The 72,089-nt window shown below is 49.3% G+C and overlaps 1 protein-coding gene and 1 pseudogene across 1 annotated transcript; both read right to left on the bottom strand.

The window, feature by feature from the left end:
- Positions 1 to 30,420: 30,420 nt before the first annotated feature.
- On the bottom strand, positions 30,421 to 37,803 carry LOC146188087 (uncharacterized). Its single transcript, XM_084604992.1, has 2 exons — positions 37,254 to 37,803; positions 30,421 to 30,596 (listed from the first exon to the last, which is right to left on the bottom strand). Exons 1-2 carry the CDS (start codon positions 37,801 to 37,803, stop codon positions 30,421 to 30,423), a joined length of 726 nt encoding a protein of 241 aa, XP_084461118.1.
- Positions 37,804 to 38,961: 1,158 nt separating this feature from the next.
- On the bottom strand, positions 38,962 to 40,979 carry LOC146188086 (uncharacterized; annotated as a pseudogene).
- Positions 40,980 to 72,089: the final 31,110 nt, after the last annotated feature.

Here is a 72,089-nt window from a genome sequence, read left to right as displayed (position 1 = left end):
TGGCTTCAAGACTGCCAAAACCGAGACCGCCGTAAGCTACAAGCAGATAAATGAAGGGGACATGAGGGTGCTCGCTGTAATACATGAAGGAAAGAAGCCAACAGTCGGCGAGGCCAAGGAAAGCATTCGGGATTGTACTTTGCCTTTTCTTAATTTTTACGTGTTAATCACATAAATTAGTAATGTAATGTGTTTAGGGGAAGATAAATAAACACTAAGTAGAAGGAAATACAGCGTGCTGATGGTGGGAACCGAACCCATGACCTCCAAGTATCGCGTCCGGGGCTCTTCCAACTGAGCTACATCAGCCGCTGTCCCCCCTGCAATTTTCGTGGGTATTAATTTTGTCTGTATATGAACCTTATGAGTGTTCACCAGCGCCACCCTCAACTATAGCGGTGGACGTGGCACGTCCTGTGTTACCGCCAGCGTCACGTAGGGCGAAAGCTGTGCTAGAACCCTCTTACGCTACCTATGGCTTCAATACTGCCAGAACCGAGACCCCCGTAAGCAACAAGCAGATAAATGCAGGGAAAAAGACGGTGCTCGTGAAGGAAAGAAGCCAACAGTCGGCGAGGCCAAGGAAAGCATTGGGGATATTACTTTGTTCTTTTTTTATTTTTACATGATAATCACATAAATTAGTATTGTAATGTGTTTAGGGGAAGATAAATAAACACAAAGTAGAAGGAAAAACAACGTGCCGATGTTGGGAGCCGAACCCACCACCTCCGAATATCGCGTTCGGCGCTATATATATATCATGATGATGAAAATTCACATACGAAGGTGAGGAATCTTCCTTGTGCTGTCTCTAGTGACAGCGCTATCGGTCTGTGCGCTTGACTTGCTTGTACGTGGAATGTTCTTGCAGTGCTTCTAAATAGAGTCCCAATACCACTAAGAAACCCCCGACCTACATATTGGCATAGTCGTTGGTTGTATACGTCGGTCCTGGAGCTCCGTAGCTGCACTCTTCCTGCACCTGCAATGCCAGACAACGTCCAACACTAACGCATGTCTGCACTAACGCAAGCGTGTCTGCATCTGCGCCGGCTCTCTATGCCAGCGGGACCCGACTATCTTCAGCGGTACCAATGAGCACGATGTCGAAAATTGGCTCACTTCTTACCAACGGGTGATCCTCCACAATAGGATGACGAAACAAAACTTAACAGCCTAATATTTTACCTTGCCGGAGTTGCAAACTAGTGGCAATGCAACTATGAAAGCGACATCCATACGTGGGCTGAATTTAAAACAACGCTCGCCGACGCCCTTGGTCGCTCAGCTGTCAGAAAATTGCGCGCTGAGCAGCGCTTCTGCGAATGGCCGTAGCAGGTCGGCGAAAGCTTTACAGGCTGTGTCGAAGAAGTCGTTGACCTGTGCAAACGTGTGGATGCCAACATATCAGATACTGCAAAAATCTAATTCTCCTTTAAGGGTATTGACGATGACGGCTTCCAGATTTTGCCAGCGCACGAATTGCGTACTGTCGCCGAAGTGTTCACGCTCTGCCAGAGCTTCGAGGAGTTGTGCAAGCAAAGGCTGTTGAGGCATCAGCTTCAAGCACAGATTGAACCGTTTGCCGGACTGACGCCTGTACCCGAGAACCCATCTTTGCTGTAGCGAATTAAAGCACTTTTTCGTGAAGAGGCGGCGCGTTAGCTTTCCCAGCTTTCTAATCTTCAAGAGCAGCAACACTACTTGGCCGCAGGACAGCGGCAGGCTATTGCGGTGCAAGTTGCTGAGGCGATTCCACCTCTCCGTCCGCCATCACCTGAGCTGCTGCTCCTCTGACGTACGCCGACGCCGTTTCCAGACCTGTCGGCGCTTTTATAACCTGTATCCATGTCATTTCAAGGCCGGTCGCCGGTCCCTTGACTTACGCCGACATCACTGCTTGACCTCCCCGCCAACTTACTCTACCGTCAGTGCCTATGCAACACCAGCACCCTATTTTTGACCGGCTTCAACACCACGCAATTCCTGGCACATGACAGATAACAGGCCAATTTGCTACATTTGCGCGCTGATTGGACATATTTCTTGCCATTGCCGAAACTGTCTCCAAGTGTCAGCACCACCTACTTTCTTAGTACTCGTCTTCGACTGCTCAGTATTCCGCGCCTACAGAGCTTCCAGCAAGGCGTGATTTCGTTAATGGACGCAACACTTTGTAGCTGTTTAAAGAAAGTGAAGACGCCGATTGCAGGACTTTCGTTGCGAACTGCCAGCGCTCAGCAAATCAAGCAGTGATCCAAAATTGCATTTACACGATTGTATTCGTCGTGCTTCTGAGTTGCTGACAAGCTGTTATTTTAGGCTGGGATTTCCTGTCGCGTCACGCCACTAAATCTATTGACCTCACGATGAAGTCGGTTTTCTGCACTTCCCGTGTCAGACAACGCTCCATAAGCCCTCATCGCCGAAGACATGCCTCCCTCTTCTTCCCTGCTTGTAAATATAACTTGTGACTGCTCGATCTAACTGTCCTCTTCACTGCGGTACCTATATTTCGAAGCCGAAAGTGCCGTTCATTGCCCTATGTTGTACTATTTCCACTGGCTCCTCTGCGCTCTGGGTATTTACCCGTTTAACTACCCCAGGTAGCACAAAGTGGGCTATGAGGTTGGGGCCCATACGGGCCCCATGCGGGATTTGCAATACGTACCCAGAGGGGCCCGGCATGGGCTGCCCAATTTTACCGCGATTGGTCCCAATCTGTATCCGTGTGGGCAGCCCAAATAGGGCTGCCCGCACTCAGCTGAGATAGCCGAACGTGGGCAGCATACCAGAATCATTAATGGGCCCTACGTTTATGAAGGCAGTGCCGCCCTATTCGTGCCGCCTCATTCATCCAGGTTTTAATTTTTAAGTCGATTTATCCCTCCAATACCTGAATTGTGCCGACGCGGGCTTTACGGAGACCAGTCCGTTTTGAGCTGGTCCACGTGCTGCGCTCATGAGTTGAATCTGGCATTTTCGTGGCTGCCCAAGTTCCATTAATAATCAAGTGTGAAACAATGAGCACTATTTTTTTTACCTTGTATTCGGCACTCAGTAATATAAGAGAAATTTATTCCGAACACTACAATAATGTGGGCTGGCCCACATTGCCCCCCAAATGTTGGTCTGAATATTTATTTTGGTGGTGTGTGTAGAATAATAATAGCGCAGGAAACATTTTGAGGTAGTTCAGTACATACTCGTAGACCGGAACAGTTACTGCTGCATATTTTCTACCAATACTGCACATTAACGCAGTTTTTAGAGTAAAATTAGATAGTCTTTATTCTTGGCATGGGATGCATAGAATAGTTCTGTGAAAAATCCAGAAGATGCAATTAGCGGCCGGTATAAGATGAATTACATAAGTAAAATAGTGCCTGGAAATAGGGTGGAGACGTTTGAGAGCGGTAAACCCGACTACGGCCAATTTCGGGCCCACTGTGGCCTTTCATGGGCAGCCCCAATTGGGCTTATCTTATTTTTACCGCATGGAGTACAAATATATGTTGCATTTTCCTGCTATTAACCCAAGAAATACCCATGTGGGCAGCCTAGAGTCATGCCCGCTTTTCAGTCCGGATGCAAACCATGCGAGACCTATTCAGTTTTTGAGTGGGCAGCCTTATTTGGGCTAGCCCGTTTACTATGCGCTTTAGGCCCACATTTGCATCGCGGATGTGCCCTTAAGTGCCCCGCAAGAGACCGATGCGGGCAGAAGCGGGAAGGAGTACTTTCCTGCCCCGCTACAGCCCATGCAGAAATTTTATAGGTTTTTGGTGGACAGTTCCATTTGGGTCACCCCATTATGTTCTGCATGAAGCCTACATTTTCGTTTGACCTTCCCTGACCTTCCCTTGCTTCTTCCCCTTCATGGATCACTGCCTTGTCGTGGCGGAGGGGCTTGCGAAACTCGATGAAGTCGTGAGCTCTGCTGTGTAGGGCCACCCAAGATAGACAGGTCACGGCAGAGAGTTCTGACAAAATGTGATTCACTGGAGAAGGTAATGGCAACCCACTCCAGTATTTCCTGCCAAGAAAACCCTATGGCCAGTCACAATACCATTATCGATATGGCGCCGGAAGATGAGCCCCCCAGGTTGGAAGGCGTCCCACATGTTACTGGGGATGAACAAAGGGCGATTCCTAGTAGCTCCAGGACGAATGAAGCGGCTGGGCTAAAGCAAAAAGGACGCTCAGTTGTGGATGTGTCGGGAAGCGACCGGAAAGTCCGATGTTGCAAGGAGATATATCACATAGCAACATGGAATGTAAGATCTATGACGCAAGGTAAACTGGATATCGTCAAGCGAGAAATGGACAGATTGAACATTGATATCTTGGGTATCAGCGAGCTCAAGTGGACCGGAATGGGAGAATTTAACTCCGGCGACCATTATGTCTTTTATTGTGGGCACGAATCCAAGAGAAGGAATGGGGTCGCTCTCATAGTAAACAGAAGAATGGGCAAAGCAGTGCTAGGGTACAACCCCAAAAACGACCGAATGATTTCACTTCGGATCCAAGGTCACCCTTTCAACATAACAGTTATCCAAGTCTATGCACCGACCACTGCTGCTGAAGAAGCTGACGTTGAGAGATTTTATGCGGACCTACAATGCCTTTTAGACCGCACCCCATCATCAGACGTCGTTTTTCTCATAGGAGACTGGAATGCTAAGGTCGGGAGTGAAGAAATATCCGGAATTACAGGCAAGTTCGGTCTTGGTGAGCCAAATGAAGCTGGGCAGAGGCTAGTAGAGTTCTGTCAAGAAAACAACCTGACCATAGCGAATACTCATTTTCAACAGCACAAGAGGCGCCTGTACACATGGATTTCACCGGACGGTCTGTACAGGAATCAGATCGATTATATTATTTGCCGGCAGAGATGGAGAAGCGCTATACAAGCAGTAAAAACAAGGCCTGGGGCCGATTGTGGCACCGATCATCAGCTTCTTGTTGCCAAAATTAAGCTTCGATTGAGGAAAACGCAGAAAACTAGAAGGCCTTTCAGGTATGATCTGGATCAGATTCCATTAGAATATGCTGTGGAAGTGAGGAATCGATTTCAAGAATTAGATCTAGAAGACAAAGAGCCCGAAGAGATGTGGACTGATGTTCGTGATATAATACAAGAAGTTGCTACTAAGGTAGTTCCAAAGCAAAAGAAATGCAAAAAAGCAAACTGGTTATCTGAAGAGGCTTTGCAAATAGCTGAGGAAAGGAGGATGGCAAAAGGTATGGGGGAAAGAGAAAGATACAAGGTTCTCAATGCGGATTTTCAGAAAATAGCAAGGAGAGATAAGAATGCCTTCCTGAACATACAGTGTCAAGCAGTTGAGGACAACAGCCAATTAAGAAACACAAGAGCTCTGTATAAGACAATCAAAGATATCAAAGGAAGCTTCTGTGCTAAGCTGGGCGTGATAAAGGACAAACAAGGCAAGGACCTCACTGAAGCCTCAGAGATAAAGAAGAGGTGGCAGGAATACACAGAAGAACTGTACAAGAAGGACCCGGATGTGCAATCCCAACATAGGACGGTTGTGATTACTGATCTCGAGCCGGGCATCCTGAAGAGTGAAGTTGAATGGGCCTTAGCCAGCCTTGCTAAGAACAAAGCAAGCGGAATTGATGGTATTCCAGCTGAGTTGCTTCAAAACCTCAACCACGACGCTGTTAACACACTGCATACATTATGTCAAAAGATTTGGACAACCCTGCAGTGGCCACAGGATTGGAGGAGGTCAGTTTACATCCCCATTCCAAAGAAAGGCAGTGCCAAAGATTGTTCCAACTACCGCACGATCGCGCTTATTTCGCATGCTAGCAAGGTGATGTTAAAAATCCTGCAAGGTAGGCTGCAGCAGTATGTGGATCGGGAGCTTCCGGACGTGCAAGCTGGGTTTCGCAAGGGCAGAGGAACTAGAGACCAAATTGCCAACCTTCGCTGGATCATGGAAAAAGCAAGATAGTTCCAGAAACCCATTTACTTCTGCTTTATTGATTATGCGAAAGCGTTTGACTGCGTAGATCACAGCAGATTGTGGCAAGCTCTCCGAGAGATGGGAGTTCCAATTCACCTCATCTGTCTCCTCAGGAACCTTTATGAAGGGCAAGAGGCCACAGTCAGAACTGGGCATGGTCTTACTGATTGGTTTCCGATTGAGAAAGGGGTGAGGCAAGGCTGCATACTGTCGCCCTGCCTATTTAACCTATATGCAGAGTGCATCATGAGGAAGGCCAGTCTGGACGAGTCTTCAGCTGGAGTGAAGATTGCTGGAAAACGTATCAACAACCTTAGATATGCGGATGATACCACTTTAATGGCAGAAAGTGAAGTGGAACTCAAGAGACTTCTGATGCGCGTACAAGAAGAGAGTGAGAAGTTTGGGCTTAAACTGAACATTAAAAAGACGAAGATCATGGCGTCTTGCCCTATCAAGTCCTGGAGCATCAATGGACAAGAAGTGGAAGCTGTGACAGATTTTCTGTTCTTGGGCGCCAAGATTACCTCGGAAGGAGACTGCAGCCATGAAATTAGGAGACGCCTGCTTCTGGGAAAGAGAGCAATGGTTAGCCTTGACCGCCTAGTAAAGAGCAGAGACATTAGTCTGCCAACCAAGATCCGTATAACTCGTGCTATGGTCTTTCCAGTTGTGATGTATGGATGCGAGAGTTGGACTGTGAAAAAGGCTGACCGCCGAAGAATTGACGCGTTTGAATTGTGGTGCTGGCGAAGACTCTTAAGAGTCCCTTGGACTGCCAGAAGATTAAATCAGTCGATATTGTCGACCATAAACCCTGACTGCTCATTGGAGGGTCAAATTCTAAAGTTAAAGCTCAGCTACTTTGGTCATCTGATGAGAAGAGAGGAGTCGCTGGAGAAAGATTTGATGTTGGGAAAGGTTGAGGGTCGCCGGAGAAGGGGTAGGCAGCGAACGCGATGGTTAGATGGCATTCTCGAGGCATTGCAGATGAAGCTATGTGATGTTAAGAAGATAGTGAGAGACCGGAAAGCGTGGCGTGACATGGTCCATAGGGTCACGAAGAGTCGGACACGACTGAACGCCTGAACTGAACTTCCCTCGAGAACCCCTCAAGGGTCCCATGTAGGCAATGCTCAGGCATACCAATATTTAGCCCCGCCGCGGCCCATGCTATTGCGTTTTTCAGTGGGCAGCCCCATTTAGATTAGCCCAGGATTTTTCTACCCAAAGCCCAAATTTTCTTTGCATCGGCCGCAAAATTCCCCAAGCGGGATCCTTGAGGGCCAGATGTGGGAATATGTACTCAGCCCTTTCCACGCCTGTATGATACCCAGATGGAAAAAGCAGGAGCAAGCCCAATTCGGGCTTGATCCCTAAAGCGGGCCGTCATGGGAGTTATCGTGGTTGCCCAAGCCCAACGTGCCCATACGGGCCCAGGTGGGCCACGTAATGTGTTCTACTTGGGTACCCCGCTGCTTTGCGCCTCGGTGAATGTCTCGGGAGCCTACAACCTATCGCATCTCTTCTGCGTGAAGGAATTTACGACTCGCCGCACCTCGCCTTGACTGCACTCAACCTTTCACTTTCTGCAACAGCTGCTTCTTCCACAGACCTGTTCCGGCACTCCATAGACGCAAGTCTTCAAGCGCCTCAGCAAACGCAGGTTCTAACCCTACTTCAACAGTACAGCTCCTCCTTCGATTGCCATCTAAATTCCAGGGCCTAAGTTCAACTGTCACTCATTGGATCGCACTGGAGACCACGTACCACTGCGAAAGCGGCCCTACCGTGTATCTGCACTGGACGCCCGGTTATTGGAGAGCAAGTAGAGCAGATGCTACAAAACGGCGTCATTCAGCCCTCAAACAGCCCTTAGTCTTCGCCTGCTGTGCTCGTTAAAAAGAAGGATGGCTACATCCGCTCTTGTGTAGATTATCGCCGACTTAATAAGATTAGAAAGAAAGACGTCTATCTTCTTCCGCACATAGACGACGCAACGGATTATTTTGAAGGGGCTGAATTTTTTTCAGCCTTAGATTCAAGTTCTGGATACTGGCAGGTCCCGATGGAAGCGGCCGACTGCTTTAAAACGGCCGTTGTTACTCCCGGCTGCCAGTACGAATTTACTTTTATGCATTACGGCCTTTTCAATGCTCCGGCGACATTTGGGACAATGATGGGCACCATATTTCGTAGGTTTGTGCTCTCTTGACGACATCATTGTCTTTTATCCTGACTTCTACTCTCATTGCCCTTTCTCGCTGCCATCCAGCTGTCGTCGGCAGCCTATCGAGCTTGGACGCCTCGCCAACGTCCCTTCACATCAGTCCCTTCTGAGCAGCGGAGAAACCCTTAGGTCGCTTCTCTTATCGATCTCCTATCTGATCCATCGGCTGCTTCTCCATTGCGTGCGCTTCGCCGCCAAGCATCAAACTTCGCCATTCTCAACAACCGCTATCCTCGCAACTACAATGGTCGCAAACGGTTGCTAGTCATTACCCGCCACCTACGCTCGCAAGTCTGCGACCGCTGCTACGCTGACCTACAATGCAGCCATGCCGAAGTGTTCAAGATATAACGGTCGGCTACGCTTACGATACTTCTTAACGGGCATGTACAATTTTGTCCTCAAATACGCTCGCTCACGCCTCGCCTGCTAACGTCGCAAGTTCCCTCCTCATCGTCCTGCTGGCGAATTGCAGCCGTTACCTTGCTTTATAAGGCCTACTCCCATACACTGCCACTTGAAACGGTTGAGTTATCATCGCGGGTGAACACCTGTAGAAGTATGCAGAAACAGCTGCCCTTCCATTTTCCGCAGCGTCAGACGAAGGCTTTTATTTTGCAGCGATTAGCCCTTCGCAACAGCGAACCTCGTGAACTACTCGGTGACAGAAGACGTGTCTTTTTACCTGACGTCGTTAAAGCTCTACTGAACAAGTGCCACATACTTCATCGAACCTCTACCGCCTTCATCCGCAGACTGACGAACTCACCACGTGCTTTAACTCTACCCTTGGCGACATGCTTTCTAAGTACCGTCTTTGGCAAAAGTAACCAGGCTGCTCCGAAGGCTGCCGGAGCAAGCGCGCGGCCGTGTGACGGCGTTGCGCTCGCTGTGGCTTATCGGTGCTCGTCAGCTCTGAGGGTACAACCATAGAGAAAGAGATTGGTAAAGAGCGGTCACTCCCATAGGGCCGAGCGGCCCATTTGACTGTAGCGCAGCAAGCTGCCGGCGGCAACTACTTCCGATCTCGGTGGAAGGCGCGCGATTTGAATGCTAGCATATGCGCTGTGCCCTGCCCTTTTGGCGAATTAGTTTGGTTTTACATGGTCCGCTAGTGTTTCTATTTACCTTAAGCATGCATAACAACATGGAAAATAGATTCCCAGGGCTCTAAACTGGCCATCAACGCAGTCGCGCCACAGCCTTTGCAAAACAGTATTGCAGAAAAGATGCCAAGTGTTTCATGAAATGAACATTTATTTTGCTGCATATATAACACATTAAAGATGCAACAGATGTACACGGAAGCATTGACAAAACTTGGCACACATTAGGAGATGTGTACAGTACAGAAATTTAAAAACACACAAGACGAGAAAAAACACTTAGAGAGAAAAATAGCACGACGTTGAATTCCGAATTATTGCAAATGATATGTAACAAAACAGGCATTGTAATTAAACTACGCACTCACAGACGCAGCTACCTTAGCAAGGGTAACTTGTATTGTTCAGGGCAGAGATGAGTTCTGACGCCTGGGGGAAGTCCACACGGTTCACCGGTCGCATCTGCCGTGCTTCGGCTGCAGTCCGTAGGCTCATGCAGCGCTGTTGGAAAAGGAAGGAATACGCTGTAGAAGGTCGCAACGAACCGTAAGACCACTGCACCAGGCAAACATCTGTACACGTGGGTGCATACTGAAGCTTGGTGAGCAGCAGGTATGGTCCAGAACAGGAAAGCTGTAATTCGTCAAATTGGTACAAAAGCTACTCTTGTAACGTACAAGTCTGGAAATGCTGGCTAAGCAAACCTATCTGAAAATGCATTTCTGAAGTGAGTGAAATAACAGCCGCTAAACCAACAATGTTCCTCAAAAGCACTGAACAGCTGAAGCAATGAAGCTTGCAGCATAATAAAACATTTCTCACTTTAAAGTTGTGCGTTAAATGCAACGCGACACCCCGCAAAACTAGCCGTTCGCAAAACCGCGGCAGGCGTAGCCAACGCGGCCTGGCCTCCCCGCGGCCGGCGAGCACGCCATTTTGGCTTGCTCTTCCTTCGCGACCATGGCGGAAGTAGAATGGTGGCGAAGGCTGGGCCCAAAAGTGGTTCAGCGGTACCGCAGCATAGCCACAGGTCGGGGGGCCAACCACTCAGATTAAGAAATTATACTACTACAAATTAAAAAGTATCAATCAACATAAAAAGAATAGACTTTCTGATAACTTCGCTTGTGAATGAGGTAAGGTATTTTATTAAGACATTCATAATTAAAAAACGGAATCTTGCAACACTCTTATCGCGCCCCCTTGATGTTGCATTGGTCGTGACGAAACTTTTCAGGCCTTGCTAGGTTCTTGCGAAATAGGCAACGAGAGGTAACCAAGGCAACGAAGATAACGAGGCTGACGAAGCACGAAACGATTTCTTATCGCTGTCATGCTGCTCGTCTGCTGTGGTGCGAGCCTTGGTGCGCCCGGAAAAGCGTATAAATTTAGTTCGCAAGTTTGAAAATATCCCTTTTCCGAAGATTTCAATGGCCTTGCTGGTCACTGCTCTGTCGCCGTTTGGTGAGATTTAATATCCTTCTGCAGCCGTGTTTTTTTGCTTTCGTCCCTTTCGTGGTACGGGCAGTGCGAAGTGTTTTTGCAGCATTGTATTGGGCTTAGTGTTTTATCGCAAGATGAGCCCGCACAAAGTGAGGAAGCGATGCTCTGTGGCGCGTTGCGACAGCGTGGACTCAACCGTCCGTGTCTTACCGCTTCCCGGCTGACTTTCACCGGTGAGCAGATCTGGAGGTTGCGCACAGACTCAAAGTATGCTCTAATGCTCCTGTGTTGAGCACGTTTGTTGATAATAGAGTTGTCTGGACTGGTGCAACCTTGAAATTGCCTTGAAAACGGCTGTATACGTTCTGCCGAAGAATTTAAATGTGAAAAGTATTCCCAGTGCTGTATGCTCCACGTATGTTTTGATGCACCTACTTTCATGACATTTTTATTTAAATTGCAGCTGTCATAACTTTGTTTTCGGTACATGCATGTTTCTTATCTGGTGATGTTTTGTAGCAGGCACTTCAAGCCTTTTCCAAGCCTCGGCTGTGATCATATTGAGATGATTAGCCCGATTAAACAGCGCTACTGTTTGTGCTGTTTGCGACATGCATTTTTATAGTTGTGATTTGTTGCTGTATGTTATTGGTTGATGCAATAAACCATGAACATGAAAACCATAATTGTTCACTTGGTACACTCTGTTGCGAACTGGGCAAGACTGCCCTGCTGCACAAGTGTTTCTTGACCGCACCTTACTGTGCTGAGGGATGAAGTAAGTGACCAAAGTACTTGCATGACTTGCAACACTATTTGTATTATGAATTTGCATGCGTGGTCTCTACTTGGAAGTGTTGCTGCCTTTCTATTCCGCCACCTTTGCCAACCACTTTCATTCTCCTGGGGCAACTGCTTAGGAACAAGGGCGTAAACAACAGAAACTCGAGTTCGTGGCAAAGGTTGACGCGCGCTGAAAGGCAACAACCTTCAAAAGATGCAGGCTCGTCAATGCAACGCGGCGGTTTAAAAAAAAATTGTTTATAATTCGCGCCAAATGGAACGCATGAGTGACGTAATTTGACGTCATGGTCCCCCAACTTTTATTGGCCGCTGGAGCCCATGAGCCGCCATGATTTGTACGTATGGGCGTCTATGGAGCCTTCGCTACCATAGTACATATACCTTGACGCGACTTTGTGAAGCGCAGACCGCCGTGATGAGCTAAACAGCCTGAAATGCCTCAAATGCCGCGCAGTTTTGTTAAGAGTCGCGTTTAGCAGAGCAACTGTAAAGTGAGAAACGTTTCATTTTTGACTTTCTTGTAAACTGTGCAGTATTTCAGGCAGTTTAGCTCAGTACGGCGGCGACTGCGCTTCACAAAGTCGCGCGTGAAGGGCAAGCTAACAGGCATGACAAGGCGTGCTGACCGCCGCGGTGACGTGACATGGCGATTTTGCGAACGGCTAGTTTTGCGTGATGTCGCGTTTAACAGGGCAACCGCAAGGTGTGAAATGTTTCATTCTTGTCAAACTGCGAGGCTTTTCGGGCAGTTTAGCTCAGCGCGGTGGCCTGCGCTTCACAAAGTCGCGTATGAAGGGCAAGCCAACATGGCGTGCCCGCCGGCCGCGGTTTTGCGAACGGCTAGTTTTGCGTGGTGTCTCGTTGCATTTAACGGGACAACGTTAAAGTGAAAAGTGTTTTATTATGCAGCAAGCTTTATTGTTACAGCTGTTCAGTGCTCTTGAGGAATATTGTTAGTTTAGTGGCTGTTATTTCACTCACTGTAAAAATGCATTTTCAGTCAGGTTCGGTTAGCCTGCACCTCCTGACCTCTACGTTGCAAGAGTAGCTTTTGTATCATTTTTACGAATCACCGCTTTTTTGTTCTGGACAATAACTGCTGCTCACCAAGTCTTCATTACGCACCCACATGCACAGATGTGTGCGCGGTGTAGTGGCCTTATATTTCATTGCAACCTTCTGCATCATGTTCATTCCTTTTCCCACAACACTGAATGGACCCACGGACTGCAGCTGAATCACGGCAGATGCGACGAGTGAACGGTGTGGCCTTCCCCCAAGCGTCAGTACTTCTCTCTGCCCCAAACAATACAAGTTACCCTTGCTGAGGTAGCCGCGACTGGGACTGTGTAGTTCATTTATAATGACTGTTTTGTTACATATCATTTGCCATAATTCGGGAATCAACGTTATGCTATTTTTCGTCTCTACCTAAGTGCTGTTTCTCGCCTTGTTTATTTTTATTTTTCAGTATTTTACACATCGCCAAGTTTTGTCAATGCATCCGTCTACATCTGTTGCGTCTCTTGTGTGTTTTATATGCAGCAAAATAAATGTTCATTTCACAAAGCACTTGGCGTCTTTTCTGCAATACTGTTTTGCAAAGGCTGTGGCGCTGCTGCGTTGATGGCCAGTTTAGATAACTGGGAATCTATTTTTCATGTTGTTAGGCATGCTGAACATAAATAGAAACACTGGCAGACCGTGTAAAACCAAAATAATGCGCCAAAAGGGCAGGGAAGGGCGCAGCGCATGCTAGCATTCAAATCACACGCCTTTCAGCAAGGCCGGAAGTAGTTGCCGCCGGTCGCTTGGTGAACTATAGTAAAATGGGCCGCTGGGCCCTATGGGAGTGTCCGCTCTTTACCAATATCTCTATGGGGCTACCGCTGCAGTGAGTGCTGTTGCGCGCGCGTCCGCGCATGCGCACGTTGGTGCCGCCATCCATCAATCGGTGGCAGCGCAAAAGGTCGCGCGTCATTTCCTGGGGCCCATTTTCGCCAAGTGAGCGCTCTTTACTAACGTCGCGTTCTCGCAGCTTGTAAAACATTCCCTCGCCGTGTTCTGCGGCGCGCGCGCCGTAACATTACAGAAAGGGCCACCGCGACCTTACACGCCCCACCATAAGAGGATTGCTGGGCTTTTTTTCCCAGCCAAGCCGAACAAATACAAAAGGCCGCGACTTTCCGTTCACAAGATCACGATCTACATGCACAGTTCCTTTTCACCATCGCTTTATGGCATGCACGACGTTCAAAGCTGGTCTCAGTTCCTGGCGCACAAAGCTCACGTGTACAAAGTTCAAACGCACTTTTCTCGCGCACAGTCACTGTACAGCATGCAAAACGTTCACGGCAAGTCCCAGATACTGGAGTTCCGCACACATCACATGTGGTGAAGTCCGGCAAGTGTTCTTTGCACGCTTCGCTTGCCACTTCATGCTCGCCAGCGCACACACTTTCATGCCCAGGCGAGCAGGACTGCTCACGCCCACCGGTGCAACGCGGCTCGGGTTCAAGTGGAGAATTTGTTTCGTCTTGACACTCGTTAGAGATACGGAGGGGCGTCGCATCGGGCAGGTCGCGTAGGTCTGCAAAAAGGCAGCATGCTAGACGCTCGCCTTCGAATGGGGGAATCGCCGCTTCACTGAGCGTCCCAGATTCACGTGTGAAAGCGGTGGCCAATTCAGCGCCTGTCATGGCGCTGACCTTGATATTGACGGCAGCTGATGTGATCGCTCTCCTACATACCGCATCTTCTGTGGTCAACGTGTTCGTAGCCGGCGCGTAGTTGTTCATCGCGGCGGTCTCGACTTACGGTGTTGTTGTCGATAAACCTCCAGCGATAATGCTCTGTTCTTTAGAGCCAGAAGGATGGGACGTATCCTATGGCTCTCTTCGATTTTCGCTTATGCTACCCCTGCAAACTCATCCTCGCGCGGGGTGCTCGTTACATATTGGAGTGTCTTTGGTTCACTGTTGCGAGCGGTGGCTAATTCCGCGCCTATCGTGGTGCTGAGGTTGATGCTTGCGACAGATGCTGATACTTCTGTCCTACAAACAGGATCTGCAGCGGTCAAAGTAAGATCGCGGATCTCGCCGATCCCATCGCTCGCGCCCGCTGTCACTGAATCAACTGTGGCGCCTTGTTCTTGGTAAGCGTTCGCGCCTGTTCACCCGCATTTGCTGCATTTAACGCGTCAGGATCAGTTTGTAAACAAGCGGCAGCTTTAGGGTCTCCAATAGGGAACCCAAGCTCAAGTTTCGCCGCGCGATGGCAGCGCCGCATTCCTGGCATGGTGGCGAAATGTTAAACGATGGGACGTCGCCAGAGCAGACGCTCCGCTAGCTTCCTGTGCACTTTTGGCGAGCGAGTTGCGGCTGCCGGTTATTTAGCGATACAAAAACGTTTCCGCTGATGCGAAACGGAGGTACCAATTAGCATTGTGTCATGGGTAGCCAAAATAGTAGGCGAAGCGCCAAAAGACGAGGCTCACGTGTGGAACTTTGCAGATTTCATTGGAAGCGTTTCCACAAGACCTGTTTTCCAACCGCATGACAGCATTCTGAGAAGTCTCGCGTTCTTTGTGGAAACGAAAAGGGCCAATTTTCCCCGTCTCTATAAACTCAGAAATGTTCGACAGTTAACAAAGACGTCTTAGAGAGGCATCAAGAGTACAATGGTTTAACACTATATATACGAAGTGAAGAGGCTGGAAGATTACCCTGCTTTTCGCTCTGCGCGTGTCTTGCTTTGCCGATTTTCTGTGCTCTCTCCCTGCTTTGCGAGCGCACTGAAAGCAACTAAATCAACAGTTATCCAGCGTGCGACGTCCGCGATCGACAATGATGTGTGAATGTGCCCTACGACCAAGAAAATATCTAGGAACGAGGCCTTTTTTTTGGTGTGTGTGTGTGTGGGAGGGGGGGAACATGCTTGGCTGAGCCGCTTTTACAGATTTCCGCAAATTGGCCAAGAAATGAACCAACATTATTATTATTCATAACAAAAATATGTTGGAAGTGCAATACAAAAGCGATCCTAGTTATGGCTCGATTGACACTACTCGCACGGAGCACCCTGTTCGCGTCACAGGTTTCGTAAATGCAAACCAAATATAAATGAAGCACAACCATTTAGTAAGAACCGAATTAAAGCACGATTGTAGTGCAAGCTTAGATTTCACCTTCCTTCCGAGCCAGCGAGACGGTTATGTTGCGTGCAGCGCGCGGAGTACACATGTGCGTTTGAGACTGCTAGCGTTCGTGCCTTTGAAGAAACATCTCCTTCGGACTACAGCTTATTCTTCTACTGCAAGATTTGCTTTAGTAACGTCGTAATAATAAAAATGAAACTGTATATAGATCTCATGCTCCATGCCAAAGCGATGATCAACAAGCGAGCACCTTTATTTCAGAGTACTGATAATACTTCCGCAGTTTTTAAACATATTATAATGTAGCGTGGGCAACAGCAGCCGCTAGACGGCTGCTCATCGAGAGTCTCGTGCGCGGACTCGAAGAAGTGGCCCCGTGGCGTTCGATGAGAAGAAGCTGAAGTCGGCTGCAGTCACTCGGTGCTCTGGACCTGCTCTCCTGTACCTGCTAGATCAACCCCCTATTAAAAACGAACCTTCTGGTTACGGGCCTAAACGGCTGCGTGACAATATACGACAATGTAGTTACATAGCTGACTTACCTCGAGATAAACTTCCTAGGTTTTCGCTAACGTGGGAAACGCATTCACAATTAATATTTACTCATCGCCGTCTGTCGGCTGCTCTACAGTGCAGACGTGAATAAAAATTTTCTCGCCTATAATTACGTTTCCTCCATGGAAATACGCGGCAGGTTGTCCAATCATCAAGACGGAATGCAGGCGGCATGTCGCGATGCGCCTGCGGGGGCGCGTGAGGGCGCGTGCTCGTTCGAAAGAAAGCGCGCGGCGCACGTCGCGAAGGTAGAGGAGGAGGAAGAACATTTATTTCCGCCGAATATGGTGCAGCAGCCACCTACGTGTCCGCACGCAGGCGTCCCGGGAGGCAGTCTGTCACACCGCGGCCAGAGGACACCCGGCCTCGTCTAGAAGAGGTCTTCAGCCTCGGCCGCCAGGCGGACGGCGAATCGCTGTGTTTTTTCGTCGGAGCTTCTTAGCGTGGTCTCCCATTCATCGCTAGTTTTAATCGCGTTGCGCCCTGGGGCACGAACGCATCTCCATATTATATGATCTAATGTTGCCACGTGGCCGCAAAATTTACAAATTTCGGTTTCTGCACCGTCCCTCTTCCGCCCTCTGGCACCCGTCCAACTCCTCCACAGGGGCGAAAAAAATTTCGAGCTTGGAGTCTTCTCCAGTCGTACGATTCCTTTTTACTCAGGGATCTAACCGGTGGCGGATATATCCTCCGGTCTTTCTTCAAGTTGTCGGTTACATCCCTAAAGGTACCTATAAATTCTTTGGTTTTAGATGTTGTGGAGGCGTCCGCAGCACCCCGAGGTAGCGAGGAGCGGGTAGCATGTGGGCAGCCTCGTTGCCGGCGAGACCGGCGTGTGCTGGGGTCCAGATTATGGTCACGCTTTCGGCGAGAGACGACTCGTTCAGAAGTTTTGCAGCACGATTGCTGACTCTACCCTTGCTAAAATTTCTAACCGCCGCTTTGCTATCGCTGATGACGTGTTTCACGCCTGGTCGTGCAATGGCAATGGCTATTGCAATCTCCTCCGCCTCTACCGGCGGTAGATCTCGATTTCTTTCTATTCCTATGGCGACCGAGGTTACGTCGCCTTCTTTCCCGATCGCTGCATCGGTGTAGGCGACCGATCCCGGTGGGAGTTTGCCCAATTTGTTAGCGAGGTGCTTAGCTCTGCTTTTCCTCCTCCCCTCGTCGTGTACGGGGTGCATGTTCTTCGGTATGGGCGAGAAGTATAGATGCTTTCTGATTTCTCGATCTATGCTTTCTCTGACACTTTCGCCTTCCCCGGGCGCTAGTAGGTTTACCCAATCGAGGATTTGCCTACCCGCCGCCGTTCCTGCGAGTCGCTCTCTCTGGGACAGCCTGACCGCCGCAGCCAGCTCTTTCCACTCATTATGCAACCCCATTTTCTCTAGAATGTCGTTAGAAGTAGTTATGGGGAGTCCTAGAGCGCACTTCGTGTATCTCCTAATTATGGTGTTTAATTTGTGTTCTTCGGTCTTGTTGATATTTAGGAATGGAGTCGCGTAGCACATTCTGCTCGTGACAAAAGCTTGTACGAGTCTGAGTCTACTAGCCTCCGTGAGACCACTCCTTCTGTTGGACGTCTTCTTAAATACTTTGACTACGAGCTCCGCCTGATCTTTTAATTTCTTAATTAGGCTTTTGTTACTACCCCTGCGGTTGATATTCATACCTAATATTCTAATTTCATCTACTTTCCGGACTTCGTTTCCGTTGACTTTAATTTTGATATCTGGAGTTATCTTCCCACTACTGCTGGTCATTACCAGGAGCTCCGATTTTTCTGGCGAACAGCATAGACCTACGTCCTCTGCGTGATAGCTGATTATATCTGCTGCCTCTTGGAGCCTGGATGTGATGTACGAGTCGCTCCCTTCGCACATCCAGACGGTCACATCGTCCGCGTAAATGCTTAGTTTTAAGTCATCGAGATGTCCAAGCTTACTGGGGAGCTTCCTCATTACGATGTTAAAAAGGAAAGGTGAGAGCACAGCCCCCTGCGGAGTGCCTCTGTTACCCAGCGGGAACTCCTCCGAACATAAGCCCTGAAAGCTGATGATCGCCGTCCTGTCTCGCAGGAATGATCTAATGTAGTTGTAGGTTCTTTCGCCTACTCTAAGCTCAGCGAGCCCGTCGAGAATGGCGTCGTGACTGACGTTATCAAAAGCTTTTTTAAGGTCTAAGCCTAGAATAGCTTTCGTATTTTTTTTCCTGAAGTCTCTGACAACATCGTTATGTAGTCTGAGCATGGTATCTTGCGTACAAAGGCCGGGCCTGAATTCGACCAATTCAGCCGGCCACGCATCATTCTCTTCGGTGTATTTGGTTAGCCTCCTCTGAATAACTTTCTCAAGTAGTTTGCCTACGCAGGATGTTAGTGATATTGGGCGGAGATTCTCCAAGCCCGGTGGTTTTCCCTGCTTGTGGATTAGGGTGATCTTAGCCCTCTTCCACTCTTGGGGTACTTGACCACTCTCCCACACCTGATTTAAATATTTGGTTAGGGCATTTATCGATTCGTCGTCCAGATTTGCGAGCATCTTGTTATTAACGAGGTCCGGCCTGGGGGCCGAGCATCTTTTTAGGCCGTGCAGCTCCGCTCTGACTTCTGCCACTGTTATGGACGCGTCAAGCTCGCTGTTCGCCGGTCCGTTGTAATCTCTGTAATGCGCTGTGGCGGGGGGAGTTACGTACATGGAATTGAGCTTGTCAATGAACTGTTTGTCCGCACCCTTAAAGTTATACCTCGCCTTGACCTGTTCTATATTGGCGACCGTTTTGGACTTAGTCGGGTCTATCAGGAACCTGAGCAGTTGCCACGTCTTGGCCCCATTCATGGTGCCCTCCATCTCGTCGCATTTGTTATCCCAACGTTGCGACTCGAGTTTCCGGGCGTATTTTTCTATTTCGACGTTGTGTCTGGCTATCTCTCTTCTGAGATTGCGGTTCCACTTTTGCTTTTTTAGCTTCTTCGTTAGCTCTTCTTTCTTTTTGAACATGCCGAATAGCCTGCTATCCATTGCCTCAGGCAGAGCTTCGCCTTTAATTTCTTCGGTGGCCTCGTTGACATGGGTAATTAATTGGGTGGCCCAATTTTGAATGCACTCTATATCTCCAATTTCTTCCCGTTCTCTGATCTGTCTGAATTTATCCCAATCCACTTGGGTTTCCGTCCGACACACAGCGCGCTTAACGCTCACTTTCCTACTTAGTTCTACCTCTAGCACGTAGTGGTCGCTACCTAGATCCTGATGCTTGTTCGTCCACTTGACTATGCCAGTTCTATGGCAGAAAGTCAAGTCCGGGTTTGTGTCCGCTGACACACTGTTGCCCACCCTCGTCGGGCATCTAATGTCGTTAGCGATGTAGAGGTTTGACTCAGTGATATCTTCCAACAGCGTTTGACCCTTCGGGCTGCTGGTCGTGTAACCCCATTCTCGATGTCTGGCATTAAAATCGCCGGCTATTATTAGTGGGTTCTTACCTGCCAGGCTAATCGCTCTCTTAAATATCGGGCCAAACCTCGCCTTCATGCACTTCGGGGAGCTGTACACATTGAGAAGAAATATGCTGCCTCTGTTCTTTTTACCGGTCAGGATTTCCACAAAGACCGTTTCGGTCTCCCTGTTACCTACTTCGTGCTCGACAACGGCGACGTTGTTTTTGACGTACGTCACGACCTGTGTTTTACTTCCCTTCCCGCTATCGTAGCTTTTGTACCCCGAAAGCTTCCATACACCTCGCGTTTCCTGCAGAACCATTGCCAAAGGCTGTGTGTTCTGGCTAGCTACGTACTGTTGCAAGAGCCATCGCTTCATTGACAACGACCGGCAATTCCATTGCCAAATTTTAGACGTTTTGGGATCCATTATGATTTTGATATTGTATACCCGATGCGTTGCAAAGGGCTTGAAGCATCTTTTCTAGCACTCCAAATCTCGCCTCAAGTTTCTTATTCAGGTTCAATTCGAAGTCTATGATTTCATCCTTGACTAATTTTCTAAAAGCCACGTGCTTTCAGGCTTGTCCAATTACACTAGTGTCGTCTGATTTACGTTTCGCGGGTCTAGCCTGATCGATATTCATTTCATTTGAGTCGTCACTGTCCCTGCCACAATTGCTCTCGCTTGCCCCACCGGGGCCCCGTATGACGGGCGGCCTGAGCATCGGAGGTGCCGGTGCAGGTGTAGCTTTTACCTCTTTTAACTCTTTAATTACCTCTACTAGGGATTTGAGGGTTTCTTTAATCTCTTTGATGTCTTCTTTAATGATTCTGATTTCTTTGCTATGCTCGGCTTGAGTCTGTTGTAATTCCGAAAGTTCCAAGTTTTTTTCTATGGAGACCCCGCTAGCGAAGCTGACCGACTTACCGCCTGCGTTAACTTCCTCATTCGTCTTTGCTTGTCCGGCCGGCGTCTCCCCGGGCTTCGGCCAGTGCTTCTTGTCGTCCTTGGGTGGCGGTGGTTGTGGCGGCCCCCTGTTCTTGCTCTTGGATCTGGGCTCATCTCTGGTGACGGATTCGCTGGAGTCTCTCGCACGGCCCGTTGTGCCCGCGGCGTCGCCTCTTCCTCTCGATCTGCCCCGGGTTTTCGTTGGCTCTTGCTGCTTGTTTTGAGCCTGGGTGGCTTCTTTCTCTGCTTGTCGGACTTTGAGAATGTGCGGGGTCCGGTACATGCTTCTGCAGCGGTTGTGCCCCAGGGGGTGGCAGCCGCCGCACAGTAGGCATTGCGGCTCGCAATTTTGTTCGTGCCCCTCCGGTGGATTAAGCATTCTGCACCCTCGGCATCGAGGGCTGGTGGGGTCCGGGCAGACGTCCGACCGATGTCCTAGGTTGCCGCATGCGTAGCACAAATCTAATTTCTTTTTGTAGAGGTTGCACCGCTATAGCAATCCGTTGAACCACACCTCTCTCGGGACTTCTTGGTCTTCGAAAATGATGAGCACGGTTTTAGACTTTTTTCCCGAGCCTCCTCGCTCCAATGTAGCCAGGGTTATCTCTGAGCCCCTACCGAATTTCCTCCTCCGTGACGTCCAGCGGAACGTCGTATATGACGCCCTTGCCGCCCTCCGGCATGGCCGCGTGAGCAGTTGCGTCTATCTCAACTGGCCCGATTTTTATGGTCGTAATTTGCTCGTACCGCTTCGCCCTGCCGAGCTCCGGGGTCATAATTAGTAGGGACTGATTCTTCGGGTTGGCGATGAATCTGTCTTCCCCGTTCAGGTTGAGGCCTGCAGCCGTAACCACGACCTGGCGCAGCTTCGGTCCCGCTTTCCTTGTCAGCTGATCGGCGCCGCCGTGCGGTCGCAGCACTACGCGGAACATCTCCTTCGGTATTTTCGATCTGACCGTGCCTACGGATCTCTCGGCGAGTGACTTTCCTATCGCTTTTTGCCGCGATTTGGCGGCCTCGGTCCCTTCGCTCCCATTCACGGGTGCCTCCTTCCTCGCTTGGGACGCTGCGTCGCATTCCTTCACATATCTGCCTCCTTGTCGGCGGAACCATGAATTTTCTTCTAAGGCCTCAACCGCCTCCATATTTCCGTCCTTACTAGTGTCAGAGTTCGGCTGGTAGCTCTGATTTTCCTCGCCCTGCCAGTCCATGCCGTCCACGCTCCGAGGGTCTTCCCTCGAGGGCGGCTAGGCCGGACGCAAGGCTCGGACGCTAGGCTCGGACGCTAGGCTTAACTTGGCGGCGTTGTTGCTCCGAACTTCAAAGTATCGTAAAGACCAAATTGGTGGTCCCACCTTTTAAAGAGTTGGTTCCACTTGATCCTCGGGACTTCCGAAAATCGGTCCGAAGTGAGATGTTTCTGGATGCACCCAAAAGCCGCCGAAAAAGGCCATTAACAGCAGAGCTCGACGTGGCAGCGTCTTCACTCCTCGGCGCCCCCTGGCGGAATCCCTCGCGAAGGTAGAGTGTGTTAGATGGGTCCTTTTAGTACACTCTAGCGAAGGCAACGAGCCGAGCCGGCGGCGTCAAAATGTGTGTGTTTCTGCCACAGAGCCGCCCAGCGATGCTTTGAGAGACCATTACCTCGTCTACCGCGGGTTTGAGTTCGGTCTCCTAAAGTCATTATCAAGGGGCTTTACGGTCTCCTGCTGCCGCGCGCCACCCGGTGCACCTTGCTGAACGCTGACGTCTTGAGCGCACGCGGGCACTTCTATCGCTACGGCTTCCGCAGTAGTTTTGGCATTGTTTACTTTCTTAGCCGGCGACGCGCCGTTCATGCCAACTAAATTGCTCGCTCCGGCGAAGGTCGGCACGTCTCCGCTGGCGTAGTGCGGGTCAGTGTCAGCCGGCAAGGCCGCTTCGTCACCTGACACGCTCACTTCGAGTACTGGGGGGGGGGGGGGGATTCTGTAACGCTCTCAATACAAAACCAGTCTCAAACCGCTCAACTTGCCCTGCTCCTATTGGTCGGCGGCCATGTTGAAATTTTGCGTCATCACTGATCTCACCGGTGACTGCGGTTACGTCATCAACAAGACTAAAGTGGTGACGTTGCCCATGAGCTGAATATTCACTGAAATTGTGAGCGAAACGAGGCAACCCCAAAACCAGTCAACTGAGTAGAGCGAAAATGGCGGCTGTGTTACTTGCGTTGCGCTAGCTGTGTGACAGTTGTGTCGGTGTGATCCACGGCGTAGGAAGGAGGACGAAGTCGCGTTTGCCGTACCGGACTAGTTGTTCCGACTCTGTTCAACTCGGAAACCAGCAGAAAGTGGAGTGACTGTGCGGCGATTGCCGACGAACATCGATGAACGAGGGCTTACGCAGCTCACGGATGAGTGCGCAGCCACTGCGGCTGCATGCGCACCGCGTTTTTTTGCTATCGGGGGCTACCAGCTTGCGTCGGGAACGTAACATCGTTTGCTTCGTATAGGCATCGATCAGCAGGTGCGTGCGCTGAAAGCGGAAGCCATCGGGCGGAACGCTGATTGTCGTCAAGGCGCCGCGTTGCGATATGGAAAGAAGTCGCTAGGCAAGGGGTTCTACGTTGTGAACATCACAGTAGTGAGTAAATTTTGGTTTTGACTGTGTGTATTTGGCTACGAGTTCGAAACGTCATTGTAAACTTGTATTATGCCTATTTTATTACAGATCTGTGACGCGAACATACGCACTTTTGACCCTCGCTGTCCCGTGGGACCAAGGACTCCAAACAACGCGTTCGTCTAGCGGTACTCCTGCGCGCCGAAAGGTGGACGAAGGCCTGCTAAACGCCTGCGGCTTTTTCTTGGGTAAGCTGTAAAAACCCGCGTCGGTAATCGAACGATAGTGATTATATGCATTAATATGTGCAATCGACCACTTGCTGTAAGTTGGCTTCTCTGCAAGTCTTAATTTCTAAACAAAAGGACTCGTTCCCCGTCGCAATGTTAAGAAACGAACAGAGGAAAGATCTTTCTTTCCAGCTGTTGTCTTCGAGATTACCCAGCGGCACCAGACGAAAGTTCAATACCTATATATACCTCAAAATACAGTACGAAGCGACTAGGGATTGTAGTGCCTTGCCCCATTCGCAACGCTCCCTCCCTACGACACGTTCGCTACTCGAAAGTGAGTACGCTGCAGAAAGCGCCTGCTTCTTTTCGTTTCAGCAAGAACTAGAAGAGTGTTGTGTGATAACGAGACCTTTTGGTTGGAATACGAGCCTTACAGAGAAACTGACTTTTATTCCGGCGAGTGATTGATTGTCTGAATTCGCTGAAGCTGCATGCATAAGACGGCCTAGTTATGCATATGAATGCTTGTTAAAGTACAAATTTAGTGTTATGGCAGCAAAAACCAAATATTCAATGTTTGAAATCTCTTTACTGCCTAAGAAACCGTAGCGCTTGTGTTGTGCAGGTAATCTTAACACATTTTTGTTTATATCACTGTGAAGCTACAAGGCTACCCTTACAATGATGCTTGCTTGGACAGCCCTGTGACACGTTGCCAACGTTCCTGTGAATGTTTACCACCTCACTGTGGGCTAGTTGGTATGGATCTTTGATTGTATACTAGAACATGCAAAAGGCAGACTTAAGTGGATGTCATTGTTTGGTTATGCAGGAGACAGTGACTACCCACTGGAGTCATGGCTGCTTACACCAATGCCAAGTCATCCCAGACCCAACTTGCTGTCCCTTCTCTGCTATCACCTTGCAGCCTGGCACAGTTGGCTGTGGTCACTAGCTGTGTGGTAAACATGCTTAAACCCAAAAGCGTAGCGTTACAGCAAGGTAATAAATAACCATGACACTTATTGGAATCACAAAATGGCATTAAGATGTTTTACTGCCACATATATCCCAGTAGAAGCACTTATTTCTTGGCCGCTGTATTTCACTCGAGTGTTTTTATTGAGAAAGAAACATCATACATACCAACACACTTAGGTACCTTGATGAACAATGACAATACAACATTTACATGTATATTGCAGAATAATTATTGGGCTCAAAGAAGCCGCTCCCTTTCAACATATTGAAGCTACCTATACAAATAGGTACTGTATGCATGGTGCAGTGTGCAAAACTCTTACATATCAGAGGTAAAAATGCCAGCTGGATGGTATACTACTAGATATCTTGCTCGCAGTGCTAAATGCTGTAACAGCTGTTAGGAGAATGGTGTACAAATACTAGGCTGCAGTGCCGACAATGATTGCTGAATGATTACAAAATCGTAGTGAAAATAAAATAAGCATCAGACATACATTGTTAAGGAAATGTGTGAGCAGACGTTATGTACACTAATAAAACGTGTAAAACTGCAAGGGGACTGCTGAGCAGCTTGAAGACAGTAGAGGCAGCTAAAACATGAGCATTCAAAAATATTTTACACCATAAACATGGTAGAACGAGAGAAATAAGATGGCTACGCAATACAAAACTGCACTAAACAAGGGTTCAGGAGGAACCTTGGTTTGCTAGCCAAAATCTAAATGTGGGCTCGGCTTGCAAACTGAGGCTCCCCTCAACCTTTGTTCAGCGCTCTTTCATGAACCATAAACATGTGATAAGCAACCCTTTACATAACTGTCACCTACTTTTGACCTTGGAATTTATTTTCCAAGTCATTTTCAACAAATAATCAGAAAAAACATCTTTTGTGCAAACTGGCCTTTCAATTGAAATGGTTTGTACATAATGCACACAACATGGAAATGTTATAGAATGAGGAATGTGTGTAAAATGAACATCTTTTTGAAACACTACACAGACTCCATGATGGCACTTCAAAACTAGCACACATTCTTCGCCTTCAAGGTAATCTGCACACCTCACTGGTGGGCCCCTTGTTTATAGTAAGACTAGGGAAATTAAGCAGATTCACCAGCTCGCCTCCGGCATCGCGCACCAAGCTTGCGTCATGTGTTTGCCTTTCCCGTCAAAAAAAAGGGGGGGGGGGGCGCATACCGTTCAACATGAACAGACACTGACAACGTTCCAACAATTTGCGCGAAATACAACATACTACACCTCTTGTCGAGACCTGGCTGAACAAGCTCGTCCTCTCCTCGTAAATAAAAAATAAAATATAAATATTTATTCTGCTGAGGAACTGCATTACAACTAACTACATCAAGCATAAGGAGATGTGTTTTAGGAATTGCAATTAAATTCGCTCCTCAGTAAGGTTTTGTCTCCGCGAGGGCACGCTGATCGCGTCAAAGAGTGCACATGGCGGCTTGCCAGAAAACAGCTGATTCCTCGGCTAGTTGCTATTTTTCGTGCGTCGCCTGAAATCGAGGTCCTGTGCGGATGTCGTGAGCAGCTGGAAAAATCTGATTGAAAACAATGAAGGCTACGAACCTGCGGTGATCAGCGTGGTGAAAGCGTTAGACATTAAAATCGACTAAGTCATCAGCTTACTGAAGAGTGTCAGCGTTGTCAAACAGTGTTTACTATCGATGGCAAGAGCGACGAGTGGGAGGTATGTGGTCTGCTGCTCTTTTTGTTTAAAAGAAAATACAAGAAGACCATAAAGGCTACACTACTGTGTCTGCCGACAGAGGAACGTTTGCACTTGCAGTAAGGCAGGTGGCAGCTACTATGCAAGAGTTGGCAATTTCACTGCGGGAAACGAGATCCGACACACGACCCTCCAACACGGCCTCCTCGTGCAAGCCACGGTGACAGTCACTCCTGTGCTTCGCAGTCAGTTGACTTCGGCCACATCGGGCTCCGTTCTCGATATTCCGTTGATGTTTTGATGTTGATTGTTTAGTCTATATAAGGTACACAAACTCTGATGTTAATGCTTCCTTTGGTGTGTTCAGATAAAGAAAATACGTTATTCAGAAATTTGTTATAATGACCGAGGAGAGGACGAGCTTGTTCAGCCAGGTCTGGACAGGGATGTGTAGTATGTTGTATTTCGCGCAGCAGGCTGTGTTTGTTAGTGGCACATTGTTGGAACGTTGTCAGTGTCTGTTCATGTTGAACGGTATCCCCCCCTTTCGACGGGAAAGGCAAACACATGAGGCAAGCTTGGTGCGCGATGCCGGAGGCGAGCTGGTGAATCTGCGTAATTTCCCTAGTCTTATTATAAACAAGGTGCCCACCACTGAGGTGTGCAGATAACCTTGAAGGCGAAGAATGTGTGCTAGTTTTGAAGTGCCATCATGGAGTCTGTGTAGTGTTTCAAAAAGATGTTCATTTTACACACATTCCTCATTTTATTAGCTTTCTATGTTGTGTGCATTATGTACAAACCATTTCAATTGAAAGGCCAGTTTGAACAAAAGATGCTTTTTCTGATTATTTGTTGAACAAGATTTGGAAAATAAATTCCAAGGTCAAAAGTAGGTGACAATTATGTTAATGGGTGCTTATCACATGTTTATGGTGTATGAAAGAGCGCTGAACAAGGGTTGAGGTGAGCCTCAGTTTGCAAGCCGAGCCAACATTTCGATTTTGGCTAGCAAACCAAGGTTCCTCCTCAACCCTTGTTTAGTGCTGTTTTGTATTGAGTAGCCATCTTATTTCTCTCGTTCTATCATGTTTACGGTGTAAAATATTTTTGAATGCTCATGCTTTAGCTGCCTCTACTGTCTTCAAGCTGCTCAGCAGTCCCCTTGCAGTTTCACACGTTTTATTAGTGTACATAACATCTGCTTACACGTTGCCTTACCAATGTATGTGCGAACTTATTTTATTTTCACTAAAATTTTGTAATCATTCAGCAATCATTGTGGGCACTGCAGCTTATTATTTGCACACCTTTCTCCTAACAGCTGTTACAGCATTTAGCACTGCGAACAAGATCTCTAGTAGTATACCAACCAGCTGGCATTTTTACCTCTGATATGTAAGCCTTTTGCACACTGCACCATGCATACAGTACTTATTTGTATAGGTAGCTTCAATATGTTGAAAGAGAGTGGTTTCTTCTTCCCAATAAGTATTCTGCAATATTGGTGTCAATGTTGTATGGTCATTGTACATCAAGGTAAGTGTGCTGGTATGTATGATGTCTCTTTCTCAATAAAAACACTCGAGTGAAATACAGCGGCCAAGAAATGAGTGCTTCTACTGGGATATATGTGGCAGTAAAACATCTTAATGCCATTTTCTGATTCCAATAAGTGTCATGGTTATTTATTACCTTGCTGTAACGCTACGCTTTTCGGCTTAAGCATGTTTGCCACACAGCTAGTGACCACAGCCAACTGTGCCAGGCTGCAAGGTGATAGCAGAGAAGGGACAGCAAGTTGGGTCTGGGATGACTCGGCATTGGTGTAAGCAGCCATGACTTCAGTGGGTAGTCACTGCCTCCTGCATAATCAAACAATGACATCCACTTCAGTCCGCCTTTTGCATGTTCTAGTATACAATCAAAGATCCATACCAACCAGACCACAGTGAAGTGATAAACATTCACAGGAATGTTGGCAACGTGTCACAGGGCTATCCAAGCAAGTATCATTGTAAGGACCGCCTTGTAGCTTCACAGTGATATAAACAAAACTGTGTTAAGATTACCTGCGCAACACAAGCACTACAGTTTCTTAGGCAGTAAATTGATTTCAAACATTGAGTATTTGGTTGCCGCTGCCATAACACTAAATTTGTACTGTGGGGCCCCACAGCCCCTTTTAGCGTTTCGAACCGCGCGCGCTTTTTTTTCTGTGTGTTGGTGTCCGCCCGGGCAGCGCGAGTAGGCATCAGCGAGCTGCCCGGAGCGAGGGCGGCATGTTATCGGCTCGAGACGGAGGGTAGATAAGCGCGTCGGAAGCATGGCTCGGGGCTTTTTCGCCGGGAGGCCGGCCACAGAAGGGTGGCGTGGCAGCGTCCCAAGCCGGCGGGATGTACACGGACGACGGAGCGGAGTCCTGCGAGGCAAAGACGGAAGCGGCGCCTACAAGAAAGCCTTAGGAGTGTTAGCGTGAGTGCTGCCACGCGAGTAGCAATGCTGTTGTACCGCAATCAACGCTTTGTACTCGCCCTATCCGCACGGCAGTGTGTTTTATGTTGTGGTGAAGCCCTGACCAATGTTTCGTTTTATTCTGCATAGTCCATTGTCGCGCACTTCGACGGCATGTTTCCAGCGCAGTTTTCACCAATGCTGTTCCTTTTCTATTTTATACTTTTCTGTTGATCCGGAATAAACCGGTGTTTTTAAGAAAGACTTGGTTTGCCCTCGTCGGGCGGACCCGTATTCTAGAAGGCGAAGCCTTCATTCGGCGCCCAACGTGCTTTCTGCTCGAGCTTTGGCTTGCCCGGCGAGTGTAGCAATTTGACGTTCATGCAGTTTCGTGCGTAGCGATGTCGGACTTGCCGGGTGCAAGCGCCCCCTTAACGGAGACAGTTCGGCCTCCCACACAGGGGGTTCCGGACATGAGCAATCAGAAGACAGGAAAAGCGAACCGTCGGACATTTGTAGCGGAATTCCCGGCTTCCTGTTGGAGCTACTTGAATCAAAGGCACATTTCAGAGAAATGGTAGGAAGCGAGGCAGTTTCGGTAACGCCCACTCCCTTGTATCGCGATAATCAGCTGCGGCTGAATTTGGCCGCACCAAGGTTTGAAGGATACGCCGACAAGAAATCTGTTTGCGATTTTCTTTATGAAATCGACGATTATCAGATGGCAATGGCAATTTCGGACAGCGCTCTGGTCACGCGTGTGCTTCCCGTAGCTTTGGTAGGTTCCGCAGCAACCTGGAGGCGTAGACAGCGGCCGCTCACAACAAAGCAGGATTTTATAGACAGTTTTCGAGAAGAGTTTTTGCCGCCTGACTATGACATCCGTACGAAAGACGAGCTTTGCACCAGGACGCAAGGCGAAAACGAGGGTTTGCTAGAGTTTTTACGCAGTTTTCAAGAGCTGCATGAGCGGGCAGATCCTGCAGTTCCGGAACCAGAGAAGGTGGCTCATGCTATACATCGGTGCCATCCAAGGTACCAACCATATCTCCGGCGTCGCCAGTTCGCGGACTTCGATGACATGGCTAGAGAAGCATCCCGCATCGAGGCATCTTTCCTGGCGGAGCTCCAGTACAAACCACCTCCCCCTGCAGAGACTTGCATTGATACGTCCTGTGCGTGGCCTGGATCATTGGCAGCACGCAGCCTGGAGACGTACGGGGGCTGGCGGCTTGCACGGAGTCACAAGCCCTGATGCGTCTACTCAGGTGACGAGCAGATTTCATGGGGTGACAGGTCAGACGGGGCCCCGTGTCTTCTTGCCATACGCAGGCGCTGGGACCCGTTGTGTGGCAGCAGTTGGGACACCCCACGTCGGAGCGCGCAAATCCCGGACATCACCTGCAGCGGCTGCCGGCTACCATTCACCTGTGGGTGCAGCGTGGGTGTCGCCACCGGGCGCAGCGTGGCCGTCACCTACGGGTGCAGAGTGGTTGTCTCCACCGGGTGCAGCGTTGACGTCACCTACGGGTGCAGCGTGGGTGTCACCACCGGGTGCAACGTTGGCATCACCTACGGGTGCAGCGTGGGTGTCACCACCGCGTGCAACGTTGACGTCACCACCGGGTGCCACGTTGACGTCACCTACGGGTGCAACGTGGGTGTCACCACCGGGTGCAACGTGGGATTCACTTTCGGGTGCAACGGTGTCACCATCAGGTGAGAAGTGGGTGTCGCCCCAGGGCACAACTTGTCTTACGGCTCACAGATTCAGGACAATGCAGGGGAGAATATTTTGGTCATCACACCATCCAGCGGCCAGGCCGCACAGACGTGGGCAACCACCGGGAGAGCGGATCCTGTCGCTACCTTTCCGGCCTGAACGGAACCAGGGGCCTTCGACCCAGGTGCCATTGATGCAGGTGCCATCATCACCACCTGCTATGCATGAGGCAGACCCCGAGAAACCCTACAAACACTCGGTGAGTGCAGTCCCGTCAACTTCTTTTGAGGAAAGCCAACCAGACAAGACCGCGCTGGTCTTAGTAAAAATGGCTGGACTGAAACTTCCAGCCCTTTTAGACACGGGGTCTACGGTGTCAGTCTTCGGCGATCAGGTGAAGCATTCCTGTGAGACAAAACGTGTCCGGTTGCGGAGTGTAAACACTAATCTTCGTATGGCGTCGACTCACATAGTACCCGCAACCTCAGCAGCCCGCCTAACAGTTACTATAAATGGTCGAAAGATTAGACAGCGTTTCTTACACCTTCCCGGGCTATCCTGGCCAGTCATACTAGGCCGTAACTTCATAGTGAAGGCAAGAATCGTGATGGATCTCAGTAAGGTAACCTACCGGTACGGCACAGGTACAGAAGCATTTCAGTTCAAGACCAAGGCCGCTGAGCTACAGTCACAATTGCTTGCCACGAACGGCCATTCGGCAAATATCACAGGAAGTGGTATTCTAACCGTTTTGAATTCCTTCACAGACTCACCAGCGGAAAAAAGCAGAATCGAGACAATGCTCAGGCCCTTTGCAGCAATGTTCACGGAGGCTCCGGGGAAGGCCAACGTACTAACCCACATGATCGACACCGGCGATGCTCGTCCTATCCGATTCAATCCAAGGCCCTTGAGTGTCCACAAGCGAGCGCTGCTGGATGGGGCCCTCGACGAAATGGTGGCTACCGGTGCGGTGAGACCATCAAAAAGCCCCTGGTCGTTTCCTGTTGTTCTCGCGCCTAAGAAGAATGGAACAGCACGGTTGTGTGTCGATTATCGACGTCTCAATGCTGTGACAGTGCCAGACTCTTACCCTTTCCCGACTGTTGACTCTGTCATGTACTCACTTGGGTCAGCAAATTTTTTTACAGCTCTTGACTGTTGTAGGGGATTTCTGCAAATCCCGATTGACCGCTGCGACATTGAGAAAACGGCTTTCACTTGCCACCGGGGACTGTTCGAATTCGTGCCATTGCCTTTCGGGTTGTGCAATTCACCTGCTACTTTTCAACGGGTAATGGATATTGTGCTCGGAGACGCTAAATGTAACTACGCTATGGCCTACATGGATGACGTAGTAGTGTTTTCAGAAAGCTCAGAAGAACACCTCCTTCATCTAACGAATGTCCTTCGACGAATGCAGAATGCGGACATCACCATTAACCCCGGCAAGGTTCAGTTGGTGACAAGCACAATCAACCTTCTTGGTTTCATTGTGGAACAGGGCACAGTTCGCCCGGATGAAGGGAAGCTTCAGGCCATTCTGCAGCTCCCATCACCCACCAACATAAAGAGCCTCCAGCGTTTCTTGGGCATGGTGGGATTCTACCGCCACTTTATCCCGAACTGCGCTGACCTGGTGCGACCCCTCCATCAGCTCCTCCGGAAGGGTGCCCGCTGGTCATGGACAGAAGCCGAGCAGGGATCATTCCGTTCACTGTCTGCAGCCATCGCGGATACTGCACGCCTGTGGCTTCCAGACCTTAACCGGCCATTCACGGTACAAACGGTTGCAAGTGAGTACGGAAAATTGGGGCGGTATTGCTTCAAGAACATCAAGGAAAGCTTTGCCCATTGGCATTTGCTAGTCATAAACTGACGGCACCAGAAAGGAACTATACTGTGACAGAGAAAGAGTGTCTCGCGATTGTGTTTGCCCTCAAGAAACTTGACATGTATTTGGATGGCGCAGAATTCACTATTCAGACCGACCACCAGGCCCTATCGTGGCTTTCAAGGTTGCAAAATCCAGCTGGCCGTCTAGCCCGCTGGTCACTCGCTCTCCAAAAGTATAATTACAGGGTAGAATACAGAAGAGGCACTTTCAACAAAGTGGCCGATGCCTTGTCACGAGCTCCACTTCCTGGTGAGGAAGAGCGAGCACCCGCGGTCCATGCTGTGACAGCTCCTGACGACACCTGGGGCACACTGGTGTCCCGTCAACAGCTCCTTGACGCTCAGCTCTCAGACGGCCAGTGCAACCAGATACGCCAAAACCTGAACAGCGCCAACCCTGCAGGGAGCCGGGCGCTTAACGGAAGCTACGACAGCTACGTGGAAGCAGAAGATGGCTTGATCCTGCGGTATATACCTGCTGCGGACACCGAGAGTGGTGAGTCCGCATTTCGTGTGGTCGTTCCTAAGGGCCTACGTAAGCATTTTCTAGAGTACTTCCACGATACACGCCTCGCAGGTCACAGCGATGGCAAGAAAACATATGACAAATTGTGTCGCGTTTCAACATGGCCCCGCATGAGAAGGGATGTCCTGAGGTTCGTCCGCACTTGTCATACTTGCCAGACCGCGAAGCAGAGGGGAGGGAAACCACCGGGCTTCATGCAACCTGTAGAGAGCCGATACCCATGGGAAATTGTAGCTTGCGACATAATGGGTCCTTATCCCAGATCAGTGAAAGGGAATCGCTACTTGTTAGTAATCACTGATCATTTCTCGAAATGGGTAGAATTGTATCCCCTGAGTAGGCTAGACTCGAAAATAATTTGGGATAAGCTACTAAAACATTCACTCGCTTTGGTTTCCCAGCTCAGCTTATAACTGATAATGCCACGTATTTCACCGGTGGGATATTCACTGCCACTTGCAAAGTTCTTGGCGTGCAGCCCAAAAAGAGTACGCCCTACCATCCTCAAGCAAACATTACAGAGCGAGTGAATCGAAATCTCAAGACTGTGATGGTGGCATTCACGGAGCCGCACAAGGACTGGGACGCTCGTATCCAGGAGATGGCCTTCGCCACAAGAACCACGGTAAACCGGTCAACAGGTTTTACGCCAGCGGCCATTCTCCTTGGTCACGAGCTCAGGTTCTCTATTGAGCATGCTCTGAATGGCTCTGATTTACCGGGTCTTAGCCATTCTAAATTTGCGCATGATCTTTCCAGCCGTTGGCCGAGACTCTGAAGGAGGCAAGGGAAAACTTGGACCTTGCCCGCCTGGAACACTGTAACCAGTACAACAAGGGAAGGCGACCCTTGGAGTTCACAGTCGGCGACAAAGTCCTTCGCCGCACGCACCCACTAAGTGATGCAGCAAAAGGGTTTGCTGCTTCTCTCGCACCACGATGGACTGGCGCTTACACGATAACAAAGCGCGTGTCTTGGCTTTCTTACCTTATTCGCCATGTGCAGGGTGGTCGAGAAGCCGGACCAGTCAACGTGGCCGATCTCCGAGCTTACCACGGCCGTCCACTAGCCACATAGTATCACTTGACCTAACAGGCACTACGGGTACCCACGCTCGGCGGATACCTCCAAGCATGCTCCCCGCCAGCAGCAGTACCAGTTCCGTCCTTATCCCGCGTTATTTTTGTTTTTACACATCGGGAGGTGTCCCGTCTTAAGAGGGGGGGAGTGTGGGGCCCCACAGCCCCTTTTAGCGTTTCAAACCGCGCGCGCTTTTTTTCTGTGTTGGTGTCCGCCCGGGCAGCGCGAGTACGCATGAGCGAGCTGCCCGGAGCGGGGGCGGTATATTATCGGCGCGAGACGGAGGGTAGATAAGCGCGTCGGAAGCACGGCTCGGGGCTTTTTCGCCGGGAGGCCGGCCACAGAAGGGCGGCGTGACAGCGTCCCTAGCCGGCGGGATGTACACGGACGACGGAGCGGAGTCCTGCGAGGCAAAGATGGAAGCGGCGCCTAAAAGAAAGCCTTAGGAGTATTAGCGTGAGTGCTGCCACGCGAGTAGCATTGCTTTTGTACTGCAATCAACGCTTTGTACTCGCCCTATCCGTGCCGCAGTGTGTTTTGTGTTGTCGCGGTGAAGCGCTGACCCATGTTCCGTTTTATTCTGCATAGTCCATTGTCGCGCACTTCGACGGCATGTTTCCAGCGCAGTTTTGACCAATGCTGTTTCTTTTCTATTTTATCCTTTTCTGTTGATCCGGAATAAACCGGTGTTTTTAAGAAAGACTTGGTTTTCACGCGTCGGGCGAGACCATCGCTCGCGGACCAGTATTCTAGAAGGCGAAGCCTTCAGTACTTTAACAAGCATTCATATGCATAACTAGCCCGTCTTATGCATGCAGCTTCAGCGAATTCAGACAATCGATCACTCGCCGGAATACAGGTCAGTTTCTCTGTAAAGCTCGTATTCCAACCAAAAGGTCTCGTTATCACACAACACTCTTCTAGTTATTTCTGAAACGAAAAGAAGCAGGCGCTTTTTGCAGCGTACTTACACTTTCGAGTAGCGAACGTGTCGTAGGGGGGGAGCGTAAAGAATGGGGGCAAGACACTACAATCCCTATTCCCTTCGTCCTGTATTCTGAGGTATATATAGGTATTGAACTTTCGTCAGGTGTCGCTGAGTAATCTCGAAGACAACAGCTGGAAAGGAAGATCTTTCCTCTGTTCGTTTCTTAACATTGCGAGGGGGAACGAGCCCTCTTGGTTAGAAAACAAGACTTGCAGAGAAGCCAACTTACAGCAAGTGGTCGTTTGCACATATTAATGCATATAATCAATATCTCTCGATAACCGACGCGGGTTTTTTACAGCTTACCCAAGAAAAAGTCGCAGGCGTTTAGCAGGCCTTCGTTCACCTTTCGGCGCGCAGGAGTCAGTCACTTCAGTCGTTCAGTCGTGTCCGACTCTTCGTGACCCTATTAACCATGTCACGCCACGCTTTCCGGTCTCTCACTATCTTCCTAACATCACATAACTTCATCTGCAGTGCCTCGAGGATGCCATCTAACCATCGCGTTCGCTGCCTACCCCTTCTCCGGCGACCCTCAACCTTTCCCAACATCAAATCTTTCTCCAGCGACTCCTCTCTTCTCATCAGATGACCAAAGTAGCTGAGCTTTAACTTTAAAATTTGACCCTCCAATGAGCAGTCAGGGTTTATGGTCGACAATATTGACTGATTTGATCTTCCGGCAGTCCAAGGAACTCTGAAGAGTCTTCGCCAGCACCACAATTCAAACACGTCAATTCTTCGGCGGTCAGCCTTTTTCACAGTCCAACTCTCGCATCCATACATCACAAATGGAAAGACCATAGCACGAGTTATACGGATCTTGGTTGGCAGACTAATGTCTCTGCTCTTTACTAGGCGGTCAAAGCTAACCATTCCTCTCGTTCCCAGAAGCAGGCGTCTCCTATTTTCATGGCTGCAGTCTCCTTCCGAGGTAATCTTGGAGCCCAAGAAGAGAAAATCTGTCACAGCTTCCACTTCTTGTCCCTTGATGCTCCAGGACTTGATAGGGCAAGACCCCATGATCTTTGTCTTTTTAATGTTCAGTTTAAGCACAAACTTCTCACTCACTTCTTGTACGCGCATCAGAAGTCTCTTGAGTTCCGCTTCACTTTCTGCCATTAAAGTGGTATCATCCGCATATCTAAGGTTGTTGATACGTTTTCCAGCAATCTTCACTCCAGCTGAAGACTCGTCCAGACCAGCCTTCCTCATGATGCACTCTGCATATAGGTTAAATAGGCAGGGCGACAGTATGCACTTGGTCCCACGGGGCAGCGAGGGTCAAAAGTGCGCATGTTCGCGTCGCCGATCTGTGATAAAATAGGCACAATACAAGTTTACAATGACGTTTCGAACTCGTAGCCAAACACACACAGTCAAAACCAAAATTTACTCACTACTGTGATGTTCACAACGTAGAACCCTTTGCCTAGCGACTTCTTTCCATATAGCACCCCGGCGCCTTGACGACAATCAGGGTTCCGCCCGATGGCTTCCGCTATCGGCGCACGCACCTGCTGATCGATGCCTATGCGATGCAAACGATGTTACGTTCCCGACGCAAGCTGGCTGCCCCCGATAGCAAAAAAACGCGGTGCGCATGCAGCCGCAGTGACTGCGCACTCGTCCGTGAGCTGCGTGAGCCCCCGTTTATCGATGTTCGTCGGCAATCGCCGCACAGTCACTCCACTTTCTGCTGGTTTTCGAGTTGGACAGAGTCGGAACAGCTAGTCCGGTACGTCAAACCCGTCTTCGTCCTCCCTCCTACGCCGTGGAGTTAGATGGACGACACTTCACAGAGGGTTTCTGCGTGGCCGCCCCTCGACCAGGCCTCAGGAAACAAGCCCCTCTTTATTGCAACATGACAAGTATATATACAGACGCCGAGTATCTCACGCATGCGCCCGGCATTGCAAACGTACACGTGCACTTGTTAAGATAGCTACTATCACACTAGTAGCGACAATGCCACATCATCCCCTTCCCTTTTGGAAAAGCGCAATTTATAAAACAGACGCACTTTAAAATACACAACAAATACAACAACTTCAAAGCAAACGGCTTGAATGGCATTCACACAAAAAATACACAAATACAACAACTTCAAAGCAAATGACCTGAAGGGCATTCAGAAATACCGTATCGTTCTGGCTTTTTTACTTTTCGACCAAAGCGTGTGACATATTCATCCCCAACCGCATTCGAAGAGGTATTCGGCGGTGTCTGCATCGGGTCACTAGGGACTGTTTGTGCATTTGAAACATCGTTTTCGTTCACCTCTAGACCATCTGGGACAGTTTGTATTAGGAACAGAGTTTCCGTTCTCCCCGAGACCACCTAGGCTAGACGGAAATTCATACGCCCCGTCAGAGTCCGAACCTCTTTCGGGCGCTTGCTTGATTAGCGCTCGCCTATTACGCTCAATCTGAACCCCGCTATCCAAAGCCACCATATACAAGCGTGGTCGCTTTGCACGATGAAGAACCACACCTTCTCTCCTGTAGTCCTTGACCCAAACCGAATCACCTGGCAGCAGCGGGAAAAGGTGACGGGCCGCATGCCGACGATCATAATTTTGCCGCTGACCTTCCCTGAAATCGGCATCTTTGTCCCGTGCTTCTTTGAGATTGGGCGTCTTGGGGGCCAACTTCTTTGGGTGGAGAGGCAAAGTAGTGCGAAGCCGCCGACCCATGAGTAGCTCTTCTGGCGTTTTGCCTAGGGGTCCCGGCGTGCCCCTGTACGCTAACAAAGCCCAATGCAAGTCATCCGATTTTAGCAACAGACCTTTCACAGTTTTTATCATTCTTTCTACCTCCCCGTTTGACTGTGGGCACCTAGGGCTACACGTCACATGTTTGGATCCATAATCGTTCGCGAACTGGTTGAACTCCTGGCTAACAAATTGAGCACCGTTATCGGTTAGCAGCATTTCCGGGATGCCGTGTGTCGAAAACACCTTCTTGGTATGATAAATAACTTGTGCTGTTAAGAGAGGTAGCCGACACAACTGCGGAAACCGAGGTAAGTAATCAACTATGAGCAAGTAGTTACAGCCTTTCACATGACAGATATTTGCCGCAACGCTTTGCCAAGGCCGGAAAGGCGTCTCAGTCGGGATCATCGGCTCGCACAGCTGGACGCGAAATTGGGAGCACGTGAGGCAGTTTCCAATGAACGCAGCAAGCTGAGCGCTTAAACCTGGCCACCAAACGGACTCTCTTGCCCTTGCTCTACACCTTACCACACCCTGGTCGCCCTCATGAAGCAGCTTTAACATTCTGCTTCTAAGGCAGTGTGGCACCAACAGGCGGGTGCCGTGCAGGAGGACCCCTTTGCATACATTAAAAACGGCACGATCCTGCCAATAGGGCCTCAAAACAGCTGATAACGAATGTAGACTAGGCCAGCCCTCCCGGAAATAGCGACGCAACGTACGACAAGTCTCGTCCTTCGCCTGTTCTTCGGCTACTAAGCGGAAGTGCTCCGAATCTCTTAACTCCGATAACGTACCAGCAACGTAACAGTTGATTTCATTGACCGAAAGAAAGTTAGTCTTTTGGCCTGGCCCTGGCGCTCTGGAGAGTGCATCCGCTATTTTAAGGTTTTTTCCCGGGACATATTGCACCTCAAAACTGAATAGCATTAGCCGCATTCTAAACCTTTGAATGCGAGGCGGAACCAAATCAAGTGGAGTCTTTCCTAGCAAAGCAACCAACGGTTTGTGGTCTGTTTCTACCGTAATGTGTAGTCCACGCACAAAGCTTTTGAGATGTTCTGCGGCCCATGTTACAGCCAAAATCTCTTTTTCGATTTGCGCATAGCGCATCTCAGTTGGTGTGAAGGATTCTTGAGACAAAAGCAACCGGCCGCTTTTTTTTATTTGGTTGCACTTGCAGTAAAACTGCTCCTAAGCCGTACGACGAAGCATCTGCAGAAATAATCGTTGGACGTTGGGCACCAAACTTAGCCATACACCTATCTGAGCAGATAGCACTCTTCACGCCATCAAAAGCTATCTGCTGAGGCTCTGCCCAGACCCACTCTGTGTTCTTTTGGAGCAGCTGACGCAAAGGCGCTGTTTGTTCAGCTAATTCTGGAATGAATCGGGAACAATGATTAGCAAGACCTAAAAATCTGCGCATTTCTGCAACGTTCTTCGGCGGCTTTACATCTGCAATTGCAAGAACCTTCGCTGGATCCGGGCGTATGCAATCTCGGCTCACACGGCACCCCAGAAACCAAAGCTCGTTACACTGAACTGGCACTTTTCTTTGTTTAGTGTCATGCCGTTTTCGGCCAAGCGTTCTAAAGTGCACATTAAGCGTTCGTCGTGTTCCTTCTGACTAGAACCAAAGACAAGGATATTGTCCATTAAGTTCACTACCCCCGGAATTCCATCAAGGATCTCGCACATTTGTTTTTGAAAATACTCCGGAGCCGAAGATATGCCAATGCAATAGCGGCCAAATGGAGTAATGAAAGTTGTGAGCAGTTGACATTCCTTTGCTAACCTCACTTGGTGGAAACCAGAGTTTGCGTCCGGTTTGGAAAACTTGACGGCCCCACTGAGCAACCCGAGTGTCTCATCCACAGTTGGAAGCACAAACCGTTCACGTTGCACCGATTTGTTCAACTGAGTCAGGTCAACGCATATTCGCACTTGTCCTGACGGCTTCAAGACGGGCAGTATGCCAGCACACCACTCCGTAGGCCCTTGAATTTTACGAATGACCCCATTCTTTTCCATTTCTTCCAGCTCTTGTTTTACCCCGTCCCGCAGTGGTATGGGTAAGCGACGAGCAGTGTGAATGGCATAGGGCACCGCGTCTGGCTTCAAACGAATACAGTATTCGCCTTTCATGGTCCCCAGACCACGGAACAGGGAACTAAATCTTGTCTGCACCACCTGGTGAACTGATGCCTCGTCCACAAACTTCACTATTCCCAACGCTTCTATTGCCGGTAAGCCAAGAATCACATTGCTTACCGAATTGACAACGAAAACATTCTGCCTAACCGAAGCATGTTTCCACAGAATGTCGGCAGTAAACATTCCATTCACGTCCAACTGGTCACCGCCTGGTGCCATCAAAATAACATCAGTAGACGTTAGTACCTTAGGCAACGCTGGAAATGACCCTGACACCACATTTATCTCGGCTCCCTTGTCAACTTTGGCCGAAACAACTACACCATTAGTAACAACCTGGACAAAGAGTGCTTCTGCTGATGTCGCAGAGAAATTCCCCACGGAAAACGTCCCACAGTTCTTGTTCAGATGCTCCCCCCGAGGACAGTGGACTCCTACCTCCAAATGCCGTACTTCGGGTTCCGTGGTCCAGTGTGTCCGTGGGCAGACAGCCGCGAAGTGTCCCCGGCGCTGACACCCGTAGCACAGCGTTTCACTGGCAGGGCACGACGACCTGGAATGAGGGACCCTACCGCATGCTGCACACTTCAGGTGCTCCGGATGTTTCTGGTTTGGTGTCCGCCTATGAACAGTGTCGACTTCAGCGCTCCTCAGTGAACCATCACAGTCCACGCTGCTGCGAATATCCTGCTGTTGCCGTTGCACAGCTTCTTTCAGACGTGCCTTGGTGAGAGCACCTTCTACAGTCAGCGCCGCATGCATTTGAAGAGCTTCCGATAACTTCACGTCTTGTATCCCACTTACAAAGCGGTCGAGAATCACACGCTCTTTCATCTCCCTGTAGTCGCATCTATCGGCCAGCGTATGTAACTCCTTAACATACTGATCCACGGACTCGTCTGGTCCTTGGTGGCGGTGATGGAAGCACGCGCTTTCGTAGACTAGGTTCCGTGTGGCAACAAAATGGGTATCAAACAGTTTCTTCACCACGTCATATTTCTTCGAGTCTTCCTCAGACAGGCTGAAAGCCTTGAAAATATTTCGTGCCTGTCGTCCCATCGTGTAAAGCAACGTACGCACCTGAGGCTCTTCAGTTCGCTCGTTAAGTCCCGAGGCGAATCGGTAGTCATCGAATTCTTGTTCCACTCAGGCCATTCGGATGTCTTGACAAAGTTGAAGCTTGCTGGCGGCTGCACCAGGAAAGCCTGGGAGGATACCTTCGTTTCTTGCGCCATTTCTCGTTGCTGTTATTCGGGCTGGTAACGATACCTTACAACTACCGCGGGTCCAGTACAACCCGGACAACCACTTCTGACACCATGTGGAGTTCGATGGACGACACTTCACACAGGGTTTCTGCATGGCCGCCCCTCGACCAGGCCTCAGGGAACAAGCCCCTCTTTATTGCAACATGAAAAGTATATATACAGACACCGAGTATCTCACGCATGCGCCCGGCATTGCAAACGTACACGTGCACTTGTTAAGATAGCTACTATCACACAAGTAGCGATAATGCCACAGATCGCATCGACACAACTGTCACACAGCCAGCGCATCGCAAGGAACAGAGCCGTCATTTTCGCTCTACTCAAGTTGACTGGTTTTGGGGTTACCTCGTTTCGCTCACAATTTCAGTCAATATTCAGCTCATAGGCAACGTCACCCCTTTAGTCTTGTCGATGAAGTAACCGCAGTCACCGGTGAGATCAGTGATGAAGCAAAATTTTAATATGGCCGCCGACGAATAGGAGCAGGGCAAGATGAGTGGTTTGAGACTGGTATTGTATTGAGAGCGTTACAGAATTCCCCCTTGTTCGGGGCCGCTCTTGCGAAACAAATATTAAAGCAGAAGGAACTAAAAGAGCGTTTCGAAAGTGCGGGTACGCCGAATTGCGCGCAGAATCGTATCCGCGCATGCGATGGAATCGCCTACGTTTGTCGCATTGCGAGGCGTTCCGGAGTTCGTCATGCTTGTTTCTGCCTTCTCTTGTTCTGAAACCTTCTCAGGGGCGCGTTATTGTTGGCGCTGACTGTCATCGGTAATTGCGAACGCGTCTGCATCACAGGGCATTCTTGAGTCCTTCTTGCCCCCGTCGGACTTAGTTCGCCTGGCCCCACGGCCGCCTTACCGTTTGCGGGCTTAGCCCCAGCGAGTTGGTTTACACTTAGTGATTCACTGTCATCGTTGAGCTTTCGTAGTAGCTCCCAATCCTCTCGAATATTAAGCAGTCCATCATCATCATCAGCCTAACTATACCCACTGCAGGGCAAAGGCCTCTGCCATATTTCTCCACTAAACCCGGTTCTGTGCTAGTTGAATCCACTTGACCCCTGCGAACTTCTTAATCTCATCCGCCCACCAAACTTTCTGCCGCCGCCTGCTACGCTTTCCTTCCCTTGGAATCCAGTGTGTTACCCTCAGCGACCATCGGTCATCCTCTCTTCGCACTACATGTCCTGCCCATGTCCATTTCTTCTTCTTAATTTCCACAAGAATGTCGACAACTTGAATTATTTCTCTGACCTACTGTGCACGCTTCCTATCTCTTAATGTTACCCCTACCATTTTTCGTTCCATAGCCTTCTGGGAAACGCTCAACTTAACTCTCTTGGTTAGCCTCCACGTTTCAGCCCCATGGGCGGGTACAGTCAAGATGCAACTGTTGTATACTTTCCTCTTGAGCGATACCGGTAAGCTGCTAGTCATAATCTGCGAATGCTTGCCAAATGCGCTCCATCCCAATCTTATTCTTCTTGTTATTTCCTTTTCATGGTCCGGATCTGCGGTTACTACCTGTCCTAAGTAGTCATATTCGCCTACTACTTCCAGTACTTCGCTACATAATGTAAACTGCTGTTCCTTCCTGAGGCTGTTGAACATTACCTTAGTCTTCTGGATATTGATTTTCAAGCCTACCTTTCTACTTTTCCTGTCTAGGTCATCAATCATTATTTGCAGTTCATCCCCCGAGTTGCTTAGTAGGGCAATGTCATCAGCAAATCGCAGATTACTGAGGTATTCTCCATCTACTCTTATCCCTAACTGCTCCCATTCCAAGTCTCTGAATACTTCGTCTAAGCAAGCTGTGAATAGTACTGGGGAGGTTGCGTCTCCTTGCCTAACACCTTTCTTTATCGGAATTTTTTTACTTTCCTTATGCAGAACTATGGTTGCTGTGCAGCCACTATATATATCTTCCAGCACTTTTACGTACAGCTCGTCTACCCCCTGATTTGTCTGCATCACCACCGAGGTTTCAACTGAGTCAAATGCTTTTTCGTAATCAATGAATGCTATGTATAGGGGCTGGTTATATTCCGAGCATTTTTCTATCACCTGATTGATGGTATGGATATGATCGACAGTAGAGTACCGTTTCCGAAACCCTGCTTGATCCTTTGATTGATTGCAGCCTAAGGTTGTCCTGATTCTATTAGCGATTACCTTAGTAAATACCTTATACGTAACAGACAGTAAGCTGATTGGTCTGTAATTTTTAAGGTCCTTAGAGTCCCCTTTCTTATGAATGAGGCTAATGTTTGCACTCTTCCATGGTTCCGGTACCGTCGATGACACCAGACACTGCGTATACAGGGTGGCCAGCTTTTCTAGCACGATATCGCCCCCGTCCTTCAGCAAATCTGCAGTTATCTGATCCTCTCCAGCTGATTTCCCCCTTTTCATAGTTTCCAGCGCTTTCTTGACCTCGTCCTTCGTCACTTATGGAACGTCTGACTGTTTTCTTCCTACCGCCAATCTCAATACGGTCCTGACTACTTTGGCTACTGTAGAGATCTGCATAGAACTCCTCGGCTACTTTGACTGTCTTGTCCATATTCGTATGACGTTGCCCGCCTTGTCCCTCATTGCATACATCTGGTTATTGCCTATGCCCAATTTCTTCTTTACCGCTTTAAAGCTTCCTCCGTTCTTTACAGCATGGTTTATTTTCTCGATGTTATACTTCCTTATATCGGCCACATTTATTGATTAGCTTTGATATCTCGGCCAATTCGATCTGGTCTTGAGGATTGGAAGCTTTCATACTCTGGCGTTTCTTAATCAAATCTTTCATCTCCTTAGACAGCTTAGCGGTATCCTCTCTACTTCTACCGCGCACTCAGTAATGATATCTCAGAAATTAATGTTCCTTGATTCTAGGGTAATGTCACCATCCTCGGTTAGAGCTGAATACCTATTCTGTAACGATATCCTGAACTCTTCTGCCCTCCCCCTCACCGCTAATTCGTTGATGGGTTTCTTTCTTACTAATCTGTTGCGTTCCTTCTTCATAATTAGGCTAATTCGGGACCTCACCATCCTGTGGTCCCTGCATCGCACTCTCCCGATTACCTCTACATCTTGCATAATGGCGGGGTTTGAATACATTATTAAGTCGATTTCATTTTTAGTCTCCCCGTTAGGACTTTTCTATGTCCATTTCCGGTTATTTCGTTTGCTGAAGAAGGCATTCATGACTCGTAAGTTATTACACTCTGCAAACTCAACTAGTAACTCCCCCCTGCTATTCCTAGAACTAATGCCATAGTCACCTACTGCCTTGTCTTCTGCATGCTTTTTCCCTACCTTGGCATTGAAGTCACCCATTAGTACAGTATACTGCGTCTTTACTTTTCGCATTGGCGATTCTACATCTTCGTAGAAGCGTACAACGGCCTGGTCATCATAACTACATGTAGGTGCATAGGCCTGTACAACCTTCAGTTTATACCGCTTATTAATCCTAATTACGATGCCTGCCACCCTCTCATTATTGCTATAGTATTCATCTATATTACCCGCTATATACTTATTGACAAGGACACCTACTCCTAGTTGTCGCCTCTCTAGTAAACCTCGATAACACAGTACGAGCCCATCCTTCAGTACAGTATATGCCTCATTTGGCCTCCTAACCTCACTAAGCACTATGCCATCTCATTTCATACCCTCTAGTTCCTCTAACAGCACTGATAAACTATCTTCACTAGCTAGCGTTCTAGCATTAAACGTTGCCAGGGTCAGTTTCTAATAGCTTCCTGTCCAGCGGAGCTAGAGATTCTTAGCACCCGCTGCTTCACAGGTCTGACCGCCGCCGTGGTCAGTTGTTCCACAGCCGCTGGTGACTGAGGGCCGGGGTTTTGTGGAGCTTATCATAAGAGGCAGTCCATACCCTCTGAAAGTTTGTTGTTAAGAGCACACACCAGCTGTGCCCTCTGCTGGGTTTCTGTTGTCGATATTTCTTGTTTTAAACTTACGGGTAGGATAACTAGCCCAGCGTCGATTTTCTCGCCAAAAGCAGAGACCAGTTTGATTCTGCCAGATGGTTGGCGTTCTTTGACTGACACTTTATCTTCTCTAATCACCGTGATCTCGGTACCGGTGTCAAGAATTGCCGCGACAGGTACACCCGCGCAGTCCATTCCGACCTTCTGTAGTTCTGAAATCCGCACGGCGTCAACATTCCCTGCGGTTTTTATATCGGCTACGAGCGTCTTCTCGCCACCAGTCTGCTCCGAGATCTCGTTGTTGTTTTAAACCGCTACCGCCACTCTGTGTGTTCGCGCTCCTCGGGTGGTAACATTTCGTTCATTGTTGTTTCGACCCGCGTGCGGGCAGTCTCTGGCGACGTGACCTTCCTCATTTTACGTGAAACATCCGGAACTTCTTTTGAGAGTAGGTCTACTTTCACGTACGTTTGGGCGCTCAAGTGGTGTCGTTGGTTGCCGTACCACTTTACCTTTACCTTTAGCGTCTTCGAACGTATCTAACTCGCTAGCCAGCTCTTTAGGTGTAAGCCATTTGGAGCCCTCGCGCAGGCGTATGTATACTATACATTCGGGACTAAGGCCAGCTTTCATGCGATGAGCTACCATTAAAGAAATATTTTTCTTCTTTGTTTCCACCTTCCTAGCTTGCAAGTAATGATCAATTGCGAGGCGAATTGTGACCACGATTCATCGCTAGTCTTACGCGCACTTTCGAAGCGTTCGAGGCACCGTAGAGGGGTCAGCTTCAGCTCGTTAAGCACTGCGGCTTTCACTGCTGCATAAATGTTACATTCATCGGGCTCTAGACCGTGTAGGAGATATTTAAACCGTTCCGTGAGTGCCGGCAAAATCAGATGTACTCGTTGGTCCTCTATGAGGTGAGTGTACGTTCGACTATCTCGAACCATACCGGGACGTCCGGGTCGCTCGGAATTTTTAGCCCTAACAAAACTTATCACACTCAGTGATGGGTTCTAAGCCTGACCGCGGCGCCGCAATCGAAGAGGTTTGCCCACATTCCGCCCTGCCTAGCCAGCAGTTTTGCGGGGTCCGCCCTACTTCGACCCTCCTAACTTCAGCTTGAGCCTTCTAGGCTTCTGCTAATCCTTTTTGAGTATCCAATTTGTGCTTTCTCAGTTCTACCTCCATCTTTCTCATTTCCATCTCGGCGTCTATCTTTCTCATTCCCATCTCGGCTTCTATCTCCATCTTTCTAATTTCTAATTCAGTTTCTCGTTTCGCTTTTGCTGTGTGTTCCTTTTGCCTTCTTGCGTGTGCGGGAGTACTAAAAGGCACATTGGTCCGACCAGCACGCGTCATCTTCCTACCACTCATAGTGTTATTCTACTGCACGCCGACACCACGCACCTCCCGCTCCCAATGCCTGAGCAACGCACACCAACGGACGCAAGAAATCCTGCTCTCCTGAGCAACGGTAGCGCCTTCTTCTCCGCGTCGCTCCTCGCTGTGGGGCCCTTCCGATCGTCGCCGCCTCTGGCCGTCACCGCTGGGGGTCCCTGTGTCCTTGCACGCGTTGAGGAAGCTCCTACCCCGAACGACCGGGAGATCTTGGCACTTCAGCAGTGGTTGCGCCCTCCTTGCCACGCCGCTCCTCGCTGGTGGGCACTCCAATTCGCCGCTGCCTCTGACCGTCTCCTCTTGGGGTCCCTAGGTCCTTGCACACGGTGAAGCTCTTCCACCTTGAACGGCCGGCAGACTTCGGTGAGCGCCGATAACTTTGCGACGGCTCGTGTAACGGGCTGGGCTTGCGCAGTGCTGCAGTTGCCGAATCGTATTGTCGACTGCGCCAGTAAACGTCACGTTCTTCCTGTCTCTTCAAATCTTCCGCACCTCTCCAAGGCGCTCCTCGATTCGGCAGGCGACATGCAGTTCACACACAAACATACAATGAGACGTAGGACGACGAACTCGCAGTAACAAAGCGAAAATTACCTTTATAAACACAAGATACAGAAAAGGTATTTACACGAGGCAGAGAGACGACACTTTACAAACGAGACTGGGCGAAAGACTAACTGGAAAATGAGCGAATCGCTCTTTTTACGACTTCTCAGTCGGGGCCTGCCTGCTACGCTGTCTTCGTCGGCGGCTAGCCTCAGCACAAGAACCAGAACTAGAATCGTCGATGGCTGCACGGCGCGTTCTTAAATAGCCAGCGCGGAATCTTCTAGGCGCGGAGGAGGAACGGAAAGCAGCTTACCGCTGCCAAAGCTATGCCTCCCCCCCTCGGCCCTCTGGAGAGGTCTCGAAATTACTCGAACATGGTCAGCACGCGCGGCCCTCTGGCGCGAAGCCAAGGTATATATAGCCAAGGTATATATCTACCTTGGCGAAGCGAGGAGGAGGGCCGGGACCGTGCGGGGGAATGCACGCGTGGCTCCACCCGTGACGACGAGGGTGAGGAGGCGCAGCGCGGTGGCCGAGATTACGTAAACGGTAGCGTCGTGTTCTCGCAGCGTGTAGAACATTAAACATTAAACATTAAAAAAAGGGCCACCGCGGCCTTACAGCATCCTCACTCCTCCCATTGGATGATAAAAACTAGGCGAGTAAGACGTGCGGGCTGCGGTTTCACACGTGCGAAGCCTGGCTGTGCAGAGCGAGGGCGCTCAGTATAGCGACGGGACTATTCGCGCTTCTCGGCAACTGCCCTCAAGCAGATATTTTAAGTCGCGTTTCTTGCTATAAAATTATACGTGCATGTTTTCTGTAGTCCGGTGCTGAAACGCACCGGCAAAATTGCGCTTTCCTGCTTGTTTGATGCGCCTGTACATTAAAGTAGTGATAACGCACCTCAAAATTTCAATATGCTTTCTCCGAGGTGCCTTGCGTACTGCCACTTTACAAGCCGTAACTCCGGTACAACGATATTAGAAAGCTTGTGAACCCTTTCAGGCCACCTAATCTCTCTTTTAGGCTTGCAAAATTGTGTTAGCCCCTTGGGGAGGCTGTGTATAAAAAAGTGCAATGATTGATTCTAACAAATTTGTGCATTTGCTTGTAGGTAAGTTTTGGTTTAAGTAACGAACTATAATGAAACCTTCTTCACACTTAGCCATTAGATGCACATGATTACTTTCTCGTTCGCGGAACCCTTATTTCAGGACAACACTGTCTGGTAAACCTAGCACATATTCGTCCTAGAAACAAGCAAGTGCTAACCATGTCTTCTATCACCTGCTTTTCTGTTTTCCGCAGGTGCCGAGAGAAGCGAATAGCCCCGTCGCTATCTGAGCGCCCTCGCTGGGCACAGCCAGGCTTTGCACGCGTGAAACCGCAAGCCGATAATCATACGCGCCTAGTTTTTATCATCCAATGGGCGAGAGTGAGGGTGCGAAGTTACGTCAGCTGTTGTAGCCTTGGCGCTGACAAGCACCGATAAGCCTAAGCGAGCCCAATGCCGCCAAACGGCCGCGCGCTTGCTCCGGCAGCCTTCCGAGCAGCCTGGTTACTTTTGGCAAAGACGGTACGTCTTCTCCGATCACTCTGACTAGATCTCCTCCTTCCATACGTGACGTACTGTTACGACTCGCCATTGTCGTGTGCGACAACCGACGCGGTCACAGCGAAGCATCAGGCAAAGCAGCGTTTCGGCTTTTTCAGCGCCGTCCGGTCGGCCGCGCAACGCTTTCTCCAGCGGGCGTGTCTGGGCACGCCGAAGTTGCACGCGCCGTAATGTGTGTGCCTGCGTGTTTGCGCGAACGCTGGCCAAGCCCGGCGCTCGAGGGAGAGTGCGTCGTCCTCACCCGTCTGCTGGAGGTGGAGGAGGTCGCGACTCCGCGGACGTAGTCACCTCATCTTGTTCGGACATGAAGTCTCTCCCTGTCCCTCTGAACTGACAAGCCTATAAAAAGCAGCGGCAGACTCCGCTGCGAAAGAGACTACTCGAGAGACGTCGTAGAGACTACGCCAGACACCAGCTGTGTGAGCGTGTCAGTTTTCTCTCCGGGCAAGCTTCTCTGCCCGTTTCTAACTGATGTTGAATTTAATTTTTGTTTTCCTAAAAGACGCCTTGTCTTCGCTGGGACCGTTGATGCCGTCCGCTGAGCCACGGAGCCGCCAAGCCAACGCTACCGATGACGCCGCAACCTGCGTGTAACAACTGGCGGCAGTGATGCGATACCAAGGCGCGAGCCCCAAAATCGAACTAGCATCAGCGCTGGGAAGAGCCAGGCGAGACCGTCACCTAACAACTGGTGAACAGCGGTGGGACGACCAAGCCATGACAGTGGTCGGTAAGATAAGCTAGGCCTAACCGAGGTGCAACATCTGGTAGGAAGAGATGGAGGAAGAAGAAGTGGAGGTTTCCGAACGTCTGAAGCGAGCGCTCTTCCACTTTTCTGGATTTTATATCGCTGTGAGCTATTTGTGATTTCGTCATCCTTCGGGATGGCGGGCGCACGACCCCTGCGCCCACCCGCCACCATCGAACAGGCTACGGCGTACTCGATGGGGCACCTCGACGTCGCGTACGTGGAGCTTACAGACTCGGCAGATGACTCCACAGTGACTGAGATGAATTCTGACAACAGCTACACGCCTGTACAGTCGCGCCGCCTGAAAAGGAAGCTGTGCCGAACATCAGTAATGAGTGAGACACCAAAGAAGAATGCTGAAAAGCAAGGGATCTTTTCCGTGGCCTTCGTACCAACAACGGCAACGGCGAATCTGAATGTGTAAACAGACAGCACCTGACCCAGTTTTTCGACCAGCTGGTTCTCGGTGAAGTTGGCGAAGTCAGAATTAATCCCTGGAAGAATCTCCTGACCGTGGATGTCAAATCCCAGGCTACAGTGGACAAGCTGAAAGGAATTGGTGCGCTAGGCAACATGCCGGTCCGTTCCTTTCTTGTACATGGGAAAAAGACTACTGCAGGTGTAATCACTGACGTTGACCCCGAGATAAGTGAAAGCGATCTCTGCACGCTGATCAAATCTACGGCGCGCAATGTGGATGTTCATCGTTTCGGCCGCTCAAAGTGCGTTAAATTAGTCTTTGAAACTGAATCCCTCTCATCCCACGTTAAAGTGGGCTATGTGAGACACCCAGTTCTGATGTATGTTCCAAGACCTGTTCAGTGCCACAAATGCCACAAGATCGGACATGTGAGCGCCGTTTGTCGAAACGAGGTATCCTGCCGTCGATGCGGCGGTACGCATCCTCATGACACATGCCAGACGGAGACTGTCAAGTGTGCGAACTGCTCGGATGCCCATGAAGCGACGGCTAAGGACTCTCCTAAAATTCGGAACGAAAAACGTATACTAAAAAAGATGGTGAGAGATAACTCGACTCATCAAGAAGCGGCCGCGTCTATTCGTCGTCGCAAGCACCGTTCCCGACGCCGACACAAGGAATCGGAAGACAAGCCTAGCCTGGATAAGTCAACTTCAGAGTTAACGTCAGCTCAGGTGCCACAACAGATTGAATCTAATCCCGTTAAGAGTACTCTTGCTGCAATGTCGCAGACAGTGTCACAGGCCAAGGATCAGACAGAAGCTGTTGTATTACCTACCGCCTCTGATGTTGAGTGGCCTGCTCTACCATCAAAGGCCAACGCCAGGCCTCGTCCTAGTTTGGCTGCCACGCGTAATGAAAATTCCGACAACCCCGAGAGCCAGCAGGTAAAAGAAATGCTGAAACAGCTGGTTCGTTCAATGCGGGTGGTGCTCTTCAGCATCAACACGCAAACAGCAGTTTGCTGTTCAGTTTTTGGACGCATTTGAGCCGCTCTTGGCGGCATTGCAATAATTCACAATGGCGCAACAAACTAACCCCACCTCTGTGACGATGCATTTGCACCGCAGTGTAGTGATGCAATGGAATGCCCGAGGCCTGCGTGGTCGGCTGAGTGACTTCCGACAGTGGGTACAGAAGTACCGCTTTCCTGTGATTGTGATCTGTGAGCCCAACATGCCGGCTGCTTTCCGCCTTTCTGGATATGTTCTGCTATGGTCTAGAGAAGCAGACGAAACAAGCCAAGTGCTGGTATGTGTACGCCAAGACATTGCGCACGTCCGCCATGCCCTGCAGCCCCAGAACACGAACCAGTACATTTGTTTGACGGTAACCCTGAAAGGACGAGTATGTTCTGTAATTGGCGCTTATATTCCACCGAGGGATGGCTTGGACAATTCATATCTATTTTCAACAATCCAGTGTTGTGCAGCTCCTCGTATTATTGTGGGGGACTTTAATGCTCACCACCCTCAGTGGGGTAGTGCCATAATGAGCAATAGAGGAAGTGACCTGGCAGACTTTATGCATACGCAAGATCTCGTCAATATAAACGACGGCTCACCGACGTTTCTACGCGGAACAACCTACAGCAGCTGCTTGGATGTGGCGTTTGTTTCCAGAAGCCTCCATCCCTCCGTTTCTTGGTGTAGTGATGTGGAAACACATGGGCGTGATCACATACCAACGTACATATGCATCAAGTGGTTTGCACCTGCCACTTCACCTCGTGTGCAATACACAGACTGGCCCGCCTTTAGGGCAGCGGTGGAGACTTCCAGAGTGGACCTCCAGTCACCATCTCAAATAGAGGGACTCATTACTTCCTCTCTCAGTGAGAACACTCGCTATGTTAGTGTGCCGGTGTCAGTGTCCAGCATCGACGTGGAATTCGAGCGGCTTCGCTCGATCCGTCGGCGGGCTGAAAGGAAGTACAGAACAACGAAATCCGCGCAAGATTTCGCACTTTCTCGCCGAGCTAAACGACAAGCTTTGCGCCACCTGGAGAGGTTAGGACGACAACGTTGGAGACAGTTCTGCTCATCACTGGATCCCCGTAACCCCTGTCGCATATCTGGCATGTTGCATATCTGGCATGTTGCATGTTGCCCTGGCACTTCACCAACGCCGCAGTGAAGTTGACGTAGCTGAAGATTTTTGTAAAATGGTTGTGGGCACAAACAAGGCACAGTTACCAATTTCAGAGGTTTTTGCACCACCTTCGCCGAATGATCAATACGACGTGCCCTTTACAATAGCTGAATTAGACGCCGCTCTTGCTTCTTGTCGGCATTCATCTGCACCTGGTCTTGACGGGATTACTTATTCAACCTTATCAAACCTAGGCAAGGATGGTAGAACTGCACTACTTAATTATTTCATTGATATATGGCCTTCTAGTACTGTTCCTGAACACTAGAAAATTAGCCGCCTAGTTGCTCTTTTGAAGCCTGGAAAGCCTCCTCTCGAACTTACCTCATACCGGCCAGTTGCCCTAGCAAGCTGTGTTGGAAAAGTTATGGAGCGCATGGTGCTGGCAAGACTTGAGTGTTATCTAGAAAGTAATGATCTTTATCCGAATATGATGACTGGATTTCGCCGCGGACGCTCTTCCATTGACAGCGGCATTGACCTTGTGGCGACAGTAGAACACGAAAAGCATCACCGTCGAATAGTAGCTGCTGCATTTTTAGATATAAAGGGAGCTTACGACAACGTCCTCCATGAAGCTATTCTTGATGGACTTGACGACGTGGGAGTTGGTGGCCGGCTGTACTTCTGGATTGTAAGCTATCTCAGCGGCCGCTCTGTTTACATGACTACGCCTGAAGGGGATACTACCCGCTTTCAGGTCAGTCGTGGAGTTCCACAGGGAGGAGTTCTCAGCCCAACTTTATTTAACGTTGCGCTAATTGGCCTGGTGAGTGAACTGCCAACTAACATCTACATAAGTTCATATGCTGACATCTGTATCTGGGCCTCTGGTTCGACGCGCCCACAACTACTTGCGAGACTGCAACGAGCTGTGTCATCAACATCGATGTACTTACGGCGTCAAGGTTTATTTTTAGCGGCAGAAAAACGTGCAGTGATCGCGTTTACGGGAAAATGTGTCTGCCGCTACCCGATTACCCTTCATGGAGTCGTAATACCATATGTCTCCAGGCACAGATTCTTGGGTGTAATTATTGACCACCGACTATCTTGGTCGAAACATATTGCTATGGTGAAGAAAAGGCTAATTAATTTTTGCCATGTACTTCGTTACATAGCTGGCATCAAATGGGGTCCAACTGAGCGCTCCTTAATACGGCTTTACGAGGCTCTGTTTGTTGGCTACATCCGGTACAGTCTCCCAGTATTCTCTAGTATGATCATTTCCTGCTTGCGGACTTTAGAGAGCGTGCAAGCGCAGGCACTGAAAATATGCCTTGGACTGCCCAGATGCACCTCTAACAAAGGCACAATTGAAGAGGCACACGCTCGCCCAATGTCCATACACTTGTCACACAAACCACTTCGTGTATATTTACGAGCACTTACAACACCGTTTTCACCCACTCAGCAAAATTCTGGATGAGAGGCCGGACTGCAGTTTTGCAAGTGCACTCCGCTGCCATCATTCGCAAGTACCGACAGGATATGCCCTCTCATATCATTCCACCCAACCACCATGGATGATGGATAAACCTTTGGCGCACCTTCGTGCTCCCGGAATACTAAAGAAATCAATGGTACCAATTAGTGGACTCAACTTACTCTGGCACACATCTCGTCAGAATATCCCAATTATATCACATGTATACACCGATGGATCTGTGTCAGCACAGGCATCCGCGGCAGCTGTGGTCTTACCAGCTCAGAAAACGACTCTGCATTTCCTCTTAAGACATACCTCTACATCAACCGCTGCCGAACTTGTAGCCATTCGGGAATCTATTCGCTATATATGTGGGGAACCACCTAAAAAAGGGCGTATATTCACGGACTCGAAGACTGCATTACAAATTTTGGAAAACTTCTTACGCCACACTGCCTATCAGTCCCTGGCACTAAACATTATAGAGCTCATCACATCTGCCCAGCTGCAAGGTCACAAGATAATGTTTCAATGGATCCCTGCCCACTGTGGCCTCCATGGGAATGATCAGGCCGATGTTGAAGCGAAAAGCGCACTCATCAATGGCTTCCAAACAGCTGTGCCTTTTTCAAGAGCGGATACGACGTGTCTTCTAAAGAGTTGTATGAATATTGCTACAGCAGCTTACTGGGCTCAACCAGACGCCCGACACATCCGTCTAAGAAGGCTCGATCGAACATTTAAATTTAATGTTCCGCGTGATATTCCGCGTCATCAGGCATGCTTGATACATAGACTTCGTTTAAACGTGGCTTTCACGCGCAAGTACTTACATTTAATTGGACAAATGGACTCACCGGAATGTTCAACTTGTGGCATCCCAGAGACTGTGGACCATGTATTATTGGTGTGCCCAGAGTATGCGAACGAAAGAAATGTGCTAGCTGCTTCCTTGAAGCGTTTAGACAAGAGGCCTCTGTCGGAGGAACTGCTGCTGGGCGCTTGGCAGGACAAGGAGAAGGGCGTCCAGGCAGTGCGTGCTCTTTGCCGTTATTTGAGCGCTGCGGACTTGATTCGCGCTTGCAAAGCAAGCTGCTGTGTCTGTATATATATTTCATATGCCTTCTCCCACATCGCCACCCACCATGACCTTCTTTCTTCTCTCCTTCCTCTTCCCCAGTGCAGAGTAACAGGCCAGATTTGAATTATTCGGGCCAACCTCTCTGCCTTTTCCTTTCAATAAATCCATCTCTCTGGTAGGAAGAGCTGAGATGTCCCATTCGTGACCCGTGCAACAAGCAGCTCAGCGGAAAGCTGGGAGCAGTGCAACGAACCCCGTTTGATGACTGGTTGCCTGCAGTGGAACGATTGCGCTGAATTCTGGGCTGCTTGGTTTGGTGAGTGCGAGACTTTCTTCTACTAAGTTTTGCCAAGCTTTTGTTAAGTAGAGAACAGAGCTGGTAATTGTGTTGTCGTTGCTGCTGGATTAATTTGCAGCAAGGCAATAGTGGACAGTACCAGAAGGCAGCACTCGGAATAGCCATGGATTTTAGGTCGTTGCGCAAACCGAAATTGCTAGAGCTTGAGAAGGAGTAGGGTCTGAATTTGTCAAACTCAAAAGCCAGGAGTGCTAAAGGCTATTCTTACGTTGGAAGCTGAAGATGAAGAGCTTTTGGAATGCCTTGAGATCATTAAGGAACGGGAACGCGAACGTAGGGAACGTCGCGAGGATTTTGAAAGGCTAGAACGCCGAGAGCGCGAGGAGGAAGAAAAGTGGTTTTTCTCCGTAAAGAAATTGATGCAGCTGGAGATTTCAGCACATGAAATGAGTGTGAAAAAGCTCAAAGCTTTCAATGCCATTCAGTGTAACGGTTCAAAACCGCTAGATGGTCCGCAACTGATCCTAACTGCCGAGGATATGGCAGAGTATTTGACAAACCTTGAGAATGCAGAAGTAAACTTTTCGAGCAAGATAATTGGGAGCAGAAGTTGATAGCTCTTCTCTCCGCTGAAGCGTCGGAAAAAATCAAGCGATTGTTTGGCGACCACTTGCAAAGTTACAATGAACTAAAAGAGTCATTGTTGACACGATATCAAATAACACCTTGTGATCTTCGGAAGAGATATGAGAGCGAGAAAATATGTACCAACTTGCACTTTGATTTGGCGTATCTGTTGAAAGCCGCTGCAAGCGAATGGCTAAACAGTACGGAAGTCTCGGAGTAAATTGAAATTGTACCAGAGAGTGAACAACAGCTTAGGGAAGCAGCCGAGCAATGCGACCGCAGCAGCGAGCCGAACGAACTTCGAACAGAAGAGTATCGGGTTACCTTGGTAGAGCCACTGGCAGCTGAGACGGTTGGCGTGGGCTCCATCGGCGAGACATCCGCAGGGACACCATCGAGCGAGGTGGACTGCGCGCCGGCCTAACTCATCATCATCATCATCAGCCTGACTATACCCACTACAGAGCAAAGGCCTCTCCCATATTTCTCCCCTTAACCCGGTTCTGTGCTAGCTGCATCCACTTGACCTCCGCGAACTTCATAACCTCATCCGCCCACCTAAATTTCGCCGCCCCTGCTACGCTTTCCTTCTCTTGGAATCCAGTTTGTTACCCTAAGCGACCATCGGTTATCCTCTCTTCGCACTACTTGTCCTGCCCATGCCCATTTCTTCTTCTTAATTTCGACTAGAATGTCGGTAACTTGAGTTTCTCTTACCCACTCTGCACGCTTCCTATCTCTTCATGTTATCCCTACCATTTTTCGTTCCATAGCCCTTTTGGTTGTCTTCAACTTAAGTAGAACTCTCTTGGTTAACCTCCACGTTTCAGCCCCTAGGTGAGTACAGGTAAGATGCAACTGTTGCTTACTTTCCTCTTGAGCGATACCGGTAAGCTGCTATTCATCTGCGAGTGCTTGCCAAATGCGCTCCATCCCAATCTTACTCTTCTTGTTATTTCCTTTTCTTGGTCCGGATCTATGAAGAAGGAGGTGGGATCAACGAGGGTTGGGTCGGACTTAGAGGCTGTGGAGGGGGTACTTAAGAGGGAAGAAAGGCGGCTTCTCGTCCCGCAAGGCCCGGAGTTCCCGGTCCCTGGAATATTCTTGCAAGGGCTAGGTTGGCGGGAGATGGCCTCTGGCATTGCCGGAAACGCGGTCAGCCCAGCTCAGTTGTGCGTTCTTGCAGCTCTCTTGCTGGCGTGTGGAATTTGATTTTGAGGTTGTGGAGTTGCGTCTATTGGTTTTGCGCTCCGGCTGATCAACGCGGGACTGCGGCGGCGTCGACGGTGGAGAGGTCGTGTTTTGGGGGATGTTAGTTTACAGCCCTATACTTTTGCATGCTCCAGTCCCAGTCATATGCGGTCCTCCACAAAGAATGCAGCTGGGGGTTCATGAGGGGACATCTTCCCGGGGATGAGACGCTCCACAGCGAGGGCACTTGTGTGATCTGGGGTGTATGCACACGTCGGCTCGGTGTCCGGGAGTTCGGCAGTTCGTGTACGTGTCTATATGCCCTCGGTAAAGTGTACACCTGTGGAGGGCTAGGACAGCGCCCGCACGGAAGGTAATCAGTGTGGAACGCGTAGCCCCCATCGGGCGTGCATCAAGTATGGATCCTTCGGGGTTGCCGACGATGAAGTCTTGCAGGAGCGCTTCAGGGGTCTCTGATCCGTTCGGTGGGGCTATGTAGGCTGCCACTGCAAAATCTTTGGCATCAAACTGGATGGAGGTAATCCGAACTAGCGTGAGTGCATCGGCTCGTAAAGCCGTGCTACAGTGCATGTATTGTTGAGTGGGGGTACCCAGATTTGTATACGCATGGGGTCCTGAAGCTGGGACGCTGATTTCAACTACGCCCCCCGCAGCTGTCTGGGCGGAATTAGGGCGAGCTGCAGCCCGCTTCGCAATCTGTAGACCATTTTGTAGTCGGCCACCGGAAGCGGCGGCTACTGCCGCTAGCGTTGCGCAGCCACACGCGTAGCTCTCAGTTGAGCTGAGGTGTCTTGGAACGCAGGTGGAATGGCGACGCCGGTTGCAGGTGTGGCGTTATCTTCGCTTCTGGGTACCAAAGGGCGGTCAAGGGTGCGGACAGGCCCACTGAGAATGTGATTCCAGCCCCTTGTGTCATAATCAGGGGAGTTTAGGATCTCTCCCGGCACACGCATCTGCATTTTGCCGTTGGCAGCAGAGGCCTCCGTCGGAGTAGGCCTAACCCTAAGAGTGTGAGGAGTAGCTCCAGCGACGCGGGGAAGAAAGGGCCGTGGACAGCCTAAAATGGCGTAAGCAGGCCAAAAACTGATGGGCGTGCGGCGCTCACCTTCAGAGGTCACTAGGAGGTGACGCTTAGGCCGAGGGAACAGGCGACAGCCTTGAGAATTGCGATCGTGGAGGCTTCCACTTTTTCACGTGTGAGCTTTTTAGGCACTTTTTCAGAATGGTTGCGTGTTCAAAAAGAGGAACATTTTGCATTGCTGTCACGTTTGCAACTGTTCAGTGCAAATTTCCGAACAGTAAATATTTAATATAATTGCTGTGCTTCATTAGTCTTTTGCTGATAGATACGACAAAAGGAAACACTAGTTGTACTATATGGGATAAGAATTCCGCCGTAGGATGTAGAGAAATCGTCATAAAAACCCTTCCACTATCTTCTGGCAAAGCATATATTTGCGAACCTCACCAATATATCAATAAAAATTAATTTTTAGAGGGCAGCAATGATTTTAAAGTTCTTTGTACAGAAAGCTGCCAGTGCACTGCAACGAATGTGACAGCAATAGAAAATATTCCCCGTTTTTAATAACCACTACTCTGAACAAATGCCATAAGCCCATACACAAAACAGTGGAAGCAGCCACGATCATGAAGCTCAAGGATGACTGTGTCAGCACAGCCTGTTTTCCTCTCAAGCACACAGATTTTATCCTTGACTGCATTACCACCCTTTGCACGCCATCATTTTATTATACCTTTTTCCTTTTAAGTCCGATTCAGGGCTGTTTTTCTTGCGTATTTCTCTGTGCTCTGTCCTCGTCCCGCACTTGTACTGCTGAAACTGATGAAAAGCCAACACGTTCGACGGTTTGTCCTCTCTGTATCATGCACCAACGAACTTCTCAATCTGTTATTCATCAATGAAACTTTCATACCGATTAATCCTCACAAACGCCACGCTTTTCGGCATAATGGCATCTGCTAGCATGCTACATGTGTGTGTTACATAAGCTACTCTCTCTCACTTTGTTTCTTGGCCATGTGCTGTGGAAGTGTCTAACATGTGCTAGCGACAGTATAGTATCTGGTTTTAGAAGCATAGTGTAGTTAAGTTTGAACTGTAGTGCAATGTTTCCCCTCATGTAATCAGTACTTTGTTTTCACGTCCTGCAGTATGCAGTGAAGGGAATGTCCAGCTATAGCGCAGTAAACTTGTCCCTACTGCCAAGGCACTGTGTTTAACTTACAACTATGTGTCAAGAAATAGACTGAATCTCACTTTTTTGTAGCGTTTTATTTGCTATAATACAAAGCTTTTACCGTACTGCACACTTTATTCGAAACTCTCATTCTGTCAGGCGACGTCTTAAATAGCCTCTATGAGGTCTTCAAAAGAGAAGGGAACGAACAGTTCTCCGTCGGCTGTGCTGACTCGGCTCCCAAAAGCAAACCTGCACAGAAGATTACAGCGTCAGCAGACTGAGAAAGCAAACTGACTACGTGAAGAAATCAGAGCAGGGCCTCTTTCACATGGAGTACACATGTATCCCTGTACATACATACACTTTAGGTTTGCTGTTGCTAGTCACTACATTTGTGCATAAGCACAAAGTAGGAAAGTGATGTTGTTAGTATATTATGCGTTATGAATGAAACATTTGTAAACATTGCTAAAATTAGGGTTAGTTTTTGAGAGTGAGCACGGACAGTTTTGTGAATGTTACTGTGAAATGTAAACTACTAACATGCTAATATTACATGAGCAGAAGTGATATACTACAACTCCTACATTTAAAGGGCAAACATGGCGGTTTCCGACTGTACTGAGTTAATGTATCATTTATATTGATACGGGGCAGAAGGCTAGCACAGGAAACCACAGCAGGTGGTGAGCAAGGGTTCACAGCACAGCAGAGCAGAACACAGCAGGTCTTCAGGCAAGCCCCAACGGTTTCTTCAGCTTCGTCGTCTCTCACTCTATTTTCTATTGTCGTCCTCTTCGGTGGCATATACGTAACATTACCCCGCCACGAAAAGCACAGTCCCGGTGCGCACTAGGACAAACTACTGCAGGGGTAGTACGACTTCATTCTGGCGACATGAACAATCTCGGTGCTTGGCATAGAGGACTGTCGCGGCGGATGTACAGGGGCGACCTCGTATGTCACAGGAATGACGCGGTAAAACACGGTAGGGTCCTGCGTAGCGTGGCAAGAGCTTCTCACACAGCCCAACTTTACGAGCGAGAGTCCAGAGCAAGACGAGAGAGCCCGAAGAGTAGTGGACATCCCGGTGGCGAGAATCATGGCGTCTTTTTTGAGAATTTTAGGAGTAGGCTCGTCAGCGGCGAGCAATAACACGGGCGGCGTCAGCTCGAGAGATGGCGTCACGAACGTAGAGAGAGAGAAAACTTTTAATGAGCATAATTATCAGTAAGAATTCACAGAAGCTGGGTGGTCGGTGCCCCTAGTCCAGGGCTCCGCTGGCAGCAGCTGACTTGTGGACTAGCTGGATAATCCAGGCTTGCTGGTCCAGGTTGTCGCTGGTCAGGGCCGCCTCCCACTGCTCGTGTGTCGGGCATGGCACTAGTAACGTTGGGTCAGGTTTGTCCTGGCATTCCCAAAAGATGTGATAGAGTGTGGGGCTTGCACCGCCCAAGGACAGTAACTCGTGTATTTTATTGGACTTATCTTATTTAAAATGTGAAGATTAGGGAACGTGTTTGTTCGTATTTTCTCCAGTCTATAGCGTCAGAGGAAGGAAGTTGTTTGTATGGTGGTGAGAAAGTTCTTCTTTCTAACCATAGGTGTTCCAGCCTGTCGCCGTAGGGTCCTAGGAGAGGGGTGGGGTAGGGATGGGGATCCGCTCGGTTTGTGAGAGCTCGGGCTAGATCATTCCCTACCTCATTTCCTTCTAGGCCTTCGTGTCCAGGTGTCCATGTAATTGTGTGCGTCTGGGAGATGGAACGTAATAGTGCACGCGCTCTTTTGTGAGGTTTTCCGGCCAGGTAGTCCCTGCAGGCTGGTTGGGAGTCTGTCACTACGTGTGATGAATTCTTTTGGTGGTCTTGTGTTTTTATGGTGACGGCTATTGCCAGTGATTCCGCTTCCGCAGGATCCTTGGCATAGATCGAAGCCTGAATAATTGGCCTCTTCTGGTGGTCAACTGCAGCTATTGTAAACTTGCCAGGTTCGCCGTAAGCTCCTATGTCCACGTAGACAACTTCCGCGTCTTTAGACAATTGTTTTTCCAATGATTTGACTCCAGCTTTCCTTCGACCCTTCTGTAACTCATGGTGCATGTGCTTGGGTATCGGGTTCACATAGATGTTGTTTCTTGTGGATGTCGGAATTTGTGATTTGATCTCGGAAGTTCTTAGTGCCTGCCATAGCCCTAGTTTTGACAGGATTTCCCTACCCGCCTGCGTTGTTGTTAGGCGTTGTTTCTGACTCTCTAGAACCGCCTCCTTGAGCTCCTCGAAGTTGTTGTGCACTCCGAGTGCCCAAAGACGCTCCGTTGATGTTGTTGGCGGGAGGTTTAGGGCCGTTTTATAGGCTCCTCTTATGATAGTGTCAATGGCCCTTTTATCAGTGATTCCAATTTCGTGATATGGGAGCCCGTAGGTAATCCTGCTAACGACTAGGGCTTGTACAAGGCGGAGGGCGTCCTCCTCCCTGGTCCCTTTCCGGTGCCAGGTCCCCCTTCTAATCATTCTGAAAATTTGGTTGACTGTGGTTTTGAGTGTTTTGATTGTATAATCCACTCTCAAATTGCTTTGCAACCACAGCCCCAAAACTCTGATCTTGTCCTTCTCTTGAATTCTCTGGTCTCCTAGAGAGAGCTGAATTTCTCCTGGGGACTTATAATTTCTTCTGTGTAGCCTGATAAGTTCGGCTTTTTCTGGGGAGCATTGAAGAGCGCTCTCCCCGGCAAATTCCTCACGAACGTAGCAACTGGCGTTAGCGGTGGGAGGCAGTACGCTGTCAAACGGAAGGGGAGGGTCGCGGCCGTATAGAAGATAAAACGGTGAGTAGCACATTGTGTTATTACGAGAGGAATTGTACGCGAACGTTACAAACGGCAATGTGATATCCCAGTCACGGTGATCATCCGAGACATACATTGACAGCATGTCCGTGAGCGTGCAGTTGAGGCGTTCGGTGTGGCCGTTGTGGATGGTAAGCGGTGGTAAAATGGTGCTTAATGGAGCAGTACCAAAGAATTTCGTCTACTACTCGAGCGAGAAAGCAACGGCCACGGTCAGTGAGCAGCTGGCGTCAAGCACCGTGGAGCAGGATGACGTCATGGAGAAGAAACGCAGCCACGTCAGTTGCACAGTTGGTGGGTATCGCTCGGGTGACAGCGTAGCGCGTAGTATAATTTGTGGCCACCGCAATCCATTTATTTCCCGGCGCAGAAAGTGGGAAAGGCCCGAGGAGGTCAAGGCCAACTTGGTAAAACGGGTCTACTGGGATGTCGATCGGCTGCAGGGATCCAGCAGGCATAATCGAGGGCTTCTTCCGTCGCTCACACCGGTCACAAAAAGCCACGTAACGACGAACAGAGCGATAGAGGCGTGGCCAAAAGAAGCGGCGGCGGACGCTATCGTACGTACGAGACACGCCAAGATGACCCGCTGTGGGTACGTCATGCAGCTGTTGAAGAACGGTGGTACGCAGGTGTTCGGGGACTACGAGCAGAAGCTCGGCGCCATCTGGTCGCATATTCCGTCGGTATAAGGTGCCGTTGTGGAGCACAAACAGAGCAAGAGTAGCATCAAGGTGATCAGTGCTGAGGCGATTAATATTGCTACAAAGCTTGGGATCTAAGCGCTGCTCATGGCGAATGCTTGAAAGGTCAGAGAGGGCCAACACATATGTGTCATCGTCGCACTCGGTCGCAGGTGGCGGATCTACCGGGTTGCGGGACAGGCAATCGGCATCAGCGTGCAGCCGTCCCGACTTGTGGACACAGAAAAAGTGTATTCCTGAAGGCGGAGGGCCCAACGGCCCAGGCGACCAGTAGGGTCCTTCAGCGTAGAAAGGCAACATAAGGCGTGCTGGTCGGTGATGACGGAGAACGGGAGGCCAAACAAGTAAGGGCGAAATTTTGTAATGGCCCACACGAGGGCTAAACACTCACGTTCTGTGATCGAATAATTCCGCTCAGCCGCTGAAAGGAGACGACTGGCATAAGCAATGACGCAAGTGCGACCCATCTGCTGTTGGGCGAGTATGGCACCAATACCTTGGCCACTGGTGTCGGTGCGTACCTCTGTTGGTGCCGAAGTATTGAAGTGTGCCAGGACGGGCGGGTTGGTGAGGGCTGCAATGAGTGTAGAAAAGGCTTGGGATTGTTCTTGGTGCCAACAAAACGGAGCGTCGTTCTTCAAAATATTGGTGAGTGGACGAGCCGTCTCCGCAAAGTTGGGTGCAAACCGCCGAAAATGGGAGCAAAGCCCGAGAAAACTACGCACGTCACTGGTACAACGGGGTGTAGGAAATGCACTTACAGCGCGTATTTTGTCTGGATCGGGTTGAACGCCACGGGCGTCGACCACGTGACCGAGCACCTTGAGTTCACGTCGGCCGAAGCTACATTTCTTCGAGTTCAGCTGAAGGCCAGCTCTTCGGAAGACGCCAAGAATAGTATCAAGGCGATGGAGATGGCTCTCGAATGTAGAAGAAAATACAATGACGTCATCGAGATAGCACAAGCACGTCGTCCATTTCAAGCCGCGCAGGAGAGAATCCATCATGCGCTCGAATGTTGCGGGCTCATTACACAAGCCGAAAGGCATCACCTTGAATTGGTACAGGCCATCGGGAGTGACGAAGGCGGTCTTCTCTCGGTCTCGTTCGTCGACTGCGATCTGCCAATAACCGGAACGAAGATCAATGGAAGAGAAATAGCTGGCACCGTGCAAGTAGTCGAGAGCATCATCTATCCTGGGGAGCGTGTAAAGATCTTTCTTTGATATTTTGTTGAGGTGTCGGTAATCAACGCATAATCTTCAGGTATTGTCCTTATTTTTAACAAGCACGACAGGCGACGCCCAGGGACTGCTCGAAGGCTCTATAATGTTTTTTTCTAACATCTTGTTCACTTCACTTTGTATGACGCGTCGTTCAGAAATGACTACTCGATAAGGTCTTCTGTGAATTGGCCGGTCGTCTCCGGTATTAATACGATGCGTAACGAGGGACGTTTGTGCTAAGGGGCGGTCACCAAAATCGAAAATATCGCTGTACCAAGTCAGAAGACTCGTAAGTGCTGTAGCTCGGTCAGGGCGCCAGTTAGGTGCAACCATTCCTGATATGCGGGCCTCCGCAGGTGGAGATGATGCAGTTCGTGTCGACAGTTTAGCAGTAGGGTCAGGTAAAAGAACGGCAACTGTGACGTCAGACAGTGGGATCAGTTCGGCGAGAGTAATGCCCTCAGGAAGAATGTGCGCAAAAAGGCCGAAGTTCAAGACTGGAATATAAGCGTTGTTATTTTCTACGTGCACGATGTTATGAGGGAGAGCGATCCTGCGCCCCAGTGACACGTCTGTTATGGGGCATACAACGCAGTCACCATCAGGAACGGCGGGGATAGGCGACATGAGTACATACACTGCAGCTTCTGGTGGCAGACGAGTAAATGTAGAGGAGCGGTGACGGAGCGTTGAAGTATCACAGGCCTGTTTGTCAGGACAGAGTGGCAGGTCCAGATGAAGCAATCCAGACGAACAGTCAATGAGCGCGGAATGGGCAGTTAAAAAGTCGAGTCCTAATTAGCGTCGTGAGGTCAACTGGTGAGGACTGTAAATAGCACAGGGATATTTCGGTCGGCAATGGTAATTCTCGCAGTACACATACCAACCACAGTAGCTGTGTTGCCATCAGCAACACGAACGGTAGATGAGGGATCGGGTGTGAGGACTTTGTTGAGGCGTTTACGGAGTGAGGCACTGAGGACAGAAATGTGAGCGCCACTGTCAATAAGAGCTGAAACTGAAACTCCGTCCACAAATATGTCAATGAGATTACGTCTGGGTGCGAGGGTCGTTCCGAGTTGACAGTCCGGGTCGGTAATGCAGTTTCACGGCCAGGCGCTGCACTCGCTAGTTTCCCGAGTAGGTGCCGGCGTATGATGGGGAGGAGTTGCGAGGAGGCACCGGTGAACGGGATCGGCGAGACCCTGGAGATGGAGATCGGCTGGTGTGACGGACACTTGAGACGGCTTCGGTGTGAGGTTCATCTGGGTGAGAAGGGAAGTGTCCAGGTCCATTATATGCGGGGCGGAGTTGTTCAGGTTGGGCAGGGAAGCGTCGAGGCCCGTAGTAGTACCGACGGTCAGCGTTGTAATAAGGGCGAGGGATGGGGAAGGTACGAGTGGGCAATATCGTGATGTGTGGCCGGCTCGACAGCAAATTAAAAAAATCGGCCTTTCGTCTTAGGTGCGCCGCTCTGCAGGATTGCGACTAACGTAGCGACGTGGGGGAGCTTGGCTAGTGGTTGCAGCAGCCACTACTGGAACAGGATGCGATGGTGACGAGGGCGGTACGGGGTTGGAGGGAAGACCGACGTTGGCAAGTTCCTGGCGGACAACAGCCTCTATCATGGCCACGGTGTCGGGCAGTGGAGATGGAGTGGTGCAGGAGCTAAGGCCTCGAGTTCTCGCCTGACGATCCGAGTCATGGTAGTGGACTGAGAAGGCTGTTGCAGAGGAGCCAGATCATCGCAGGATGATGTAGCTGCCGTGTTCGGAAGGCACTCAAAGCGATGTACCAGGCGGCGTTGTTTAGCCTGCTCGAATCCTCGGCAAACTTGAAGCACCGACTCGACTGTAGAGCAATCCGTGCAGAAGAGGATGTTGAAAGCGTCATCTGCGATGCCCTTTAGGATGTGCCCTACCTTTTCACTTTCCAGCATGGAGCTGTTCGCCTTGCGACACAACGCGAGCACGTCTTGTATGTAGGCAAGGTAGGACTCGTGGTAGATTTGGCGCGAGAGGAAAGTTCGGTTTTAGCTGTGAGTGCCCGTCCAATGGGCTTCCCGAACAAGTCGTGAAGCTTTTGCTTGCAAATTTCCCCGGTCACCAGCTCGTGCTCGTGATTTTGGAACCACGTGCGAGCAGTTCCCGCCAAACAGAAAATCAGATTGGTCAGCATGATGGTCGCGCCCCAGTGATTGTTTCGGCTGCATCGCTCGTATTCGTCCAGCCAGTCGTCAACGTCTGGGTGGTCGTCGCCATTAAAGATGGGAGGGTGGCGAATTTTTGTGAGTACAACTGGCTGAGGCGATGTTCCCGTAGTGGTAGGGGCTGCTTCAGAGGTCATCGTGGCTGTTTGTGGCGTCGTTGGGATCCCAGGTAGGTGGCGGCCGCTGCGCAAATGCAGCTTTTTGCACCGTAAATGGGCTAATCAGTGCGTAGGGGACCTTGATTCACCTCTACCAAGATGATACGGCGCAGAAGGCTAGCACAGGAAACCACAGTAAGTGATGAGCAAGTGTTCACAGCACAGGAGAGCAGAACACAGCAGGTGTTGTTGTTGTTGTCCAAATAACTTATGGCACATACCCACAGAGGGGGATCGGCCAAGAATTGGGTAGCAAAGATTTTTTTTTTAATATACTTGCATAAAAAATGATTTGAGGGGTAGAGCAAAGGAAACAAAACGGGAAATAAGTGAAATATAAAATGAAAAGTGGTAACACTCACGGGAGATTGACACTACAATTTTAGAACAAGTGATGTTTAAATATTTAGCAAGGCAAACGATTTGAGCCCAGTAAAAAATTTTGCATGGCGGTAAACACAGACCTGTGACTGTGCCCAAGGAATGTGGCGCCAAATGATAACAATGTCGGGCTGCTTAAACTAAGGCCAAGCTGTTGCAATGGCCTTTCAAGCAAGGCCAGCCCCAACGGTTTCTTCAGCTTCGTCGTCTCTCACTCTATTTTTCTATCGTCGTCCTCTTCGGTGGCATATACGTAACAATATTGCTTAAGACTTGGTCACACCAGTGCGGGATTTTACTTTTTACAACACGCAAACAATAATTTTAAATAAGCAAAAACATCACTCAGAGTCAATAGTGAAACTCGTGCGCGGGGTCGGGAGAGCATTAGTAGGCGACGTCACATGATGATGACACAAGCATGCAGCTTAGCTGTATTCGATCGCTGCCATCCCATCGAGTTTGGGCAAATGTCAATCGCTCTTACGGCACCATGTGGAACATACTATTTGATGTCGGTGAGTCATCCTCGATGACCGGTCCGTGAAAGCCAACACCCGTCATTCAGTTCCAATTAAAAAAAAACAAGCAGTACATTCGCATGCATGAGAGCAGAACGAACGCGCCATCTTGAATGCGTCTAAATTACTACTGTGTGAAGCATTCGCTACAATCCTTAAGCCAGTTATGCACTCGCACACCCTAATGGAAGAAGAGCAGTTGATTGTTATTATTAGTCACATTACAGTCCAATTGTCGCGATTCTTGCTACTAACCAGCCGCAAGTGAGAATATTGTTCTATAGTGGCAGTACCCTTACCATGCGGAAAATGTAATGCCTTTCCAATCGAATCACATTTGTAACCAACCTGTTTTGCTTATCTCGGCAATCAATTGCCATGTTCAGCGGCTGTGTCGGCGTTTGTTGGAGGAGCACGTAGGACTGCGTTGTAAAAAGCGGGCGATCGCTGGCCAGTTTTTATTACGTACACATAGGGCATCAAAGCACGTTTCAAGAGCAACACGTAGCATGAGCAGTGTACCGTCTGGGAGCGCTTTTATACAAACTTCGAGTACCCCCGAGGGCGAAGCATTCCACAGCCCGGCCTGCCCTGCCGTCAAAATCGTTTGCTCAAAGTAATAATGCGGTACGTCGAAAACTGCCCGACCCCAGCTACGTCAAAAAGTAGTCGACAAATTGGCAACGCTTGCAACACTGAATGTTGCCAATTTACCGCAACGATGCTGCCTGCGATGGCGGCGGACAACGGCGCTATACAGCGCGCACTACGCCCTAGTCGTCGCTAGGCCATAACTATTTCAAATCGAAACCGCAACGGACTGGGCTTTAATTTGGATTTAGAAGCGCTATAGTAAATAGTGTATTCACTTAACCGCCTCACTCTGAACCCAAATGTCTCACAGTAACAAACCTCGCAATTTCGGAAACACGTTAGAACGGAGCTATATGTATACGAGATAGGATGAGGTGCGCCACACAGGTAGCTGCATCGGGGCTGTGAGCAGATATTTGCTTGTATTGCAGTTGTCACTCCCGGAGCACATCTACGATCCTCCGTAAGGGTTATTTTTGACATTCCTATATTCCAGAGCATATTCAGATTTTACGAGATTTTAGCATGCTCTTCTGACGCAAAGAATCCGCCGTGTTTTGGGAAGCTAGACAGACAGCGGCAGGCGCTTTAGCTTGTGTCGTGGGCGGAAGCACAGCATCTGAGTTCTACCATGCCCTGATCCTCGCGAGCACAAACTCCTCCATATTAGCATACTAGCTAGAAGTACCGTGCGATATGTTGATTGGAGCACAGATGCGTTCTTAGATTCGAGGACCAGTTGGGGCACCGGATCGTAAGATTCAATTTGTCGCGAATCTCCTGGTCCTTGGTAGATGGGTGGTAAAACACATGCTGTTTTTTGTTGAATAATTTGTGCATCCAACAACACAACACTGCTGCAAAGAATGCATTAAGGGTTAGCCAAGCTACAATTTTGTAATTTTACGGTCGATGCTGCTTGTAAGCAAGCTGTCGGCCGCGTCTGCGGTATGCCGTGCTGTTTACAGGTAGCGCAGCCGAGCCCCCGCCCCGTGCCAGGCGCACCGCTTAAGATTGTGCACGTCAGGATAAGCGGTCAACAAAAGGCTACAAAGGCGACTTCACCATGAACAACCTGCGCCGATCAGGTCTGTTGAATTGTCGCTGTCGTCTGCTCGACGCTCTTGCACAACTGTGACGTCTTCAAGCACAGAGCTGGCCGTAAAAATGTCCTGTTCGGCAGCACGAGCTTTGAGTCCTGGTGGCTATCTTCAAACTTACTTTGCGAGAAAACTGAAGCGTCATCAATTGTGCTTCTTGACATTTATAATCTTGACGTCGAATCAAACTATCGACACAAATTTCGTTGACATCGGTGAGTAGCAAAAATCGCCTAAGTTGCCCTTTAGGGGTACCTGAACACCACATAAACCAAAATATAGAGGTGGAAGCTGGCTCAAACATTTTGAAGCAGCTCACCTACAAATGTAGCCAATTTGATTACCTTTATTCAACATTCAATGCTTTGCTGACTGCACACACTCCTTGGACAAGACAGACAGCCAAACAATGTACATATCCTTAAAGTAAAACAACTGACCTGAACACCCATTTCAAACAGACTAGCAGAACATGGAATGCTTGCTTGTACACTTCAAAACTGAACATTATAAAACTAGAATCCGTTCAATGTTTCGTAGATTCAGCAATAGAGTACCACTTTGATGCATGCAAACACCGACCTTAGTTTGGGGTTAACATAAATCGGCAGCCCATTTCTGCTTTCTGTCTTGGGCATATCTTTACTGATCATGCGTTGATAAGTTGGTCCTCAGTGTCTCAAGGCACCTGTATGCAGCCTTTTCCTTCTTCTTTTATCCATGGCTTTGTGCCAGTGGCTGCTCACAATATTGCTTAAACTACGCTGGCGCTTCCTTAATTTCACCACGCTGGCAACAGACCCTTATCACCTTCTAACACTATTGAGAACACTTTTTACTGACCGACAACTAAATGACATCACGCCTATAGACGTTGCAGGTATGGTTTTTTCTGGCACAGGCGTGGCAGGCTAGATGGTTAAGCACTATATTTTTTTCACAGCAAAATAATTAGAAACAACTTGTGTAGTTCTCTGAACATGGACAAGTTTCCAAATGGCGTGTATCTGCTTTGCTCACTACTTCCCTCGCCATCGGTGATTCGGAAGGTGGGTGGGGTGCTAAATAAAGTGTACAGAACGATTTTTTTGCAATCCATTCCTTCTAAATAATTGTACCTCTCTTTAAATTTACTTGTGAGCTCATTCGTGTTGCACCCTTTTCTAGTTTGTGAAACATTTCTGTGTATATTCGCTCGGATGAGATGCATTAACACTTTGCCACCACTGTGCTACGCTCCTATTTATTTATTTATTTACACAAACATTACATACCTCAGGTAAGGCATTGTGTAAGGGGATCAAATACATGTTTCAGCAGGGAGGTGTTAAAAAACAAAAGCATAACAAAAGCACAGCAAAACCGCCAAAAAGAAAAAGTGAGCTCGGATAACAAGATATCGTTATTCATAAGAAGTTATGCAGAGAAGTACAAGAAAAAAGGCAGAAGTGTACAACACATCATACAAAAGCTAAGATATTGTTACGTGCTTTGTACGCACGGGGGGTTTATTTACAGGGATCTGTACAAAGAGGACTGCGGCGAAGCGTACAAACGTTCCTCTGCCCTTGCTCTTTCTTCTTCTTCACCGATCTACGAGACCGCTCCTCTTCATCTTCCGTCGACGTTCTACGAAGGCGCGTGACATTTCCCTCCTCGCAGACGAAGCCCGTCGGGCAAGTTACAGAGATCTTCTGGAATGAAATCGCTTGAGGCGGGCAACATGCACCACCTGCTACTGCCGTGACCGTCGACGATTCGCCGTTATGCGTGCTATGACGTAATTCAGGTCATTGATGCGTTCTAACACAACAAACGGTCCGGTGTAGTGCGACAGCAGTTTTTGACAAAGACCACGCTTACGGAGAGGTGTCCACAACCACACATAGTCACCAGGAGCATAGGAAACTTGTTGGTGTCAGGCGTCGTAGTGGTTCTTAGAACGTTCTTGTGAAGATAAAATTCAAACTCTGGCCAGCTGGCGGGCTTCTTCAGCTCTGCAGAGTGTGGTAGCAAGAGAAGGTTCGTCATGAATTAAAAATGGCAGTATGGTGTCGAGGGCACAGCGAGGCGTGCGAGCATAGAGAAGGTAGAATGGACTGTAGCCTGTTGTCTCATGTTGCGCTGTGTTATATGCATGCGTAATGAACGGTAGAACGCCATCCCAGTCCTTATGGTCTGCAGCGACGTACAGAGCCAACATGGTGGTAAGCGTCCTATTAGTTCGTTCTACCACACCGTTCGTTTGGGGATGATATGGCGTGGAGTGGCGAAAAGTGCAGGCGCTGAGGCGAAGAAGTTCTTCGACAATGTCCGCTGTGAATTGGCGTCCACGGTCACTAATGATGACTGCAGGAGGGCCGTGCCGAAGAATGACGAGTCGAAGTAAGACATTTGATACTTCAGACGCAGTAGCGGATGGTATCGCGGCTGTCTCATAGTAGCGGGTTAAATAATCAACGCACACAAGAATCCATCGGTTTCCTTTAGAGGACCGTGGGAAAGGTCCAAGAAGGTCAATGCCAATTTGCTCAAACGGGGCTGTTGGAGATGTGACTGGCTGCAGTTTTCCATGTGGGCTTGAAGTCGACAGCTTAAAGCGCTGGCATTGCACACAGCTGGATACATATCGCTTGATCGTTGAACGCATCTTCGGCTAGTAAAATCGCTGCTGTGTGCGGTGGAGTGTTCGGGCCACTCCCAGGTGACCAGACGTGGCGTCATCATGCGTCATTTCTAGAACTCTGATACGTAGGCTTTCCGGAACGACAAGAAGCATACGTGCTCCCCCAGAGGTGAAATTTTTCTTGTAAAGCACTCCTTCGCGAATGCTTAATGTGTTCTTCATAGGATCGTTGGCGCAATCAAACAGTGAAGTTAATGTTTTGTCTTTGCGTTGCTCGGTTCGAAAAATTCGGAGATCGGGGAAGGTTTGTGAAATTGGAGCCAAATATTCATCGAAATTGTCTGAGTCATTATCAGTCGTTTGAAGCGGCAAACGCGAAAGACAGTCAGCATCTGAGTGTTTATGGCCGCTTTTATGCACCACAGTAAAATTAAACTCTTGTAGGCGTAAAGCCCATCGAGCGAGCCGCCCACAGGGGTCACGAAGACTCACGAGCTAGCAAAGGGAATGGTGGTCGGTCACAATAGTGAAAGCATTCCCGTACAGATAGGAACGAGAGCGCTGTACAGCGAAAACAACGGCTAGACATTCTTGCTCCGTAACAGTGTAATTTCTTTCACATTTACTCAACGAGCGGCTGGCATACGCTATCACGTGCTGATCGCGTCCATGGCGTTGTATAAGTACAGCGCCGATACCGATACCACTTGCGTCAGTGTGTACTTCAATTGGAGCTGATGGGCAGAAGTGGCGGAGGATTGGGCCCGAGGTCAAAAGAAACTTCAGATGACGGAAAGCTGAGTCACATTCGCTGGTCCAATTGAATGGTGTATCTTTATGCAGTAGACTCGTAAGTGGGTAAGCGATGTCTGCAAGCCTTGGTATAAAGCGTCGAAAGTACGAGCATAGCCCCAAATAGCTCTGCAGCTCTTTTACTGATTTGGGCA

This window comes from Amblyomma maculatum, chromosome 5 (assembly GCF_055883805.1).
Source record: "Amblyomma maculatum isolate TAMU_Amacu chromosome 5, ASM5588380v1, whole genome shotgun sequence".
Lineage (NCBI taxonomy): Eukaryota > Metazoa > Arthropoda > Arachnida > Ixodida > Ixodidae > Amblyomma > Amblyomma maculatum.
Note: the sequence above shows the minus strand (reverse complement) of the source record. Positions and strands in the feature narration are given on the sequence as shown.

What these genes read in the sequence shown, in the direction of transcription:
- LOC146188087 (XM_084604992.1), bottom strand. Translation starts at nt 37,803, where the DNA reads ATGCTGCTAACCGATAACGGTGCTCAATTTGTTAGCCAGGAGTTCAAC. An exon ending in CAAGCAAGCGCCCGAAAGAG is followed by an intron (nt 30,597 to 37,253) that starts GTTCGGACTCTG and finishes CATGCATAGCAG; the next exon opens with GTGGTGATGATGGCACCTGC.